This window comes from Eschrichtius robustus, chromosome 10 (genome assembly GCF_028021215.1).
Source record: "Eschrichtius robustus isolate mEscRob2 chromosome 10, mEscRob2.pri, whole genome shotgun sequence".
Classification (NCBI taxonomy): Eukaryota; Metazoa; Chordata; class Mammalia; order Artiodactyla; family Eschrichtiidae; genus Eschrichtius; species Eschrichtius robustus.
This window is the reverse complement of record NC_090833.1, coordinates 96,731,551-96,803,639: the sequence shown is the minus strand read 5'-3', so window position 1 is coordinate 96,803,639 and position 72,089 is coordinate 96,731,551.

Below are 72,089 nucleotides of genomic sequence, written 5' to 3'. Positions count from 1 at the left end.
CCTCCTATTCATTCTTTCCCTCCTCCATAACCCCTAGAAATCACTGATCTTTCTATTCTCTCCATAGTCTTGCCTATTCCAGAATGTCATAGAGTTCAAATCATACAGTATGTAGCCTTTTCAGATTGGTATTTTTAGGTAGTAATATGCATTTAAGGTTCCTTCTTGTTTTTTCATGGCTTGATAGTTCATTTATTTTTAGTGAATAATATTCCATTATCTGGATGTACCACAGTTTATCCACTCACCTACTGAAAAACACCTTATTTGCTTTCAAGTTTGGGTAATTGTGAGTAAATCTGCAATAAACATCTGTGTGCAGGTTTTCGTGTGGGCATGCTTTCAACTCCTTTTGGTAAATATCAAGAAGCATGATTGCTGGAGCATATGATAAGGGTATGTTTAGTTTTGTAAGAAAGAGACAAACTGTCTTTCAAAGTGGCTATACCATTTTGCATTCCCATCAGCAATATATGAGAGTTCCTGTTGCTCTACATTCTTGTCAGCATTTCGTGTTCTCAGTGTTCTGGACTTGGGCCATTCTAATGGATGTGTGGTGGTAACTCATTTTTTGAATTTGCATTTCCCTGATGATATATGATGTGGAGCACCTTTTCATATGCTTATTTTCCAACTTTATATCTTCTTTAGTAAGGTATCTTACTAAATGGGTCTTGGCCCATTTTTTTAATCAAGTTGTTTGTTTTCTTATTGTTGACTTTTAAGGCTTCTTTGTATATTTTGGTTAGCGTTCCTTTATCATGTGTCTTTTGCAAATATTTTCTCCCATTCTGTGGCTTGTATTTTTATTCTCTTGACTTTTATTTCTTCTTATATAATATCATCACAGTTTTGTTCATTATGTAAATTGAACATAATTTCAAGATATGCTATAAGTAATCAAGATATGTTAACTTGTAGTGCTAACTAATGTGACACAACATGAGTTCTGTATATCTAGTGTGTGTGCACGTGTGTGCATCTGCATGTATATGTCTCTGTGCTCAGGCAACGTGCTGACATTGGAAAAACAGTTCTAAAGCAGATGAGTCCCTGACCTTGAGGACACTGACAGTCTACTTCTGAAGAAGTAGGGAGGCTGCCTGAGTTCTGAGCTGCGTGATTAACTTTGCTGTGTTTCCTATGCCCCTCACAGAAGCAAACACATTAAACACTAGTGACATTTAAATGATTTGGGAGCATTAAATTAAGTTCCAATTTCACGGTTTGTGTGTGTGTTGGGGGGAGGGCAGTTTACCACACTTCCAGCAAGTGATGCTCTGACACTAGCTGGGTGTCCTACAGTTCAACTCAATTCTGACACCGTGGACCCATCGACCCAGAGACAGCATCAAATTCTACAAGGACTCATTCCTACAAAACTGCCTTCCATCTCACTTCAGACACTAGCTGCGAGTCCAAGTTGTTATCTTTTTTTTTTTTTTTTTAATTCCTTACTCCATCACAAGTGGGGTCACCAGGGACACAAACGGGCCCAGCAAGGAGACCTCCGCTCCCTCAGATGCCAGACAAGCCCTGAGACTTCACACCAGGAGGAACATTTCTGCTGACTTGGCCACCCAGCTCCTCAACCCTTGCTCCTGCAGAGTTGGCTTCTGCCCACAGAGGGAAAGGGCAAGCGACAGTGTGTCCCAACTCGCCGCTCTCTACCTGAGCCCTCAGGGGCCAAGGCCTCTCCAAGATCCCACTGTTGAGAAGCAGCAACCCCAGGTTGTTATTTTTGCTTCTGGCCATCTGGTGACAGACTGCAGGTCCGAGGACTCCCTCCTTGGACTTCACACTCCAGTCAAAAGTCTAGATTGTTACTATCAGAGGTTCCCACATCCCCTTCTTGGGTTCAATTAATTTGCCAGAGTGGCCCACAGAACTCAGAGAAACATTGTACTTACTTGATTACCAGTTTATTTTTATTTATAAAAGATTATAACTCAGGAACAGCCATATGGAAACGATGTACAAGGCAAGCTATGGGTAAAAGGGCACAGAGTTGTCACACTCTCTATGAGCATGCCACTCTCCCCAACTCTCCTCATGTTCACCAATCTGGAAGCTCTCAGAACCCTGTCCCTTTGGGGTTTTTTGGGGGCTTCATTATGTAGGCAGGATTGATTAAACCATTGGCCTTTGGCAATTGATCCAATCTCCAGCCCCTCTCCTCCCTCTAGAGGTCAGCGAGGAAGAGGGGTGTAATGAAAGTTCCAACACTCTAATCACATGGTTGGCTTCTCTGGCAATCAGCCTGCATCCTTAGGTATTTTTCAAAAGTCACCTCCTAATATAATACAAGACTGTCCAGCCCCTGGGAAATTCTGAGTTTTAGGAGCCCTGTGCCAGAAACCAAATATGTATTTCTTGTTATAAATCATAAGACAGCAGGCATCTGACTAAGATGTAGGAGATCCAATGAGCAGCTGGATGTTTTGCCCAGGAAATTCCACACAGTTAGAGACTCCGAAGTGCACTGTTGTTCAGCATAACATTGACAGTAATACCCAGAAGGGTCTCTTTACTTCTACAAAATAGCACTTATCGAAAGGTGTGTTTTACTTCTTTTCTGTAAATTTATTTTAGAATATGAAGCTTGAAAAAGTGCAAGATGTTGCTAACTTATCAAATGATCATTTCTCCTTTGAATAAATACCATGAGGAATTTTATTTTTAAAGACTTTAAGGATGAAACAGGAATAAACAGCTGACTTACTTTGCTTTGAAAATAAAAATCAAGACTACTGAGGACATGAACTTTGTTCTATAAATGGATGTAATGCTGGTAGAAATTTACATCTCCTGTTAGGGTTATGCCTCAAATTGTATAAATTATTTTGTATATTGACTCAATCTGCATTGCTTTTCATTGTAATTTCAGAAACAAATAAATGTTTCTATTTTTTAGTAATTAACAAAATTTTTTCTTCAAATCTTGATGTTCGCTTGATACAGCATTCAGTGTTTTCACAATTATTCATGCTACGTAAATGTCAAATTTCAGCCAAAGAAAATATTCATGACATTTTCATACTCACTTTAAAACAAGCAATCTCTTTAGGACTTTATACAGTATAGCACAGTATATAGATATTTAGCGGAAAATATCACTTAGGGAGAGGGATTGGTCAGGCCATGATTGACACTTAACAAATAGGCCACCCTTCTAATCAGAAAACTCCATAACCAGGTGTCTTCATTAAGTATTCAGTAACCCACAGATTCTGCTCTGTTCTGAATTCTAAGTTGTTAATTTATTCAGAAAGTCTTTAAAATTTGTTTTTGCTACTGAAGACAAACACTTTTTCTGCATAGATGTTACAAAGAAGGCAGTGCTGACAGGGACTCTGTAAATTCTCTTACCAAAGGCCATAGGATAACTTCTGATATATGCTATATAAGTTTTCTATTGCTATTGTAACCAATTACCACAAACTTGGTGGCTTGAAGAACACAAATGTATCCTCTTATACTTCTGAAGGTCAGAAATCTAAAATGGTTCTCAATGAGTTAAAATCAAAGTGCCCACAGGATTGCATTTTATTCTGGAGCATCTGGGGAAAATCCATGTTCTTGCTTTTTCCAGCTTCTATAGGTTGCCTGCATTCCTGAAACCAAGCAGAACTCTGCAACCCCTGCTCCCCAAGTACAAAGGCCCCTCCATGTCCCCTGCCTCTTGTTTATAGAAAAGCTGAAGTCTCCCAGGCCACCCTGAGTCACAAAAGAGCAAACAGAAGCAGTTAATGATTAGGACAAGAGAGCCACAGAATCCTTCAGTGTCTGATTCACATTCCTGAGTTGTTTTGCAGATACTATAACTGCCACCTGAGGGAAACTAAACTGCATGATGATCAGACTGCAGCCATGACATAAGCTGCTCCATCTTGAGCAGTACTGAATCTATGGCTAGAACAATTCTAAGAACTGGAATTAACACTATTGCTCATAGTAATCTATATCTTTGTGGACATCAAAATAATTGTGGTTTGCTCTCTCTATGTATGTAATTAGGCAACTAAAATTGTTCTCAGAGAGAGGCTACAGACCCATGTCAACATATTCCACTCGGAATACAGTGACCTATGTCAGCATGAAGAAGTTACAGAAGACGGAAATTCGTCCACAATCGGGAACATATGTATATGTATAACTGATTCACTTTGCTATAAAGCAGAAACTAACACACCGTTGTAAAGCAATTATACTCCAATAAGGATGTTAAAAAAAATAGAACTGGAATAATGTCTAACAGTGGGGATTTTTAAGCAGATTTTTACAGGAAAGAGCTCTTTGCAAGAAAGAGCTCGCTGCAGGAGGTCCCTTTTGTCTTGCTACTTTAGCAAAGCCATATTTTAACTAACCTCCGGTCCAAGCACACCTTTCAAATCTTTTGATCACACGATAGTTTGCCTAACCTGTTGGCTGTTGGTTCTTTCCATAGATCAAAAAATAGAAATGAAGAATAAGTAATTAACGGATAACTAGATCTTTTCCCCAACTTCCCCTTCAGTAATCTCGTGAACAGACTGTGTGAATGAGATAGCATCTAAAGAAAGTTCACAAGGCGTCAACAAGCCTGCATGCAGTGGGATATGGCAACAAATCTTACCCCCTACCTCAGTGATTAACTGAGATTGCTTCCCCTTTTTTCCCTTTAAAAACATTCATGGCTGAGCAAAATCTTTGGAGTTGGTTCTGGGACATGAGTCTGTCTTCTCCCCAGGTTGCCAGCCTCCTGATTAAAGCAATCTTTCTGTTCCTACCAGCACTTATCTCTCCAGTATTGACCTTCGAGCAGTGAGCAGCCAAACCTGAGTTCAGTAACATTCCTAGGCCCAAAGCCTTCATCCTCAAAGCCAGCAGTGTAACATCTTTAAATACCTCTCTGACTCTTTTCCTCCTGCTTCCTTCTTATATGGACTCTTGTGTGTAACATTCCTAGGCCCAAAGCCTTCATCCTCAAAGCCAGCAGTGTAACATCTTTAAATACCTCTCTGACTCTTTTCCTCCTGCTTCCTTCTTATATGGACTCTTGTGATTACACTGAGCCCATCCAGATAATTGAGGATAATCTCCTTATGTCAAGATCTTTAGTTTAATCACATCTGCAAATTTCCCTTTGCCATGTAAGGAAACATTCACAGGTTCTGGGGGTTGGGACATAGATATTTTTAGGGAACCATTATTCTGCCTACAATACATGCTACGAAGAAAATAACAATATATTACTGTCCTGCCTTGATAAGTTAAAAAACCTAAAACTTTGTCAAATAGACACAAAGAAAGACTAATTTGTTGTACTTTAGTCTGTATCATTAAGTATTACCTTTTTCACTCAAGGAAAACTTTCTGTTGGTGTACTAAATGCTTTCTCTCCTAGGAACCACTTCACCTGATCTGGCTTACCCTTTGGAAAGTTGAAAATACGATCCAAATAATTTTGAAGCTCAGGAACCTCTTCAAGAAATGATGTTATAAAAGACAGCTCTTTGTATGATTCTCACCTGATTCTTGTGCTTCTTTTTTGTTTAAAGAGTTGAATTGGGGTTCACATAAAACCTTTTTACATTTAATCTTTCAGATAGCAAAAAATGCAGTCCAATTTATGTTTCTGATTAGAATAAAGTTCATTTCATAGTTTTTATTTATGGTAAATTTGTCACAGTGAAAGGATCAAAGGAGTCATATTGATAAAAGTACGTCCCCACCCCAAGGGGACAAAGGATTTTAGATGTTTCTTCCTTCTGTCAAGACAAATAATTCCAGATGAGATTTGATTGATGAGATGAAGTTTATGCATCTGGGCCTCATTCTTGATAGTGTTTAAAATTAAAATTCTCATTAGTGCTGGCAAGCTTGAAATTCTTTAGTTTTTCAAATGAAACAATATTTGCATGATTTTGTAAAACACCGCGATTACCATATACAACTGAATTCAACTCAATTCAAAACTGTACAAAAAGAGGAAGATCAACTAACCTGAATTTAAATATTTGTATTCTGTTTTGTCAAAAAAGTGGAAATCACTTCAGTACCAGAGGTCCTGCGCACAACTAGGAACTGAGTGTGTGACAGCCTGGACACTTGCACACAGTTGTGTGCGGTCTTCATTGTCGTGGGAGAATTTGAAAGAACAGACCTGGCTACGGAACCAGTCTGTCACCCCCCTGCGCATCACTCAAGCTGCTTCTTGGGTGTTCCTGGTTTTTACGGCCAGTTCAGAAATAGGCGCCAGTCGGCAGCAGGCCTACTGTCACAGCAGATGAGCACTCACTGCCTTAAGTTAAAACCCAATATTTCATTTCGGGAAATGACAGCAAATATTGGGGCAGGTGAGCACTGGACTCCCTGTGGCTCCTGAAGAAAGAGAAGGGCCCCAGGACATGGGCAACTGGAGCTTGCCGTCCCCCGTTGGAGCATCCATGAGCCTGAGGGTGGGAGCCCAGATGGGTGGGCATGGGGACTGCAGCACTAGGGTGCTGATGAGAAACAGGGTAGCATGTGGCTGGAGGGCTTTCAGGTTCTGAAACGCTTTAGTCAGTCTTTATCCTTGGCTTGGTGTACGGAAAGGCCTGGTAAAGTATCCCTACTGAGAAAAGATGCATGTGTTCAACTTTCAGAGAACCGATTAGACAAATTCTGCAATGATGGGGCACACTGTCACTGGTACTTCCAAAGCAGGCTGCGATTTTCAGGAATTAATGAATGAATTCCTGCTCGATCAGACAGAGTTTACAAATCCAAGAAACCATACGCAGCCTTCTGACCACACATTCCTCTTAGGCAAAACACAGAACTGAGCAAAACTTTTTCCAGCTCGTAAGCATATTTAATGAAACAAATTTGCTCTCCTACAGACTGTCCACCTAGACTGAGAAAACGCAAGACTAAATGTACTAGCAGCATTCTTTTGACCTGAGATTTTTAAAAAATCATGGAAATGCCACTGTGTGTCAAATATCATATGAATACATTCAAATATGTTACCTCATTTCCAAAGCAAGTCCAATTTAGACATCATGAAACAAAGTTGTAAACTCAGGAAAATGCAATCTGCTGTCTTGTGTCCAAAACAAAAATCATAATGAAATGGTGCAGGACCCTATGGTCCTTGCCCCCCATGTCTTTGGCCTGCTTTTTGCCTGTGAAAAAAAACTTTAAGCAAAGAATAAGTTTAATCAGAGAAGTGAGAAAATGCAGAAGCAAAGAAATGCAGTCAGACAGGACAAAACAACAGTAGTTTAGTCAGTAAGCAAAGTCAAGGACATTTACTTCCTTCTCAAGGGTTATAGATAATATTCTGAGCCATATCCTGTGAGCCCGTGAGCTGTCTTATAGATACTGAAACTCTCACCAGGTGGAAGAAGTTAACTACATGATGACCAGGCTGTAGCCATGACATAAGCTGTCACAATTCCAAAGGAAATGGGAAGAAACTGACCCTGGAACTGAAGATTAACTATATTAATCAAGACGACGCTGATCAGACCACCACACGACCAATTTCAAGATGACCGTTAGAGGACTTTCCTGGTGGCGCAGTGGTTAAGAATCCACCTGCCAATGCAGGGGACACGGATTCGATCCCTGGTCTGGGAAGATCCCACATGCCACAGAGCAACTAAGTCTGTGAGCCACAACTACTGAGCCTGCACTCTAGAGCCTGCGAGCCACAACTACTGAGCCCACATGCCACAACTACTGAAGCCCACGTGCCTAGAGCCCATGCTCCGCAACAAGAGAAGCCTGCACACAGCAAAGAAGAATAGCCCCTGCTCGCTGCAACTAGAGAAAGCCCGCGCACAGCAACAAAGACCCAGCGCAGCCAAAAATAAATAAATTGATTAATTAATTAAAAAGAAAAAAGATGACTGTTAGAGCTGACTGTGCTGTTTCTACATGTAACCCCCTCCCTTCACTTATAAAAGCTATTACCCACTGGTTGTCAATGGGGGGGGAGTCAACCTTTGGACAGAAATCCACCCTCTCCCCCGCCCCCAGTTGCCAGCACCCAAAATAAAGCAAATTTTCCTTTCCACCAACCTTGCCTCTTTAATGGCGTTTGAGCTGCGAGCAGTTGGACCCCACTTTCAGTTACAAAAATGCGATTTGGGGGCTGTTATAAAAGCACTGTGTTAAAGATTTCTACATTCAGCATCTCTGTCCTCTCACCATTTCCTGAAGTCTCCATAGACTTTCAGGTAGAGCCCCTCTTTGATGGCTTGTCCGTGGTCCTCACAGTCTCTGCCCCTGTCTTGTCATAGCATCCTGGGTATTCACTCTCTGCAAAGCCCACAAAACCAGGACTTCCATCTGACTTGTTCATGGCTCCTCCCTCAGTGCCTAGAGCAGTGCCTGGCACTTAGGAAGTCCTCATCAGATATTTCTGAATACATAAATTACAGGATTCTCCCCAGCTTGCTTGGAATATTTGCCTGAGCCCTCTTGGGAAAAGGAATGCTGCAAAAACCAGCATTACATTACATTTACTCAACTAGCAATTCTCTCTGAAACTGCATGGTGATTTGCACACAGTAAGCATTGGATGAATATGTTGAATTTAGCAAATGAACAGATCATGGTATAGGTGTAAAGATTATTTTAAAGTGAAAATATTTGAGCAGAAAGAAATCTCATCTGAACTTCCTTTATCTGACGAAAGCAGAGCCTCCTGAAAATACAGCTGCCATTAATCCCCCTTCAGGGAGTTTCCTGAGAATTCAGCTGTTACAGAAGGCAGATTGCCTGTTGCCATTAGCACAAAAAAGCTCACAGAACGTTCCATGCTTTCCTACCAAGCCTTAAAATTCTCCCTTCTTGTTAAATTGGTATACAAATCTTTGCTTCTGCCTATTTAAGGAGTTACTCATTACTGAGAAACTCCTGGTTGCCCCTTTAAATAAATCTTGAATTTTCTCATGTTAATCTGTTTATTATCAGTTAATTCAAAGGTGCTCAACCACTGGAACATAAGATGGTAAAGGAAAAAATTTCCTCCCACCACCAGCACAGCCATGATGATCTGTTCATTGATTCCAGACATCTTACTTTCAATGGCTGGTTTCCAGACCACACTATTAGGTCGGTTGTTTGATTGCTTACTCATCCCTGATATTTACTGAAAGGGTACTAAAAGGTTACAGATCATTTGCAAGACAGTCAGTTTAGCAGAAAGATAAATCCATTGTATGAAGCAGAATCAGTTATCAATACATTTTCTCAGCTGGACCGTGATAGCACTCAAGCATTTCCTATCCTCAGCATATTTTGAAAACCAGAATTTCTGGTGGCATCTGTGATTATTTCAGTCTTTTCTTGGGCATCTTCTGATCAGGATTCCTGGCTGCTCTGCCTCCACACAGTTCTGGCCCAGGCAGGGCACACTATCTTTTTGGATGGTACTGCGGAATGGAGCACCCCCTGTTATCTTTCTGATCTCTGACATCCACTCAGCTGTCCTTTCACTCAGTGTGTCAGGTCATATTGAGGCAGGAGATAGATGGGCCTCAGGCTGAGTAGCTGAGGTCTGTCCCCTGTGGACAGATACTCCAAGATAAAGATAATGGCAGGGGCAAGGAGGAGCTGAGTCCTGCCCAGATAAAAGATAAAGGAACCACATATTTCTCATTCCTGAGGTCAAGGAGGCCTTCCTGACTACAAATGAGCAGAAAGGCTCTTCAGAGGCCAAAAAGGGAGGGGGGTGCCACCCCATAGTAAGTAATGTCAACCTTCCCACAGGCCTCTGTGCTGGAATCCATCTTGGCTAATAGATGCGCACGCACACAGGAGAGGACCCTAGTTAAACCAAATGCAGACTCAGAGCCAAGCAAAGCAAGATGATTGGCCAGAGGAAACCTGGAAGAAATGCCCCATGTAAGTGATTTAAACTACCACAAAGGCTCAACTCTCTCTATGAGCCCACCCATGTGTGCCTATTCACATGTACTCTTTTTCCTCCTAATAAACACTTTGCTTGTTTCACTACTTTCCGCCTCTTTGTTGAAATCCCTTTCTCCAAAGCAGACAAGCCAGGGTCTTGTCACTAGCCACTGGCCTTCATGGTCTAGTGGCCAGGATTCAGTGCTCTCACTGCTGTAGCCTGGCTTCAATCTCTGGTCGGGGAACTGAGATCCTGTTTCAAGCTGCTGCTGGCCGAGGCCACCCAAGATCAGTATCCACCGTGCCCCAGGTGGGCAGCAAGGCTAAGGCAGTTAGCATGAGAAAGAGAAAAATAAGTTTGGATGCCAACAAATGCTTTCCTCTCCAACACTGAGTTTGAGAAATGGATGAGGCCGAATAAAGACTAACAAAGATTCTTTGCTTGACCAAACTTGGATCAAGCTTTGGAACTTTCTCCTATGACTTCTTTGCAGAGTCCAGTTTTAGCAAGAACCCTGCTAAATTAGATTAGTTCCCTATCCTCCATATCTAATCATCCTTGATACCTGATCAGGTTCCTCATCCCCCACCACCCCCAGCTGATGTCTGATAACCGTGTCTTATTATCTTCAGCAGGAATCTTATTTGGATGGTTCACCCAGAATCCTCCTTACCTTGATGTTTCTTATTAATGATTTTCCATTCACTGACCCCCTACTCTGCTCCTCAGCTATAAATTCACACTTGCTCATAAGTAGAATGAGGCTGGTGCTAACAGAAAACTGGGTCCCAGAGACATTACGATGTTACCAAGTAGAAAAGAAGCAAGAGGAGGAAGAAGCTATATCACGAAGGAATAGGAACTGGGGGTTGGGAACTTGGGGGTTGGGGTGAAAATCCTCATTTCTCAGGTTTAGAGACTAGTTTCGAGGTCAACAAAGATAGAGAGAAAAGACCTTCCAGATAGGGGGTCAGTGAGCCCATAGATAAAAGGTGTGGGGTCTCCAAGTATGTAAACATTCTGAAGATCTTAGCCTGGCTAAGGGCTTAAACTTTGTTTCTTAGGTCCTGGAAACCCAAAGTGTTTTGAATATGTCTATGTCATGGCCAGCATGGAATTCTCCTGGGATACCTGTTTCATTCATTGGATTTTAACCACCACTCTAAGCCAAATATAACTGGAATTTTAGTAGCTAAACATTGTTATTTATTCAGTATTTCATCTCCTGTGTGCCAGTACTAAAAACAATCCAAGTTATTACTTTGAGTATGTTTAGTAGCCTGTGTGAATTTGTTCTGAAATGCTCTGGTTCTCAGAGCAGAGTGAACAGCAAGTATGATAAACTTGCTTTACAAATACTAGTCCATGGGCAAATTTTATCATCATATTGCAAGATTAAGATGATTAAAGATCGGGAGATAAAACAACTTTCATTTGAAGCCAATGATTATTCATTTTCACTCTTCAATCCTGAGCTGTGATGGAAACTTGAAGCCTATAAGGCGAGTCTTATTTCATTTTGTTTGAAAAGAAGAAACCGACGATAGACAGCAAAAACATAAAGCAAATAATTAATTTTCATTATAATACAGCTTTCAATTTGGAATATAAAGCATAACACATAATATCAGCAATTTGATTTTCTTAATAGAAATTATACAGTCCAGGGCAAGAAAATTCAGCAGCACTTTCTATACTGGTGCAAAAAAAGCCTGAACCAAAATTTCAAGAGTCAAAACAAATAATGGAGATTTGCATGAACAATTAAAATGAAACCTTCCATACAAATCTCCAATGTTTTAGTTCAAAGAATTTTGTTTGTTTCAATAATGATATCATTATAGAGATTTTATGTAGAATACTGACCTACTTCAACTGAGGCAAATGCAAGGAAGTGACTTTAACTAGAAGCCTTTTTATGGTTAATTTAGCTATAGCACATATGTAGGTGAGAGAAAATGGCCACACTTACCTTTATTCATATTGATCTGTAACTTTCCTATTTACTTATATTATATAATATCTTCCCTTCAAACTAAGAGAAGATTGTGAAAACAACAAGAAAATCTGAAACACATACAATTAATTCAAAGCAAGATATCCAGTTCAGTGCACAGCAGTCAGGCAAATCAATTTTTGGCTGTATATTCATCAGGTCCACAGGAATTCAGTTTATAGAATTTTCTATTTATAAGGAGGACAAGTCCTCTAAAAGATTAAGACATGTTCACAAGTCCTTACAAAAATAGAAATTGAAGACTAAGTTACACTCTTTTATTTCTATAACCATCAGATGAAGGAAAATAGAGGTACAACTTGGATTTTTACCTTTGTTAATAAGTTAACTCTACCACCGTTCTATGCTTCATAAGAAAAAAAGCAATTTTCAGTGCTTTGCTGTAAATATATGCTAATGGTAGCACACACCAAAAAAAAGGTAGAGAGAATGAGGGAATCAAAAAATGTATTTGGTCATGAATTAACCATTCTAGGGAGGCCACAATCAACAATAATCAAAGTAGCTTAATAGTGTCCTACACTATTCAACATTTTTGCCTGTGAAGACACTTTCTACTTCAGACAAGCACGGAACCATGCAAAAATAGAGAAGGCTTAAATTGGTTTATAGCAGAGAAAATTGAGATGGCGCCCTGCAGAATCATTTCCTCCTTTGTAATTTTATGCCCAGTGGCTGGGTTCTGGTTAGTCTAAATGCGTAACAATCCCCTTCTCTCTTTATGTGCCTTCTACCATTTTCTCATTTGAAAATAGGTCACATGGTTTAATTTACTTTTGCAGGTAAGTGTCATGCTACTACCTGTAATGGGTTGCCCTAGTGTACTTGAAAACTCTACCACCGGGGGGGAGGGGGGTCACTCAGTATACCTTCACTTCACCCCACATGTACTAAGATTGTTCTCACATCAAAAGCTGGAACACCATAGGAGTGACATCAGCAATATGGCTGAATAAGATGTTCTTCATGGTACCCCCATTCAACAATGGCAGTTTGGCATCCATCCACTGACAAAAGTGTCTTTGTGGGAGCTGTGGGATCCAACACCATACACCAAAGGACCCTGGAGGAGTCTTGCCCATGCATGCACCGGGTAATAGGCATACAGATCTCAGTCCTGGCTGTGGACACTGCAATGATCCATGAACTGGCTCTAGCCCGTCTCAGTCACAGTCCAAGAGGCCTGGAGAACACTGCCTTAGACAATCACCTTGGATGAGAGATCCTCATCCAAGGAGTCCAGGTTTCCAATGGAGAAGTTCCAGCACAGCATTAGAGCAAAAAAAAAAAAAAAAAAAAAAAGGCTATTGATGTATCGGAGAGGGTAAGATAAACAGTTTGACTTTACTCATGTCATCCCCCACAAGGTGGCACAATTCAGTGCCAAGTGAGAACTTCTTGGCCTGTGATTTCTTCTGTGGGGGAACTGAGAGTGTGCCAGTAAGTGTCCACCTTCCCCAACTGTGTGGGATGATGCCAAAGAAGCAAAAAGTCTCATTTCTCTCTTATCTCATCCAGAGTACTGAGTTGTGAGGTGCATGACTTGGAAGTGGGAAAGTCTGGGAGAGCGGTGGATTGGACCCTTGTAGGCCATCACAGGAATGCAGATCCAACTAACTGCCTCACAGACTCTATCAAGAAGCTCACCTATGAGCTGCTTGGGATCCTTCTTCCATAGATTCCCCCACCTGTCTCTATGGCATTGTCAGGGCACCACATGCCTCATCCACACACCCCTTCATTTTGTGGATGGGTCTCTGCGTGTTTCCTGACAGTAGAAAGAATAAGATTTGGCAGACAGCTAGTGACCATCCATGTAAGCTAGCCTGAACAAGCTTTAGCTCCACCATTCAAAAAGCAAAAGGGAGGCTGCCAGTTCTCTTGCAGAATCAAGAGAAAGCATACAAGCTTAATAATTCTGCCACAAGAGGGAGCAAAAGCATGAAGCAAGCATATTCATAGAAGGTCTGAGAAAGCCTCAGAATCCCTTTCAGGGCTGATGGAAGGTAATTCTTTCCAGAAGTCAGTTACTAAAGACTGAATGAGATGACTGCTATTGCAAATACAAAGACAACAATGCAAGACTTCAATGAAAATGGAAAAAACAAACAAACAAACAACCCAACAAGGACATGACATCAACAAGGGATCACAATAATCTTCCAGTAACCAACCACAAAGATATGTAGATCTGTGAATTACCCAACAGAGAATTCAAAACAGCTGTTTTAAGGAAGCTCAATGAACTGTAAGAAAACAGAGAAAGACAATTCAACAAAATCAGGAAAGAAGTAAATGAACAAAATGTTTAACAAAGATAGAAATCATGAAAAAGAACCAAACAGAAATTGTGGAGCTGAAGACTGCAATGAATGAAATAAAAATGCAATAGAGAACATCAAAAATCTGAATAGATCAGGAAAAAGAAAAAATCAGTGAATTAGAAGATGGGAACTTTGAAATTATCCAGAGAGAAGAGAACAAAGAAAAGGAATGAAAAAGAGTGATGGAAGCCTATGTAAACTATAGGATACCATCAAAAGAAACAAACTGAAAATTATTGGAAAACTAGAAGGAGAAAAATGGAGCAGGGAGGCAGAAAGCTGATTTAGATAAATAATGGTTGAGAACTTCCCAAATCTGGGAACAGATTTGCAAATCTTAGTTCATGAAGTCATAGGTCTCCAAACAAACTCAAAGAGATCTTCTCCAAGATGCATTATAATAAAACTCTCATTTTTCAGAGACGAAGAGTAAAGCTTAAGAGACACAACAGAAAAGGAGCTTTTAACATACAAGAGAAACCTTATTAGATTATAAGCAGATTTATCAGCAGAAACCATACAGGCCAGGAGATAGTGGGATGACATATTCAAAATAATGAAAGGAAAAAAAGCAAACCAAGAATACTTTATCTAGCAAAGCTGCTTTTCAGAAAAGAAGAGATAAATACTTTCCTGGTCAAACAAAAGCTGAGAGAGTCCATCAGCACTACACCTGCCTAATGTAGTGCAGGTAAAATGAGTTCTTCAGGCTGAAATAATAGGATGCCAATTAGTAACATGAACACATTTGAAAATATAAAACACAAGGGAAAAATAGGTTTATAATAAAATTCAGAATACTCTAATACTGTAATATGGTGGAGCATTAACTACTTAACTCTACTACAAATACTAAAGAACAAAAGTATTAAAAAAAAAACAACTCTAGCTACAATTTGTTAAACATACATAGTGGGGCTTCCCTGGTGGCGCAGTCGTTGAGAATCTGCCTGCCAATGCAGGGGACATGGGTTTGAGCCCTGGTCTGGGAAGATCCCACATGCCGCGGAGCAACTGGGCCCGTGAGCCACAATTACTGAGCCTGCACGTCTGGAGCCTATGCTCTGCAACAAGAGAGGCCGTGATAATGAGAGGCCCGTGCACCGCGATGAAGAGTGTCCCCCACTTGCCGCAACTAGAGAAAGCCCTTGCACAGAAACGAAGAGCCAATACAGCCATAAATAATTAATTAATTAATTAATTAATTAATTAAACAAAAAAACCATACATAGTATAAAAAGAGGCAAACTGTAACATCAAATCCACAAAGGGTGGGGGAGTATAAGGGAAGATTATTTTTTGTAATCAATAAAATTTAGGTTGTTATCAGAATAAAAGAAACTACTGTATCTATAAATTATTTTATGTAAGCCTCAGGACATCCACAAAGCAAAAACCTATAGTAGATACACAAAAGATAAAAAGAAGGGAATCAAAACATACCACTATGAGAAATCATCAAATCACAAGGGAAGGCAGCAAAAGAGGAAGAAAGGACCTAAACAACAGCCAGAAAACAATAAGATGATATTAGTAAGTTTTTACCTATTAATAACTACTCAATGCATATTGATTAAGTTCGCCAATAAAATGGAAAACTGGATTGATGGACAAAAACCCAAGGCCCAACAATATGCTACTTACAAGAGACTGATTTCAGCTGTAGGACACAAATAAATTCAAAATAAAGGGATAGAAAAGGATATTTAATGCAAGTGAAAACCCAAATATAACAAGACTAGCTATATTTATATCAGGTAAAATAAACAATAAGCCAAACACTGGAATGAAAGAGAAAAGGTCACTATATGATGACAAAATGATCAATTAATCAAGAAGATATAGCAATCATAAATATATATGCACTCAGAATAGGCACATCTAAATATATAAAGCAAATATTAATAGATATGAAGGAAGAAATACACAACAATACAAAAATAAAAGGGAAGTTCAATACCATATTTTCAACAATCAATAGATCATCCAGACAGAAAATCAAAAAGAAAATGTTGGACCTGAACTATACCTTAAAACAAATGGACCTAGCAGACATATACAAAGCATTCCATCCAAAAGCAGCTGAATACACATTCTTCTTAAGCAGACATAGAACATTCTCCAGAATAGATCATATGATTGGTCACAAAATAAGTCTTAGCAAATTTCAAAAGATTGAAGTCATACCAAGTATCTTTTCTGAACACAGTGATACGAAAGTAGAAATCAATAATATTAGGAAAGCTGAAAAATTTACAAACATGTGGAAATCAAACAACACTCACTTGACCAACTAATGGGTCAAAGAAGAAATCAAAAGGGAAATAAAAAAAGATTTCAAAACAAATCCAGAGCAATCAAGCAAGAAATAAAGAAAATAAAAGGGGTCAAAATCCGTAAAAAAGAAGTAAAACCATCTTTATTCTCAGATGATATTATATATATATATATATATATATATGTATATATAATACTAAAGATACTACCAAAAAACTCATAGAACTAATCAATGAATTTAGGAAAGTTGCAGGATACAAAATCAGCATACAAAAAATCAGTTACATTTCTATACACTAACAATGAAATATCCCAAAGAAATATGAAAAACAATCCCATTCACAATAGCATCCAAAACAATACAATACTTATGAATAAATATAACCAAGGATATGAAAGATCTGTAAACTAAAAACTACAAGTTTTTGATGGAAAAATTTAAGGAAACACAAATGGATATTCCATGTTCATGGATCCAAAGAATTAATATTGTAAAAATATCCACATTACTCAAAACCATCTATAGGTTACATGTGATTCCTACTAAAATTCCAGTGGTATTTTTCACAGAATCCTAATATTTGTATGTAATCACAAACGTTCCCAATTAGCCAAAGCAATCCTGACAAATAGCAAAGCTGGAGACATCACACTTCCTGATTTAAAAGTACATTATAGCTATAGTAATTGAAACATTATGGTACTGGCATAAAAATAAACATGTAGGCCAATGGAACAGAATGGAAAATCCAGAAATAAACTCCTGCCTATATAGTCAACTAATATATGACAAAGGAACCAAAAATGCCCAATGGGGAAAGGATTGTCTCTTCAACAAATGGTGTTGGGAAAATTGGATAATCACATGCTGAAATAAAATTGGACCCCTATCTTAGACCACTCACAAAAATTAACTCTAAATGGATTAAACATTCAAACATAAGACCTGAAACCATAAAACTCCTAGAAGAGAACATAGGTTAAAAGCTTCTTGACTTTCATCTTGGCAACACAAGCAACAGCAGAACATATTTATGTACACGAAATGCACAAGCAGCAACAGCAAAAGTAAGTTGAGATACATCAAACTGTAAAACTTCTGAACAGCAAAAGAAACAATACAATGAAAAGGCAGCCTACTACTGAATGGGAGAAAATATTTGCAAACCATATATCTGATAAGGGGTTAACATCCAAAATATATAAGGAACTCATAAAACTCAACAACCAAAATATATAAGGAACTCATACAACTCAACAACCAAAACGAACAAACAATCCAATTTAAAAATGGGCAGAGAACCTGAATACATATTTTTCCAAAAAAGACATACAAATGACTAACAGGTACATGAAAATGTGCTCAACATCACTAATCATCAGAAAAATGCAAATTAAAACCACAATGAGATATCACCTCACACTTGTTAAGAATGGCTATTACCAAAAAGACAAGAGATACCAAGTGTTGGTGGGGCTGTGGAGAAAAGGGAACCCTTATGCACTGTTGTTGGGAATGTAAATAGGTACTGCCTTTATGATAAATAAACAGCATGGAGCTTTCTCAAAAAATTAAAAATAGAACTATCATATGATGCAATAATTCCACTTCTCAGAATATGTCCAAAGGAAATAAAATCAGGATCTTCAGGATATATCTACACTTCTATGTTTATTGCAGCATTATTCACAGTAACCAAGATATGGAAATAACCTAAGTGTCCATCACAGATGAATGGATAAGAAGATGTGGTATACACACACAGTAGAATATTAGTCAGCCATGAGAAACAAGGAAATCCTGCCAATTTCAACAACATAGATGGACCTTGAGGTCATCAACCTAAGTGAAACAGTAGGACAGAGAAAGACAATTACTGCATGATATAACTTATATGTAAAGTCTAAAAAGTTGAACTCATAGAAACAGAGAGTGGAATAGTTGTTGTCAGGGGTTGGGGTGGGGGAAATAGGGAGCTGTCAGTCAAAGGATACAAAATTTCAGTTATAAATGAATAAATTTTGTGTATCTAATCTGCAACATTGTGATTATAATTAACAATACTAGTATTATATGCTTGAAAGTTGCTAAGATAGTAGATTTAAATGTTCTAACAACTAACCAAATAGTAATTATATGAGATAATGGAGGTGTTAGCTAACCCTACTGTTGAAATCATTTCACAATATATAAGTGTATCAAGTCATCATGTTGTATGCCTTAAACTTACACAATATTACATGTTAATTACATTTCAATAAAGCTTGGGGGTGGGTAGAACATCATTAAACTGCTATGAAGAGGAATAAAGAAAATACATCCTCATTTCCATAGGACATGATCTTTCAGGATTGTCCCTCTTTGGAGGTATGGTCCATGTCTCCTCTGGATCTCATGGAATTTGACAAATCTAATAGAATAAAAGGACCCTGGATTTTGGCCCCAACCTGATTGATCACTGCCCTGGGAAAGGCAAACACAAGCTGGATCAGGTGAAGCGAAAGACACCCTCCCTCACAGGAGGTACCTCCACTCTCACTGTGACTAAAGTTTAACATAAATTGTTGAAGCCAAAGACCTATCTGATTATATATCATGTACATTTCCTTGCCCGGCCTCATCATCTAAATACACATCACCTACCTTTTTCTGAGACATCACTAGACAGTGGTTTAATATCAAGATTATAATCCTGGAAATCATTATCACAATTAACAAACATGGATCTGTCTCTCCTACCCCTCATCTATGTCTACCACATTAAATGTGAATGGATTAAACACTCCAATCAAAACACACAAATTGTCAAATTGAATTTTAAAAAGATTCAGTTATATGTTGCCTATAGGAAGCACCCCTTAGATTCAACAAATAGGTTAATAGTTGAAGGATAGAAAAAGAAATAGCATGCAGACATGAGCCCCAAAATATCTGGATTGTCTACACTAAGACAAAACAGATCTTGTAACAAAAATTGTTACAAGAGCAAAGAGGGATGTCTTATAATGATAAAGGTTTAATCCACCAGAAGATGTAACAGTTATAAACATATATGCTCCTAACAACAGAGCCCCCAAATAGATGAAGCAAAAACTAACAGAAGAATGACAGAAACTTTTTTGATGATGGCAAAAACTGAGGAAGAATATCTGTTATAGTCTCAGATACTTTAAACACATTACTTAGTTGTACTTCTGTGAGTTTGTTTTGGAATGATATAAATTTAAAATAGATTTATTCAACTATGCACGAGAGAAAGGAAGTAAGAATAAAAGTGCATTGTGGGAGGAACATTCTGTTTCCCAAAAGCTTTCTAAACCTTGAGGTAACTTATAAAATATTTAATGTATTATTTTGTGTAACATCATAAAACAGATGTTGGAAAACTTTGACACCTACATTTATAAATAAAATTTATTGGAACACAATCACACAAATTCACTTATGTATTGTCTATGTTTTTGCACTAAAATAGAATTTTAGTTGTGACAGTGACTGTATGACCTACAAAGCTAAAAATATTTACTACATGGCTTTTCGTATGAAAAATTTTCTGAACCATGTCTTAATAGGGCAGTGACACTGAAATGGCAATAAACGGGAGGTAGGAAAATTGCTAAGAAACCACAACCAGGAGCCTTGTCCATTGCTGTAGCTCAAGCACCTAGATGAGTGCCAGTACAATTGCACCAATCTATTTTTATGACACATAATCTCTGCTGGGCCCTCTCTGCAGTCCTCTACTTCATTTCTGTCTCTCTATTACATTCCCCACAGTACTTTTTCTAAGCCTCTTTCCAACTCCTACTGCACACCATCACATTCAAATTCTAAAGAAAACTTCATAATTGACTTGTTGCAGATTGTATTTTCCAAGGATTATTGCAAACCATGTCCCGTTCCATATGTTCTTCTAGAAACATGTCACTTCCTCAACAAGAAGTGGAGTCTAATGCCCTTTCACTTCTAATCAGTGATATTGCTGTGTGATTTCCAAGACTAGATCAGAAACAGAGGTACTACTTATATCATGGTTGGTAGGACACTCCAACTAGAGCCACATAAACTGTTCTCCTGTCCAGAGGCCACCATGTTGTGAAGACGCGCAATGAGATTCAAAGCCAGTGCCACGCAGTCTAGCCTTTCCCAAATTTATAACCACAGAAACCATGCAAGACAAATTATTGTTATTATTTAAAGCCACAACAATAAGAAGACGTGAAGTTTCGGGGTAAGTTATTTTATGTGGTAATAGAAAACAAGAACAAATTTTGGTATCTGAAAGTGGTTTATTGTTGCAACAAAAAACTAAACCTTTGAGAAAGGATGGCAGGCAGATACCAGAAGAGCCTTGAGGAGATGACTATTGAAGACTAAAATGAGCCTCAATGAAACTGTCACTAAGGGCTTAAAGGAAAATATTTTTGGAAGCTGGAAGAAAGGAGACCCTCATTCTATACTGGTAGACAATTTGACAACACTGTTAACTGAGGTAGCAAGGAACATATAGAAAATATATTTCACAAACTCAATTATCTAGCTGAGCAAATTCCCAGGCAGAATAATGAAAGTGCCACCTGTTTTATCCTTTCTGCCAAACATAAAATGAGACAGAAGAGATATGAATTGAAGAACAATTATTCAATTCTGAATGGAATTTAGAGGAAATGTAAAGAACTCAGTTTTGGTTTTTTTTCCCTCTCAGAAATCAAAGAGATTTCAAAGTAAAAATGAGCCCTTAGCAAATGATCAAACCTAGAGTGGAGCAATCAAATACTTCATTAAGACCTCACTGGAATGTAAGGCAGTGATTCAAAGATGCGTTCAGAGAGACAATAGGCTCCCCTAAGAATTTTAAGGGTGAACTGCACAGATTCAGTCCATTAAACAGTAGATATTCTAAAAACCTTGAGGACATTGTCCCTCAGCAAAGAGCTCAGTTAGGGAAGGGCTTATCTCAAAGAGATTTATGCTATGGCTCTAATGAAGTGAACCCAAATGTGATTCATAGATAACCCAGGAAGTTTATTTTTATAATTTTTACAAAATTTTTATTGGAGTATAGTTACTTTACAATATTGTGTTAGTTTCTACTGTACAGCAAAGTTAATCAGCTATATATCACCTATATCCCCTCTTTTTTGTATTTCCTTCCCATTTATGACACCACAGAGCTCTGAGTAGAGTTCCCTAAGCTATACCATAGGTTCTCATTAGTTATCTATTTTATACATCATATCAATAGTGTATATATGTCAATCCCAATTTCCCAATTCATCCCACCCCGCTTGGTATCCATATGTTTGTTCTCTATGTCTGTGTCTCTATTTCTGCTTTATAAATAAGATCGTCTATACCAATTTTTTCAGATTCCACATATATGCATTAATAAACGATACTTGTTTTTCTCTTTCTGACTTACTTCACTCCGTATGACAGTCTCTAGGTCCATCCACGTCCCTACAAATGACCCAATTTTGTTCCTTTTTATGGCTGAGTAATATTCCATTGTATATATGTACCACATCTTCTTTATCCATTCCTCTGCTGATGAACATTTACCCACAAAGTTTTTAAGAGAAATGTTTTGGAGGAAGCACTGCCAACTTGGACTCCAAGGGATAGAGACAATAAAACAGGAAAAAGATTTCTGGACTCAAACTTTTATAACTGGAAAGCAGGCTGAGAAAGCTACTCAGTTGCAAACACGGGCCCCTTTCTACGGAATAGGTAAGAGGACTCAGAAGGCAGTACCTAGTGCTGAGAATGCAGAGCCAAGAGCCGTGGATAAAAAAGTCCCAGAGAGTAGGATTGAGCCTTAATCGAAGAACCTGCAAAATGTCCTCAGATGGATTTTAGAACTACACGGTGGTGATTGTAAGTCTCCCATCCATTCCGTGTTTTGCACAGGAGTGCCCATAGTGATCAGCCTACTCCTGAACCACACTTGAAAAGATTCAGCTGTACATGGACTTGCTATAGATTGCAGCATCTTAAGAGTGATGTCCTAAGGGGATGAGACTTTGCAGGAGTATCCTTAAGTGAAGGTGAATATATTTTGTATGTGAGAACGATAAGAACTGTGGCCTGAGGGCAGAGAGTAGCAGATTTTACTTGCCAGAGATGGCCGCAACAATATCCCTCATATCACACACTCTTCTAAAACACTACCATTTCCCCATCAGGGTAAAGCCTGATAACTCTCCTCTGGAACCTGGATAAGTCTGTGTCTTTCTTTGTTAAATCACAGGAAGGTGCACTGCATGACTTCCAAGGCTAGAACTTCCAAGGCAACTTTCACCTGACTCATTGGAACACTCATGCTGAAGGCTAGAGCCACCTTGTAAGCAAGCAGTCCAACTGCCACATGGCTACTATGAGGAAGCCAAACCTAGACCATGCGGACAGAGTACAGGGAGCTGCTCTGAGGCTGCATGAAGAGCATGAGCTGGCGCCAGGCCAACCCCAGCTGATCCAGCCTGGCAGTTTCCCTTCCACAGGTTTCTTACTGCAAATGCATGAATGACCCATGCCAGAAGCTCTCAGCCAATCCCTGGCCAAATTCCTGAACCACATGAAACTATGAGAGATGATGAAATACTTGCTGTTGTTTCAAGGCACTAAGTTTTGGGAAGATTTGTAATGCAGCAATAGATTACTGGACCACGACTAAGAGAGTGCCCTCAGCTTCTCTTTACTCTGCCTCAGACTCTGTCTGCAGCTTCACTCGCCTTTTCTGCACTGACCGCCAACCCTTCAAAATGGAGCTCAGAGGACTTTTCCTCCAGAACTTTCCCCGACAGTCACCCTTGATTTGACCAGTTCACAGTCTTTTTAAACTGATCTTATAACACTTACAGCAATGTCTTATAAGTGTACCTTGCCCACCTTGATTGAATGCTCTGTAAGGGTGGGCACAAATCCTCTTCTGCTCCCCATCTGTGGTACCACCCCAGGTCTGTCTGAATCTGCAGGGCATCAGAGTTTGTTCTCTTTAAATAGTTTCCACTTTAAAAACTAAAAGTAATTTTGCACCTTTCTTCCACAAGCCTGGAGTTTTAAATTGTTGGCACTGCTCAATCAATTGATCACTTAGGAAGGAAATTAACAATCTTGCTGCGTACAGATTAAATGTGTTCGCCACATCTACTATATTTCACTTACCTTGAGTAAGAAATGGTCAGAGTATGGAATTATAAAGCAAAATTTGCGTCAAGTTTTTACAAACTGCTCATAGTGTATAATGGGAAAACAAGGATGTTTGAAAAACTATAAGCCTTATGAAAAAATAAAAATTTGAACATGACACAAAAATAAATTTGGAGAAACTATCAGAAATATATTACGTTCATAAGTGTCATCTGTAGAATATTTGGGATGGTCAAAATTGAAATTATGGTCCTCAGAATCCCGAATTTAGATAAAATGTGCATACAATGTAAATGGCAACGTAATACTTAGCAATCTGCAGGAAAACAAAGCATCACTCATATTCCCAGTCAGCAGAACTGTTAATATGTGTTTCAACCTTTTATTATCATGACCCCAACTTATAACAATAAAGATAGATAATCAAGGTCAGTTGTTTCTTCATATGCAGCTGATGATTATACATGTAGCAACTCACTGGTTCTTTTACTTTTTTATAACAAGCAGACTTCAATAATTTTTAACATTTCTAAGACAATAAATGATAAGGAAATACATTCACCTTAGTAAAAGGAATTACTCAAAAGAAATTAATAAAGCAAATTTTGATTTTACAAATGTTGGAATTAACTTAATAACTAAGTCTTTCATACATGCAAGCATCAAGATTAATTGAGGGAAAATGTGTTTGACATAACAAGGTACAGAACCTAATGAGCTTAAGACATAAGCTGTAAAAGATAATTTTAACTACAATGAAAATATGATTTAAATGGAAGTCGTGTAACTTTCTGTTAGAACCCATCAATAATCAGGCAATGTTAAAGTTTATAGAAGTGTCTATCTCATATATTGCGTGTCTATTTTTTTTTTAGAGTTGATCATATCATTTGGGAAAATCAGTACATAGATTTGGGTTTTTCATACAAATGAAGCCCTTAATCTAAGGACTTTAGAGCTAAGGTAAGATCATTATTTTCAGAAGGGAATAGGCCAAGTTCTCACTCTTGATTTGAAACTTGATGACTAATTTGGAAAACTCATCTCCTCGCACCTACATTTTCTGCCCTTTCCATTAAAAACAGAATAATTTGAAAAACAATTAGGGGTGTAAACTATAGCTTTTAATTAACCAGGTGATGCTTCATATCCTTATATTCCTTGGCTTTCTGGAACTAAGTCTATTAAAACAACAACAACCCAACACTGTGAATATCCTAGTCAGCAGAACAGCCAAGATTTCACATTCACCTCCTGTGGGGTCTGCAAAGGTATATTCACTCTCTTGTAATGATATTATGAAATATTTGCAAAATTGAATTTGCAAAATTAGTTTGTCCATTTAGGAATCTTCCAGACAGACACTCTACACTGGGAAAATTATTGATGATTAATTTATCAAGTTTTTCAAACCCCCAGCCCTAGTTCTTCCATCTAATACACACACACGTACTCACCCTATCAATCAGAACTCACAAACACATGAAGACAGAGCACTCAGCCACCAGTGAGAAACCACAAGTAGGAGCTGAAATCTCATTAGGGATATTTATGATGTTTTGTAAAGTTTATGTCCATAGTACTTGGGATACTGCACCTTGGTTTTGCTTTTAGAATTAAAAAAAACACTGTCTCCATCATTCATTGTCGTTGCAAGAAACCTTCATGCCATGGTGAGAAAACTAGATTAATGTTCTGTTCTTAAAGATTCTCCGGGGAAAGCAAAATGAGACTTCACAAATTTTAAATTCTAAGTGCTATTGATATAAAATAAATGTATATAAATTCCTATTTGTTCTGTATAAGTGCAATAAACTAAACTGTAAACTTTCTGCTCTTATGCCTTGTTCCTCTATTCTTGGGGAGCCCCTAACCATCTTGGGTAACCTACACTTGATTGATAGATTTTTCACCAGATCTGATCTGTGTCCATTCTCCTCCTACAAACTCCAGGCTATGTATAGTAAAGAAGCCATTCTTTACAACAACCTTTTCCATACAGAAATCAATTCACTTCTCAGATTCTGGACTTATTACAATGGACTTAATTTTATTCATAAATATTAATTTGCATTCAAGTGTTAAATCTTTCTCCCTCCCTTCTTATGCTGCCCCCTTGTGCAGGCTTGGTTAATCACATATGTCAGTTAACAGTTCACTGATATCGTCAGGCTGAGCATCTCTCTGTCTCCTCTGCCAGTCTCAGTCTGACGAGTTATCTATCTTCTTCATTCTCTCTCTCTGTTCCATTCCTCTCACCCAGAGCAATAAATCCCTGTTTGATAAATGTTCTTGAATATGAATGTATCTCTGTTAAATAGGTTATTTTGTGCATATGATTATTGAATTTGCATAGATATTAGCTGCATTTATTGTGTTCTTCTACTTTTTACTTCTTCCCATATAGCCTTTTACAACACTGTATTTTTAAGCTCTACCCTATTGCTATGTTTCTAGCTTTCTGTCTTCAACTGCTACATGGCATTCCATCACATCCATCCATCACACTTTACTTATCTAACCCTCTCATGGTAGGCATGGAGGTGACCCTAGATTTTCTACCACCACACACACCACCACTTGCACATCATCCATGGACAAGTCCACTTACAGACCTGCTTTCTACAATACCCTCCCAGAAATGGCATTCAGGGGCCAATCGGCACACACAGCTTAACCTTCGATTGCCTTCCAGAATGCTGCAGAGTTTCTATTCCCACCAGCACGACATGGGATCCACATCTCAGCCACCCTTGCCAGCACTTGCTCTTTTTCAGCTCTCTTCATCTTTATAAATGTATAAAGATGCAAGATGATTTATAATATACTGAGGACTTTAGATCCTGCACACCTGTCCAAAAATATGGACAGACTTGCCCATAAGGGTTTGAATCATGTTCAACCTGTAGCCCGGTCTGATCTCCACTGGATCCTAATCTGTTTCATGCCAATTTAGTTTAATCTGTGTAGGTGCCAGGCAAGTCACCTACTACTCTGAGGCTCAATCTCATCATTAGTAAAATGGAATCATATTCAAGATTAAGTGAGTTAATAAATGTAAACCAATTAGCCTGGTTCCTAACAGTGGCCTCTGGCTGGCCAATATTCTGATTGCCTGGCTGAGGGCATTCCCAAGACAAAGACATTTTATTGCCAAATTCAGGGCAGTCCTGGGAAGACCAGGACAATCAGTCACCTTTAGTGGCAGACATCCAGATGTCCTGCTGAGACCCCCCTCAAGAGAGGTGGCTTATTGAGCGTCCACCTTAGTTTTTGAGCTGAAGTTGCACTCTTCTTGCTTCAGCAAGGAACTGGTAGCCAAGGTTGTGCTTTTTTTCAGCAAAGCAGGGATACCAAGGTCTAGCCATTTTCACCCTTCAGGGACTTCTCCAGCCAGAAAGCTGTGCTCCAGAGCCCACTGTCAGTCAGGCAGACAATTTATCAGTGGTGCGTCATGGCCTGATGGCTCTCCCTAACCAAATTTTTTTTCTCTTTTAGGTGTTCCCTTCTGTACTTCCAACTCCACCTCAACATCAGCTTCCAAGGAAACTAGCTTGCAACACTCAGACATATTGCAGGCTCAGTCAATGTTAGCTAATATTATTTTCTAATCAGTTTGTGGTTTTAAACATGAGAGGATGTAGAATTCATTGATCACCTATTACACATACACACTGCGTGTACACACACACACATACACACAGTCATACTCTGTCCCTCTCCTAGACAGCACTGTGCAAGGTCCTGAAACACTGATTGATGGTTGAGATAGAGATGGATACTGTGTTGAGAAGTTTCAAGAAATTCTTTCCAATGGCCTTTTTTTTTTTCATTGTTATTTCTGCTGTTGTTGTTGCTGTTTGTTTGTTGCTTTCCCTGAGCAAATCCTACTGTGGATTTAATATACCCAAGACCCCAAGACTCACAATTTCTTGTCTCTAGTTAGCTGAGGATGAAACTGACCTGATACATCAAATAAAACACTGGCCCAAAGAGAGAACTGACATAGAGACTAAAGAGTATATAAGATTGCAAAAGCAGAAAACCTGCAAAGGGTAAAGACATTATTTACGGTTACATCTTTTTATCCACATCTCTTTAATAAACTGCTATTTCCCATGGTAGCATACACCAAGGACAGCTCATAGGCTAAAGGAATGTTTGAGGGTTGAAAGGAGGTCAATGGGGTGCTGATCACATCAGGTGAGAGTCATCCTGAAAATGACTACAAACCTCCGATTCCAAGACAAAGGTCACATCCTGAGGGGAAAATGCATTCACCTTTCTTCAGTCATAATTTTTCCATTTGCCTTTAGAGAGTGATTTAAAGATCATCCAGTGGACCCTAACTTCTGGGGTCAGAATCCCTCCAAAACCTTTCCGACATTGGCATCCATCTCTTCTCAGATGCTGTCAAGAACTCTTTATTCATCCTGGAAATCCCTAAACATTAGAGTATATTCCTTGAACCAAAATCTGTCTGCCTGCCATGCCATCCATAGTCCTATACCCATGACTGGAGCAACAATGAATAAACTGATCAGTGCTCACCTGCTTCTGGGCACTGCAGACAGCTGAAGTGAGCAGTGGCTTTCTCCCTTGTCCTATCTGATTTATCTTATCTTTCCTCATTCCCCTAACGTGTCTCCAGGTGACATCATTCTGGGCCTCTCATCACTCTTATCACCTTACGATGTGTACAGATACTAAAACATGGCACACAGACTGAGATGCAATGCTTGCTGTGGATCCATTAATGCAACCTATTCTTGCATTTTTGTTTTGGCTCCGATTCTGGTTTCATGTTGTTTAAATAGCTGATTATACTGTTAACTGCCATTGGGTTGAAGGCCAATGAACACCCCTCAGATATCCCTTTATGTGAACTGGGCTAAAGAGGGTCCTTCTTTCCGGTGTAGTGACTAAGCACATGGGCCAGGATAAACAAATAATAAAATATCCATACTATACTTCTCTGCAATAAAAATAACAATTTGGATTTCAAAATAATCCTGCTGAGTAAAAGAGGCCAGAAAAAAGAGCATATACTGTATATTTTCATTTATACAAACTTCTAGAAAATTCAAACTAATCTTATAGTGATAGAAAATATTTGTGATTTCCTGGGGAGTTGGGAGGCAACCATTAGAAAGAGGAATGAGGAAACTTTGGGGGTTGATGGATATGTTTATTATCTTGACTCCAGTGATGGTTTCACAGGTGTATGCATGTGTCAAAATGCATCAAATTTTATGCCTAAAATAGGTCCTGCACTTTATGTCAATTATACTTTGATAAAACTGTTTTGGAAAGGCATTAGAGTGCAAGGTAATATATGACTAAGACTGAAAATTAATGAGACAAACAACAGGTGCAACAGGAGTGTCGTGAGGGAAATTAATGTGATGTAGTTAGGGAGGGCTGCTTAGAGGTAGTGGTGCTTGCAGTGGACCTTGAAGGAGGAAGGATGTGGCCAGGCAGAAGAGAGGAGTAAAGGTATTTTAGTTGAAGACATAGAAGTCTGGAGGGATAAAGATGAGACTGGCCTGTGGATGTTGGGGAAGAGTGTGGAACTGGTTGGAGAAAGTGGTGGGTCTGAATGATATGGGTCCACAGATGTCAGGTTAAGAATTCTATAATTTAGGATAAGAAGAGAAGACCAGACAGAGAACATTTGTGGGCCACATCCTGATGGGAAACCAAGCAGCTTAGGTGTCTTCGTGGGAATAGTGCTAAGTCAGAGGAATAAAGCTGAGGGTCATAGTATCTGGAAAATAAAATTCTAAGCAATGTTTTGGCATCTTATGCTACTACAGAATTTAGAGAATACATAATGTGTACCATTCTGAACTCTCTGTATTAAGTTAAATAAAGAAGAGACACCTGGAAAAGTAGGAATTTTAGAACTGAATATAAGTTCTTTTCATTAGACTCTTCTCTGCACGCGGCACATGATGCACCTGTGATGGTGGTTATAGTGGTTAGTTTTTCGCGAGGAATGGACCTGAAATTGTAACTGACATATTGGACAACATCATGCACCAGCTGTAGTCACCTCTGTGCACGTCCCTTGTTTGTCTCTATTTCCCTGTAGCATAAGTGGAAGACTATGATGACATATTTCTTGAATGTGAGAGATAGTGCCATAAACTATTGTGAAATCTTCTATAAATATCAGCATCTTTTGTTATATGACTTAATATTTGGCTAAATGTAATCATCCTCTATGTATAAGCCAAAGAAAGAAAACACAAAATTTTTATCTTCACCAAAAGAAGATTCACATATGCTAGAATTTTTCTGTCATTGAGTAAAAATTGCTTTGGATACAAAATGGTTGAATAATCCTGATTTATATATAGAAAATAGAGGATAGCACAAAGAAAGTTTTGGAAGAAAAGAAACAGTCGGGAAATCTGGAAACTTCTTAGCAAGTTTGAATCAGTATGAGTTCTGCTTACCAAAACCAAGGTTTTACACCTGCAACAAGAACCAACTTTGAATCAAACAGAAATGCTTGTCAAGAGCTTATGAATGAACCGTGCCTTCTCTTTTCCTCAATAGGTAAATGGGACAGTGATTCTTACAACTCTATCATTTATTTTCTTCCCAGAATCTCCCTGATTCTGTCCTACATAAAAATCGTAAATAATTTCCTACAAAAGTCCTCAATGAATTGCTTTGTGGTCGCAAAAACATGCGTTTTGTTGGCATCTGTTGTTCACATAAGAACAGAGAAAGAAAAAAGTCTGATAACTGAAATATTATTCAGTCTCCAGAGTTCAAATGACCTCAGAGACCTTGGAAAGACTGAGATTTTAGCTGAATTATAACTACCCAATTAATCTCGCTGAGCCTGTTATCCACTGTTCAATACCTCCACATTCACTTTTTGGATTACAAAAATGAAAAGAAAAAGACTCTTTCTGATAAAAGATATTTTTGCCTGTATCTCAATAAAGCCATTTTGTTGCTGGATTTGAGTTTTACAGAGAGCTAAATAGAGTCTATTTATTGCTAACTATTGCTGTTTATTATTGCTTTACATATTGGTAGCACTTTATATTTGTCCAATTGGCCCCAATTTCATAACACTTTAACAGCTATTTCTAATTTTGGTCCAGTTGGGACGTGAGTGTTTTTCAGCCATTCCATAAGACCATGAAGCTGATTTGAACATAAAATATTTTTCAAGTATTTTGATCAAAAAGGGTGAAAAATCATGTGTTTTGTCTAACCAGCTAAAAAGAAATAAAAATTTGTAGACTTTTTGGCAATTACACGAAACGACCCTGATAACAATGGGTGAACTTGAATTGCCTTCTTCCAGGAAAGTGCCTGATGCAGTAGCTGGCACAGAGTAGCTCAGCAAATGTGGTTGCTTTCTATTTCTTAATTCCAATCACCTCTGATTTTTTTCCGGAGTGGATGTTTGGATTGTGTTTCTTTGCCAACGAAGACAGTAATTAAGATATTTGAATTAGACACTGTACAGATCCTCCATGATTTGCAGATTTTTATTCTATTAAATGCTTATCTAAGGGCATTTGTTAATTAGGTCCCAGAAGTATTTAACATTTCCCAAATTTTAACATTTATCTTTACACTGAAAAAGCATATTTCTCTACTATACTTTAAAAATATCTTTGGCATTATTTCTTTTTATTGTTTAAAAATTGGTATAAGATTGTTGTTTCTTTTTAATTTAACTTCATTGGCCTCAGGGAAAAGGCAGCAGAGAACAGCTATCCAGGGAATAGCTGGAATGTTACTCTAAATGCACTAATGGCTGCCTGAGGTCTCTAACATTTCTTATAAGACACAAATTACTGAGTAAAATTAAATAAAAATTAATAAAAATTATCTTTAAAGAAAAGGAACAAGAACACAGATAAAAACTTTAGAAGATTTTATTCAGTGAGAAGCCTAAAAGTGCCAGGTATTAAAGAATCACAATGAATAAAACTGTGTCCCTGTCCCAAGTGGCTCACGGCCTGGTGCATATCAGTTACTTGCTGGATGTGTGCCTGCACCTGCCCCAGCACACAGGGCTCAGGCTTCTGTGGAGCATTTGTTACCTTATTTCTGAGTTTTATGCACTGCTGTTCATAGATCCACTAAGCTTCTCGAAAGGGATAACAGGAAGTTTAACTGAATTAAAAAAAAAAACAACCAAGAATGATGTCGGCAACATGGTAAACTAATAAGCCTCATTTCCCCCGTGGATACACCTGTTTAAAAATAATATACAGAACAATTTGCCTTTGTGAGAGCCGTAGAACCAGTTAAGAGGTACTAGCACCCCAGGTGAGGATAGAGCCAAGAAGAGCCACTTCGAGGTGAGTAAGAAAATTCTTTGTATTTGAACTCCATAGTCACTCCTCCTCCCCACCACAGCCTGGTGGAATCAGGACAAAATTCCCAATTCCTGGCTTCTCATTCAGGATGGAAAGAGGAGGATGGGGCATGTGTCTAAAGTTCTGGCTTCTGGAGGGACTGGTCCGTGTCATCTGACTCAGAGCACTAAAGGGAACGGCAGTATACTTTGGGTGCCAGGTTGAGGGCCAGTGAGAACAAAGGCAGCACTTGGCCTGTTACAGAACCAGAGAGACATTATACTTAGTGAAATAAGCCAGTCACAAAAAGAAAAATACTGTATGATTCCACTTATATGAAGTATCTAAAGTATCCAAACTCATAGAAGCAAAAGGTTTAATGTTGATTGCTGGGATTGGGGGAAAGGAAGTGGAGAGTTATTATTCACTGACTATAGAGTTTCAGTTTTGCAAGATGAAAAAGTTCGAGAGATTTATTGACTACGATGTGAATATAGTTAATACTACTGAACTGTATACTTAAAAATGGCTAAGATAGTAAATTTTATGTTATGTATTTTTTACCACAATTAAAAATTATATATATATATGGGAAATTACATATATATTTGGGAGAAAAAAGACTACCTAACTGAATTGATAAATAACCCTCTCAACAGTTGTATTTTTAAGTAAAACCATTTGGTTTCTGGTGAAAGCAAAAAAATCTAATGGTAATATTTTAAGCTCAAGAAAAGTCGCCTGATGCTCTATTGAAAATAAAATATCTACCCCAAAAGAGATCTTTGACTCAGGTGACAGATTCTTTTACTGTACACTTCATTCTCTAGATTGGAGCAGTTTGATGTAGGGTATTGCATCTTCTCTCATCAGCGAACTCTCCCAGTTATCAATAAATACTGCTAAGCAGGGCTTCCCTGGTGGCGCAGTGGTTGAGAATCTGCCTGCCAATGCAGGGCACACGGGTTCGAGCCCTGGTCCGGGAAGATCCCACATGCCGCGGAGCAACTGGGCCCGTGAGCCACAACTACTGAGCCTGCACGTCTGGAGCTTGTGCTCCGCAACAAGAGAGGCCGCGACAGTGAGAGGCCCGCGCACCGTGATGAAGAGTGGCCCCCGCTTGCCACAACTAGAGAAAGCCCGTGCACAGAAACGAAGACCCAACACAGCCAAAAATAAATAAATAAATAAATAAATAAATAGTGTTCCCTTAAAAAAAAAAAAAAATACTGCTAAGCATCACCAGTACAAGGAGGCTCTTCTCAGCTCTGTTTCTCCAAGTCTCAAGAGCATTTAGAACTCTTCTGTCTTTGGTCCTAGATTTGGAGGAAGGGATCAAATTCAAATTCAATCTACTGATTTAGCCCCGTAGTTTTGAGAGTCTCCCAAAGAGTCACTCTCAAGGAAGACTAAGCTGATGCCTGCCTGTGTCTGACATCACATCACACATACTCACGTAGGCTTGGTTCAAAACTTTAAGAAGTCAGTGACCAGGGTCACTGTGTCAGGGGGCAGGCAGAGCCCATGTTCTTACCCATGAACTCCTGAATCCCTGTAGTCCATGAATAGAAAGATCTTGAGTCGACTTGTTTACATGAAGAAAAAGGTGGCTTGTTTTAACAAACTGTCAGATGGGATTATGAATGTCCCTCCGGCAGGGGTTAACTTCTGGAAAACCCAGGCTCCAGCATGTGAACTGACCCATGGGGTTCTCAAAATCATTAGTGGGGTGCAGAAAAAATGCTGCCTTCCCAAGGGGAGCCTTTCTGGACTATTCCAGATGCCCTGTTTGAAAAACTGGGCTAAGCTTTCAAATGAGAGTCGACAAAAATAAACAGTGCACAATCTAAATGTTGAGAATTATGTTTTATTTGGCAGACATTCTGAGGACTTCCAGCCCGGGAGGCAGCCTCTCAGGTAGTTCTGAGGGACTGCTCTGAAGAGGTGAGGGAGGAACCAGGATATAGAGGGATTTTTGCGACAAAGACCAGGTGGTCAGAACATCAAAAGATTAAAGAAATTAAAGAAAACAAGATATCTCAAGTTAATGAACTTAGCACTTTTCTGTGTGTGGGAAGATGCAAGAGTCTGGGCTCATTGAAATCACTCCTTTGATATGCACCTTAGCTATCTAGGACCAGCATCCTGTTCTTTCCCATCCTGAATCCCCTCAGGGTGCACCATGGTGGGGGTGGGGGTGGGGGTGGGGGGGGTGGGGGGGGTGGGGGGAACGATAGCTGTAATAGCTGGATGGCTGCAACATCCTTTATTTACTGATATGGCAGGCAACATTTTTCATCCACATGAGTTATCCCATTTTAAGAGGTAAGTTGGAAAATCATTCCCGACCATCCCCAATATGAAAAACAGGAAGATATTTATGTCAGATAAAAAATCTAAATGTAAAAACCTCATTCTGTTCTTTAATGTATCATTTACACTTTTGACATTGACAAAGAGAAGTTATGATATTTAAGAAATTATAGGTTTGGAGTCTTTAGTGTCACATTTTCTGCTTATTTCATAGGCTTTGGGATAAATGCTTTAAAATTCTACAGTTCTATTTCTTGTCAAGTATTATCCTAGTTGAGTGGGTTGACGTGTGACTTGTTCCTTGTCAGCTGTGGAAAAGAGATGATCCTCCTCCTCATTATTGCTGCACCAGATGTAGCTGAGGAAGCCCATAGAGAAATGGAAAAACATATTCACATGGGCCATTGGAGACACACTGCATCCAATGTGAATCACAAACGGGGCATATTGATATCTTAGTGAGCGTGTAAACTTGGGTTCTATTGAGATGCCTGTGTACTTCCTCATATGACTGATATTTGAGGGTCAGCGTTGCATTACGGAGTGGACACAAAATGCTGGCTCAGGGCCGAATCCAGTCCAAAGACTTGACAGATTGTAACTGCACTGTGGTGCATTGTATGAATTGGTTATCAACATTTTTTATTGATCTCCTGCTCATGTAACTACCCCCCACCCTCCCAGGCCAGCTTCTTTCACTTCAACCTTCCCAGCTCTGCAGTTTAAGACCTACTGTATTCCCTCATATGCATGTTGATGCAAATGAGATGCTTTGGTGATGTCATTTTGCTCTAAAGTTCTAAGTTCCACTCAGCCTGCCCCAAAAGCAGTAGAGTACAGACTGAAACACAAGTCATTATAACGTGATGACTATCGTTAACATTGCTGTATGGCATATTTGAAATTTGCTAAGAACATAGGTCCTAAAAAGTTCTCATCACAAGGAAAAATGTTTTTCTCTTTTTTTTTTTGGTATCTATAGGAGATGATAGATATTGACTGAATTTATTGTGGTAGTCATTTTGCAATATATGTCAAATCATTATGCTATACACTTTAAACTTATACAATGCTGTATGTCAATTACATCTTAAAACTGAAAGAAAAAGATAATAAAATGTGAAGGTTTAAACAGAGAAAGATAAAGAAAGGAAGGACAGAAGGAAGGGAGGGAGGGAGGGAGAAAGAAAGAAAGAAAGAAAGAAAAAGAAAGAAAGAAAGAAAGAAAGAAAGAAAGAAAGAAAGAAAGAAAGAAAGAAAGAAAGAAAGAAAGAAAGAAAGAAAGAAAGAAAGAAAGAAGGAAAGAAAAAGAAAGAAAGAGGAAAAAGAAAGAAAAAGTCAGATGACCAGTTGTTTGCTATGCATCTCCAGCTGGGGACCACCACTCAAACAAGTCCTATCTTAGTCCAGCACACAACACACTTATTCTTCACCTTCTCTGCTATCTAGTTTTAAATTACCACCCCTTTAACCATCAAGCCAGGAATGAAGGAGTCATCCCAAATCTTTCCCTCTTCCTCACTCAGTCACACCTTGTCCTAACTAATTTCCTCAAACATCTCTCCATGTGCTGTTTGCACTAATTGTAGCCAGCAGACAGGATTCAATGACTAAAGAACGGAACTTGGACTTTAGTCTGAGAAGACTCACAGTACCCACAATGGCCATGCTTACAAATCCATAGTTGATTGCAGGAGGAGGATACCCTATGGCAACTGTGTTGAAATGAGGGCATCCATCACAGCAAAGGCTTCCTCACAGCAGGGGTCCTGAGTGGCTGGGTACAGGTTCCGGTTGTCCACCAGCTAACATGGCAGAGAACACCTCAGACAAGGGAGTCCAAATTGGAGTCTCACCTGGGTTTGTTTTCTCTGCTGACCATATATGCGTATTCTTTCTAAGTCACCAGCCCAAAGACAGAGCCCTCTGGGGGTCTCACCACGACTGGGTGCAAATCATCAATGCTACACTTCCAATAAACCCTGCTGACAAACCACTTGGGCCCCTGGTTTTACAGCAGCACCATGAGTCAGTGTTCCTCCTGCCCTGACCGGGACTTGGGCCTTGCAGGTGCTTTAGTAAGAGCTCTGGCCAAGCCCGGTCCTGGCAGCAACATCTGCTTTCTCTGTCCAGTTTGCACTGGCCTTCGTGATCTGCCACCTGGGCCTGCCTGAGCTGATTCATGGTTCTTCCTCCTGTGGTCTTGCTCCTGCCCAGCAGTTTCTCATTCTTACTGCTACCACATATATATTTCTAAAGCAGGTCTGATCTGTACATTCTCCTGCTGAGAACTTTCCATCATGCCCCACTGTCTACAGAGTGAAGACCAAATTTCCCAGCAAGGCCTCAAGGCTCTGAGTTTCCCCACAAGGCCACATTCAGGAGTCATCAACCTCTCCCTGCTCTCTAAAAATGCGCTTGGCCTTCACCTCTCTCAACCGACGAACTTGGTTTCCTCCAAGTGGAAGGACTGCAGCCAGGGCAGCTCTGTGGTCCCCATGCACAAAAGAGCTTGTGTTACCGATTGAATTGGGCCCTGCTGTTTGCCGCTTACAAAATCAAACTCATAAGCATTGGTAGAGGGGAAAGTTGTTTTTAATCAAAATGCTGGCAATCTGGGGAGATGGTGGACTCAGTGTCCCCCAAAAACCATCTCCGAAAATTCTGCTTGGCCATGAGAGTTTTTAAAGGAAAAAAGGGAAGTAATCTCAGTTAATCATTGAGATGGGGGTCAGAGCCCTAGCCACCCCCCACTGCATGCAGGCTGTGACTCCCTGTGATCTTCCTCTAGATGCCATCTTGTTCACACAGTTTGGTCACACAGATTGTTCCCAAGATTACTGAAGGGAAAGCTAGGGAAGAGTTCCGGTCATCTGTTAATTACTTATTCTTCATTCCTACTTCTTTTGATCTCCAGGAAGAACCAACAAGTTGGGCAAGGTATCGTGTGATCAAAAGATGTGAAAGGTGTTCTTGGGCTGGAGATTAGTAGAGCATGGGGCTGCCTCGTTAAAAGGTAGTTACAATATAGCTTTGCTAAAGTGGCAAGGAAAGGGGCTTCCTGCTGAGGGCAGTTTCCTGAAAAGAGCTGCTTACACTCGCACTTAATGTTCTGCTGTTGCTGTTTTGAAATTCTTACCACTTTTTGTAAAAGAGTCTTGCATTTTTGTCATGTGTTAAAGCAGCAGTCCTCCTCATAACTTAGCCCCTCATCACCTGACAGACCTGAGGTTTACTCCAGCAGGACTTTGTGAATTTCCCCCTCTCCCACCCAGAGGCTCATGAAACCTTTCTCCATGTCCAGATATACCCTATACTGTGAGTGTCTTGCCTGTGCTTAGTATATCACTGGCATTCAAAAATGATGTATTAATTGAACAAATGCATAATATTTGCCCTGCCTAGCTGAAGGGGGAGCAAGTATCTCTAAAAGTGCTTGAAAGATTTTAAAATATTCACTCAGAGGTCACCAAACAATTTTTCTCAATGGAATGCTTTGATAAATAAAGAATATAGGAGGAGCTTCAAGATGGTGGAAGAGTAAGATGCAGAGATCAACTTCCTCCCCAGAAATACATCAGAAATACATCTACACGTGGAACAACTCCTACAGAACACCTACTGAACGCTAGCAGAAGACCTCAGACCTCCCAAAAGGCAAGAAACTCCCCACGTACCTGGGTAGGGCAAAAGAAAAAAGAAAAAACAGAGACAAAGAATAGGGACGGGACCTGCACCAGTGGGAGGGAGCTGTGAAGGAGGAAAGGTTTCCACACACTAGGAAGCCCCTTCGTGGGCAGAGACTGCGGGTGGCGGAGGGGGGGAAGCTTCAGGGCCACGGAGGAGAGCACAGCAACAGGGGTGCGGAGGGCAAAGCGGAGAGATTCCCGCACAGAGGATCGGTGCCGAGCAGCATTCACCAGCCCGAGAGGCTTGTCTGCTCACCCACCGGGGCGGGTGGGGCTGGGAGCTGAGGCTCGGGCTTCGGTCGGATCCCAGGGAGAGGACTGGGGTTGGCGGCGTGAACACAGCCTGAAGGGGGCTAGTGCACCACAGCTAGCCGGGAGGGAGTCCGGGAAAAGTCTGGAGCTGCTGAAGAGGCAAGAGACTTTTTATTGCCTCTTTGTTTCCTGGTGCGCGAGGAGAGGGGATTCAGAGCACTGCTTAAAGGAGCTCCAGAGACGGGCGCGAGCCGCGGCTATCAGCGCAGACCCCAGAGACGGGCGTGAGACGCTAAGGCTGCTGCTGCCACCACCAAGAAGCCTGTGTGTGAGCACAGGTCACTATCCCCACCTCCCATCCCGGGAGCCTGTGCAGCCCGCCACCGCCAGGGTCCCGTGATCCAGGGACAACTTCCCCGGGAGAACGCACGGCGCGCCTCAGGCTGGTACAACGTCACGATGGCCTCTGACACTGCAGGCTCGCCCCACATCCGTACCCCTCCCTCCCCCCGCCTGAGTGAACCAGAGCCCCCGAATCAGGTGCTCCTTTAACCCCGTCCCGTCTGAGCGAAGAACAGACACCCTTAGACGACCTACACGCAGAGGCGGGTCCAAATTCAAAGCTGAACCCCGGGAGCTGTGCGAACAAAGAAGAGAAAGGGGAATTTCTTCCAGCAGCCTCATGAGCAGCAGATTAAAGCTCCACAATCAACTTGATGTACCCTGCATCTGTGGAGTACCTGAGTAGACAACAAATCATCCCAAATTGAGGAGGTGGACTTGGGAACAAAGATATATATATTGTTTCCCCTTTTTCTCTTTTTGTGAGTGTGTATGTGTATGCTTCTGTGTGTGATTTTGTCTGTATAGCTTTGCTTTTACCATTTGTCCTAGGGTTCTATCTGTCCGTTCCATTTTGGGTTTTTTTTATTACTTAAAAAAATTTTTTTCTTAATAAGTATTTTTTAATTTAATAACTTTATTTTATTTTATTTTCTTCTTTCTTTCTTACTGTTTTTCTCACTTTTATTCTGAGCCATGTGGAGGACAGGCTCTTGGTGCTCCAGCCAGGCATCAGGGCTGTGCCTCTGAGGTGGGAGAGCCAAGTTCAGGACACCGGTCCACAAGAAACCTCCCAGCTCGAAGTAATATCAAAAGGTGAAAATCTCCCAGAGATCTCCATCTCAACGCCAAGACCCAGCTCCACTCAACAACCAGCAAGCTACAGTACTGAACACCCTATGCCAAACAACTAGCAAGACAGGAACACAACCCCATCCATTAGCAGAGAGGCTGCCTAAAATCATAATAAGGGCACAGACACCCCAAAACACACCACAAGACGTGGGCCTGCCCACCAGAAAGACAAGATCCAGCCTCATGCACCAGAACACAGGCACTAGTCCCCTCCACCAGGAAGCCTACACAACCCACTGAACCAACCTTAGCCACTGGGGACTGATACCAAAAACAACGGGATCTATGAACCAGCAGCCTGTGAAAAGGAGACCCCAAACACAGTAAGTTAAGCAAAATGAGAAGACAGAGAAACACACAGCAGATGAAGGAGCAAGGCAAAAACCTACCAGACCTAACAAATGAAGAGGAAATAAGCAGTCTACCTGAAAAAGAATTCAGAATAATGATAGTAAAGACGATCCAAAATCTTGGAAATAGAATGGAGAAAATGGAGGCTAAACAATACAGTACTGAATAACGGGATCACTGAAGAAATCAAAGAGGAAATCAAAAAATGCCTAGAAACAAATGACAATGAAAACACGATCACCCAAAACCTATGGGATGCAGCAAAAGCAGTTCTAAGAGAGAAGTTTATAGCAATACAATCCTACCTCAAGAAACAACAAACATCTCAAATAAACAACCTAACCTTACAGCTAAAGCAATTAGAGAAACAAGAACAAAAAAATCCCAAAGTTAGCAGAAGGAAAGAAATCATAAAGATCAGATCAGAAATAAACGAAAAAGAAATGAAGGAAACGATAGCAAAGATCAATAAAACTAAAAGCTGGATCTTTGAGAAGATAAACAAAATTGATAAACCATTATCCAGACTCATCAAGAAGAAAACGGAGAAGACTGAAATCAATAGAATTAGAAATGAAAAGGGAGAAGTAACAACTGACACTGCAGAAATACAAAGGATCATGAAAGATTACTACAAGCAACTATATGCCAATAAAATGGACAACCTGGAAGAAACTGACAGATTCTTAGAAACGCACAACCTTCCGAGACTGAACCAGGAATAAATAGATAATATGAACAAACCAATCACAGGCACTGAAATTGAGACTGTGATTAAAAATCTTCCAACAAACAAAAGCCCAGGACCAGATGGCTTCATAGGTGAATTCTATCAAACATTTAGAGAAGAGCTAACACCTATACTTCTCAAGCTCTTCCAAAATATAGCAGAGGGAGGAACATGCCCAAACTCATTCTACGAGGCCACCATCACCCTGATACCAAACCCGACAAAGATGTCACAAACAAAGAATACTACAGGCCAGTATCTCTGATGAACATAGATGCAAAAATCCTCAACAAAATACTAGCAAACAGAATCCAACAGCACATTAAAAGGATCATACACCATGATCAAGTGGGGTTTATCCCAGGTATGCAAGGATTCAATATACACAAATCAATCAATGTGATACACCATATGAACAAACTGAAGGAGAAAAACCATATGATCATCTCAATAGATGCTGAGAAAGCTTTCGACAAAATTCAACACCCATTTGTGGCAAAAAACCCTCCAGAAAGTAAGCATAGAGGGAACCTACCTCAACATAATAAAGACCATATATGACAAACCCTCAGCCAATATCGTCCTCAATGGTGAAAAACTGAAACCATTTCCACTAAGATCAGGAACAAGACAAGGTTGCCCACTCTGACCACTATTATTCAACATAGTTTTGGAAGTTTTAGCCACAGCAATCAGAGAAGAAAAAGAAATAAAAGGAATCCAAATTGGAAAAGAAGATGTAAAGCTGTCACTGTTTGCACATGACATGATACTCTACATAGAGAATCCTAAAGATGCTACCAGAAAACTACTAGAGCTAATCAATGAATTTGGTAAAGTAGCAGGATACAAAATTAATGCACAGAAATCTCTTGCATTCCTATACACTAATGATGAAAAATGTGAAAGTGAAATTAAGAAAACACTCCCATTTACCATTGCAACAAAAAGAATAAAATATCTAGGAATAAACCTACCTAAGGAGACAAAACACCTGTATGCAGAAAATTATAAGACACTGATGAAAGAAATAAAAGATGAAATAAATAGATGGAGAGAAATAACATGTTCTTGGATTGGAAGAATCAACATTGTGAAAATGACTCTACTACCCAAAGCAATCTACAGATTCAATGCAATCCCTGTCAAACTGCCACTGGTATTTTTCACAGAAGTAGAACAAAAAATTTCACAATTTGTATGGAAATACAGAAAACCCCGAATAGCCAAAGCAATCTTGAGAAAGAAAAATGGAGCTGGATGAATCAGGCTCCCTGACTTCAGACTATACTACAAAGCTACAGTAATCAAGACAGTATGGTACTGGCACAAAAACAGAAACATAGATCAATGGAACAGGATTGAAAACCCAGAGATAAACACACTCACATAAGGTCACCTTATCTTTGATAAAGGAGGCAAGAATATACAGTGGAGAAAAGACAGCCTCTTCAATAAGTGGTGCTGGGAAAACTGGACATCTACATGTAAAAGAATGAAATTAGAACACTCACTAACACCATACACAAAAATAAACTCAAAATGGATTAAAGACCTAAATGTAAGGCCAGACACTATCAAACTCTTAGAGGAAAACATAGGCAGAACACTCTATGACATAAATCACAGCAAGATCCTTTTTGACCTACCTCCTAGAGAAATGGAAATAAAAACAAAAATAAACAAATGGGACCTAATGATACTTAAAAGCTTTTGCACAGCAAAGGAAACCATAAACAAGATGAAAAGACAACCCTCAGAATGGGAGAAAATATTTGCAAATGAAGCAACTGACAAAGGATTAATCTCCAAAATACACAAGCAGCTCATGCAGCTCAATAACAAAAAAACAAACAACCCAATCCAAAAATGGGCAGAAGATCTAAATAGACATTTCTCCAAAGAAGATATACAGATTGCCAACAAACACATGAAATGATGCTCAACATCACTAATCATTAGAGAAATGCAAATCAAAACTACAATGAGGTATCACCTCACACCAGTCAGAATGGCCATCATCATAAAATCTACAAACATTAAATGCTGGAGAGCGTGTGGAGAAAAGGGAACCCTCTTGCACTGTTGGTGGGAATGTAAATTGATACAGCCACTATGGAGAACAGTATGGAGGTTCCTTAAAAAACTAACACTAGAACTACCATATGACTCAGCAATCCCACTACTGGGCATATACCCTGAGAAAACTATAATTCAAAAAGGGTCATGTACCACAATGTTCATTGCAGCTCTATTTACAATAGCCAGGACATGGAAGCAACCTAAGTGTCCATCAACAGACGAATGGATAAAGAAGGCATGGCACATATATACAATGGAATATTACTCAGCCACAAAACGAAACGAAATTGAGTTATTTGTAGTGAGGCGGATGGACCTAGAGTCTGTCATACAGAGTGAAGTAAGTCAGAAAGAGAAAAACAAATACCGTATGCTAACACATTTATACGGAATCTAAAAAAAAGAAAATGAAAAGAATGGTCATGAAGAACCTAGGGGCAAGACGGGAATAAAGACGCAGACCTACTAGAGGATGGACTTGAGGATACGGGGAAGGGGGGAAGGGTAAGCTGGGACAAAGTGAGAGAGTGGCATGGACATATATACACTACCAAACATAAAATAGATAGCTAGTGGGAAGCAGCCGCATAGCACAGGGAGATCAGCTCGGTGCTTTGTGACCACCTAGAGGGGTGGGATAGGGAGGGTGGGAGGGAGGGAGACGCAAGAGGCAAGAGATATGGGGACATATGTATGTGTAACTGATTCACTTTATTATAAAGCAGAAACTAACACACCATTGTAAAGCAATTATACTCCAATAAAGATGTTAAAAAAATAAAAAATAAAAATAAATGTAGAATATAAGCATACATATCAAACAGTTCTTATAGGACATAGATTTTGAGTAAGACTTCAATAATCTTGGATATTGAAAAATGATTAGGTCCATTACTCAGGGAACTAGGATTTTTTTTTTTTTTATCACAACTTATTTGAAACCTTGTTTTCCCTCTTGCTTAATTACAGGTAATTCACACTGATTTCCTCAGGTTTGGATTAAGCCCTCTTTAAACTTATTTATAGTCCAGAAACTTTAAGGCATTTTGATATCGAAAGTGATTCTGAATGTGTGGCTTTTTTCAGCTGCTCCCCTGTCTCGTGGTTCATTCTAAGCCATTTGCTCTGCTTAGGTGAGGGTTAAAATAATGGGAGGGGGTAGCTGCCTTTCTTCAGCAATGGAAGTAGAAGGGATAAGAACTAATGACATGGTGGTGACGTGTCTAGGCAATATGTTTTGTATGGCTGGATGGCATTAAAAACTGTGCGATTTTGCAGAAAAATTAAGATGCTGAATCTCTTTAAAAGGAAAGGCTTGTCTGGCAGCATACCTGGGTCTGGAGAAGTGAAGTCTTAGGATGGGCACATTTTGTAGGGCCTCATGGACCCTCCTTGTCTTACGTTTGTTACCATTGAAAGTCACTCTTTTGTTTCCCAGAAGAGAAATATTTCTCTGTGCCAATGTCTTCAAAAGACAAGAATTACAGAGATGACAGTGCTGTGACCCTAGATTTAAATGCCAAGAATCCTCTGGCAGGTGAAATATGTGTTACTACCAACTCTGAGATGCTGGTTTTCTTGCCAGCTAATACCTAGATCTGTTTGATCAGGGGCTTGTTTTAGCACAAATTCTTAAAGCAAAACAAAGCACAACAAAATCACCTTTTTCTCTGTAAGCTCCCTTAGCAACCCTTAGGATAAGAGAAGAAACATTCCATGACGTTTTGAAACAGGTATAAAGTAAATAGTTCTCCAGAAGTAGTCATTAAATTGGCTAGTAATAGAGGATGTGGTGAACTTCTTTTGTTCCTCAGTTAGTGATTGTTATACAAGGACTATTTTAGAATGGATAATAACCTATCAAACATACTCTACTGGAATTCTTTTTGTGGGGGGAGAAAACTTAGCAAATAATTGACTAAAACATGACATTATAATTAATCCTACCTTCATCTATGGGACATTTTAGATATGGGATAATGCAGCAGCTTCTTTTCTTTCTTCTTCACATTGAATTCCCAAATCCTTGGGCTTACCTAAAACTACAGAATTTCAGTGAAAAGTAGACTTGGGTCTTCCTTTTAAATTGTTAGACATTACAAAGGAAGTAGCAGTGGAATAATCAAATGTGAATAACCAAAAAAATGGTGACTTCATTGTCAAATGGACTACATATGCTCAGCTGTGGTGTGGCATAAAGAAGAGCTCTGAGATTTGAGAGAAGACGGGAATTCTTATCCAGACGTGATCACCAGTCAGCAGAGTGGACTTGGGAGAGTTGCTCATTCTTCTCTGGCCCATGTTTTCCATCTAAGAGACAATAGAATAGATTCTGTGAGGTCACTGAGCAAATTCAATGAGACAATAAACGTGAAAGTGCTTGATAAAATGTAAAGTCTTACAGAAATGGAGGTATACAAGAATATGTGTAGAATAACCTGTCTGTAGAATGGAGTTTCTCAAAACTCATCACACCAGGACTTTGTGCAGATCTTGGTACCCTCATCAGCAGTCCTTGCCAAGCCTGTGTGAGTGGGATGGCTTTTACATGATGAAAAAGCCTGCCCTCACTGCCCTTACTGACAGTTAAGGGCTGTGAACTTTAAGAATGAATTAGTCTCAATTTGGTCCAGTATGATTGATTTAACTCCTGAGTTAATTAAAAGCTTTGAGAGCTGGTACTTAGCCAAGTACAGTGATAAGTGCACAAAAGGTGTTCAAAATACCTGCAATTGATTGATTGCTTATGGTTATAGGACCACATAAAAAAAGATTGCTTTCAACTGACCTACTGAGGTAACCTTGTTTCTTTCTTTTCATGATGGAAAACCAACCTTCATTTACTATCAGCTGCCTTTGTAGGGAAAGGTCATAAGATGCTGATGAACTTTTGAAAACAAGAAAACTTGTAAAGATGGAGGCCAGATCCCAGCTCTCCCTCAAGGATCCAGTGCTTTTGTTGGAGGAGAAATACTGAGATGGGTCTTGTTCCTGGTCAGGGTAGACTCTGTCCTGTAGGCCAGAGTAGTTGACATCTAGATGGACCAATGCTGCAGTGCCCTGCCAGTTGTGCCCACCTGAGATCAGGTATAATGGGCACTCATAAAATACTCCCTCCAAATACTGACATGCCATGCTTAATTCAGTGAGATATTTTTTACCTTCTCCTGGCAATGCCAAGGCTTCTTTAGAATTGGGGGACATTATCTTTGTCCCAGAGAATCCATGGCAGGGGATTGTGGATGATCCCTTTCTTGTTTCCTGAGAATGTTGGGGATTCTGTATCAGCCAAGATGTCATTACTCAATCACAGGCACCAGAATGATGAAAAGTACTGATATCTGAGTCAAGTGCCCTCCCCTGTCTTTCAGATTGGTTCAGAAGGAAGAGGCATTTCTACTAAAAAAAAATATCAGGGAATGGTAGCTCAAAAATCAAGAGTGGCTGCTCTTTATCTGGAGTAGCAATTACCCACACCATTGTGGGGTAAGACTATTGTGCTATTAAGACTCTCCCACCAACACATCAGTGGTTCCCTTGAATTTTGCCCACTGCTGGAAGTCTTAAATGTTCAAATACCATATTCTACCTTAAAAATACATTGTTTGCAGGGTGTGTGTAACACTAAGACCTAGGGAAAGGGCTTTGCCACTAGAAGCTGAAATTATTTCCAGCTGTGGGGATAAAAGGAAAATGGAAGAACTTGGTAGGCAGTTTCCATGGAAATAAGAATAGACAGTCACAGACAGAGTAATAAAGTAGATTACACAGACTGACCATCATTTATTTTAATAAACACCAAACTCTTTTGACATATCTTGGAATTTCCTTCAAACGTATAGTTTTTATTATTCCCTATTCATTCATCTATTGTGACTAGTGATTAAACTCCTAAGATGAAAACACTTTGTTTGGCTTGTTTGGGGCACCAGGTAGGAAGAGGGGGGATAAAGAGCCAGAACTTTATTCTGACTTTTGTCTTCCAGGGAAAAGACTCTCAGGACAATGTGGGTAGTGACAGCTGGGAAGAGATGACAGGTCAAAAGGGGGACGCTCAGTAAGTCTTGAAAAGGAAGGCTGATGACCAGGGCTGGAGAGTTACCTGATCGCCCTGTTACTTGGGGTGAAAAAATTTGCCCCCTGTAGTTTAATGCAAATTCTATAGCCTGTAAAAACAACAGCAATAATAATATTATCTGTTAAGATGGTTGATTGATGTATTGTTTCCATAATCTTATCTGAAGTGATAACTAAAGCATCTTGAAAAACTGCTTTTTTTATTGCCATTTAACAGACATTCTAAGTAAAAACATTGTGCTTTTCTAAGCAAATACAATTTCACAGAATATCGCCCAACCAGGTTGCCATCACAAAGGGTCTCCACGCAGCAATTCCTAAACTGCCAATTTTTTTAAGGATTCAAGAGTTCTCTTTATTTTATTAAAATAAAATGGTATTTCAAGGTTTGATGGCTGACACAGATGATCTCTCCTATTCCTTTCAGCTCTAAATGTCTATGATTCTACTTATTTCATCCTAGAAAATAGCAACCTTAGCATATGAAGCATGGATGTGTAAACTTGTTTCTTTTCAGTTTTTTATAGTAAGATATATATAGTAAAATTTAACATCTTAATTTTTAAAGCTATAATTCAGTGGCGTTAAATGCATTCACAACATTGTGCAACCACGATCACTATTCACTACCAGAATTTTTTCATTCTCCCAAACAGCTGCTCTGCAATCATTAATCAATAACTCCCTATTTGCCACTCCTCATAACCCCTTTTAACCTCTGTTCTACTTTCTGTCTCTATGAATGTGCCTATTCTAAGTACCTCCTAGAAATAGAATCATATACAATATTTTCCCATTTGTGTCTGGTTTATTTCACATAGCATAATGTTTCCAAGGTTCATGCATGTTGTAACATGTATCAGAATTTCATTTCTTTTTAAGACTGAATAATACTCCATTGTATGTGTATGCCACATTTGCTTATCCATAAATCTGTTGATGAACATTGGGCTGTTTCCACCCTTTGGCTATTGTGAATAATGCTGCCAGAAACTTTGGTATACAGGTGTCTGTTTGAGTCCCTGCTTTCAATTTCGGATATATACCCAGAAGTGAAATTGTTGCGTCATATGGTAATTCTATGTTTAACTTTCTGAGGAACCGCCAAACTTTTCCACAGTGGCTGCATCATTTTACATTCCCACCTGCAATGAATTGGGTTCCAATTTCTCCACATTTTCACCAATACTTGTTGGGTTTTTCATTTGCTTGTTTGTTTTGGATAATAGCCATCCTAATGAGTGTGAAGTGCTATTTTATTGTGGTTTTGATTTGCATTTTCCTAATGACTAGTGATTTTGAGCATCTTTTCATGTACTTATTGGCCATTTGTTTATCTTCTTTGGAGAAACACCTGTTTAAGTACTTCGTCCATTTTTCAATTGGGTTGTTTTTTGTTGTTGTGATTACTGAGATGTAGGAGTTCTTTATATATTATGGATATTAATTCCTTATTGGATATATGATTTGCAAGTATTTTCTTCAACTCTGTGTGCTGTCTTTTACACTCTTAATAGTGTCCTTTGATATACAAAAGTTTTTAAAATTCTGATGAGGTACAAGGTATCTTTTTCTTTTTTCAATCCAGTGTCATGGAGATTTCTCCTATGTTGTCTGCCAAGAGTTTTAGAGTTTTATCTCTTACATTTAGATGTGGAAATAAAAAAATATTGCCTGCTATATCAGTAAACAAAGGATGTTACAGCCATTAAGCCATCACATTACAGCTGACCTGATGGTGGCCCTGAGGGAACTTAGGGTGGAAACAGGATGCCCACCACCTAGCAGTCAACTGCTGCAGCCTCGGGGGACTCAGGATGAGAAGGCACAGGATGCAGGCCCCAGATAGCTGAGGTGCATATCAAAGGAATGATTTCAGTGAGCCCAGACTCTTACATCTTCCCATTCATAGAAAAGAACTAAATTCCTTAACTTGAGATATCTAGTTTTCATTAATTAACAGTAATCTGTTGATGTTCCAACTACCTGGTCTTTGTTGCAAAAACTCCTATATACACTGGCTCCCACCCTTGCCTCTTCAGAGCTGTATCTCAGAGTTATCTGAGATGCTGTTTTCTGGGCTTAAGTCCTCAGATTTATCCACCAAGGAAAACGTAACTCTCAACTTCTAGGTTGTGCATATCTTTTTCAGTCGACAGATGTAAATGTAAGATTTGGTCAATTTCAGTTAATTTTTCTATATGGTGTAAGCTAAAGGTCCAACTTCAATCTTTTGCATATGAATATCCAATTTTCACAGCACCCTTTGTGGAAAAGACTGTTCTTTCCCCATTGAATTCATATGGAATCTTAGAGGACCCCAAGTCATCAAGACTACCTTGAAAAGGAAGAACAAAGTTGGAAGACATACTTCCTGATTTCAAAACTTAGTACAAAGCTACTGTAGTCAAAACAATGTGGTCCTGACCTAAAAACAGACATATAGACCATTGAAATAGAATAGAAATAAGCCCTCACATATAGGGTCAAATGATTTTCAACAAGGATTCCAGTTGTTTTTAAGTCAAGGTTCATTTATATAACCATTGTGATTCTGACAGAGCTTGAAAGTTCCCTGCAGACACCCTTGGGACAGTTGCAGCTCCATCTCTGCTGAAACCTACACCTTCCAAACAGGGCCCTCATGCCCTTATAGTAGGCTAGGCTCCTCCCTAGTATGAGACAGTGGAAACGGTCAAGGCAGGGACACAGGGATACAGGTTTAGATCAGGGGTCAGCAAACTATTGCTCATGGGCTCAAAGTGGCCCACAGCTTATTTTGTAAAGAAAATGATATTTTAATACAGTCATACTTACTCACTTATGCATTGTCCATGGTTGTTTTTGTAAGACGGAGTAGAGTCATCCTGACAGACACTGTATGGCCCATAAAACTTAAATTATTCACTATTTATTCTTTATACAAAAGTTTGTTGACCTCTGGTCTCTAGGTAGAGTTAGAAAAATGAGAGTTGTTAGGAATATTTTTTCAAATACAAAGAATGTAAATATATTCAGAAAAAGATTGCATTCTTATTATCTTTTGATTTTTCACCTTGATTCTCATGATATTAATATTTGAACATGGCTAAGATTAATCTACACAGACAATATTCTTTTCATTAATATATTGCTAAATGATATTTGATAGTACATTTGAAGTGGAATATAAAACAATCTAATTTTGCTCAGAAATCCACCCTGAACGTTTTTTGCTTAAGTACATTTTATTTTCCTTAAGTTCTCAGATCAAATAGACATCTAAATTGTACCTTCACTATTATAGTTCTGCTTCAAAGAGTATAATAAATAGATTTAAAGAATAAAATTGGAGATTTCATCTGCACAAGGAACTCTTGAGCATTACATTTGTGGAATATGTTTATGACTGTTTTAATTTGTCTTTCATTAGTCACAGGAGAGTCATACTCCAGGAAGATATGAGTCTGAAATTCAGTTGATCTTAAGAGTCTAGTACTCTCAGACTTCCCTGGTGGCACAGTGGTAAAGAATCCACCTGTGAATACAGGGGACATGGGTTTGATCCCTGGTCCAGGAAGATCCCACATGCCATGGAGCAACTAAGCCTGTGTGCCACAACTACTGAGCCAGCATGCTGCAACTACTGAAGCCTGCACACCTAGAGCCTGTGCTCCGCAATAAGAGAAGCCACCACAATGAGAAGCCCGCGCACAGCAACAAAGAGTAGCCCCCGCTCGCTGCAACTAGAGAGAAAGCCTGTGCACAGCAACGAAGACCCAATGCAATTACAAAAAAAAAAGGGGGGTCTAGTACTCTCTAAAGGGAAGATTTTTAAAAAACAAAAAGCAAAAAACACAGAAGTGTGTTCCTTTTTTAACCCAGCCATTTTTCCTAAAGGGAAAACTGGTAACATTTCCAGGTGGCCTAAAATTCTGGTTAGTAAAGACATCTGGAGAGGAATTCCGTTCAATTAATAATAAGCAGACAAAAAAAACAGGTATCCCTACAGCTTCAACCCAGATCAATGGCTCTTCCTAGAAAATGCTTGGTTGTAATTGGCAGAGATTTTTTAATTCCAACACATCTCATGCTGGAGCTACAACCTCACTGTGCTTTAGTCCTAGGCCACCCTAAATCCATGCAAGCTGCACACCTCCACATGCCTTCCTTTCCAGACTGCTTTGCACTTCCCAATACAGGTGCTGTGGGCCCTGGAAGCTGCCTACAAGCAGGGAAGGATAATTGTTACCTCTAAACTATCACATTAAGTCATTTGTTATAAATGAAGAAAGATAACTTAACCTTTTGCAGTTGATACCTTGGATGATAGCATTTCCTGTACAACAGAATTTCCTGGCACCATTGTCAGAAACCATATATGGAGCCATAAATACCTTAGATCTAAGTCAGTGGGGGTTTCCGGCCTCCTGACCATTAAAGGCCCCCTGGAATTTTTCAGTTTGTTTTTATAGTATACATATTCCTTTTTGTCTTGCATCCTTCACCAAACAATTATTTTGAGCTTTACACGTGTTACGTGCATCATTATTAGTTCATTTTTATTGCTGTATAGCATTCCATGCTATGGCTATACCACAATTTGTTTATCCATTCATGTGTTGATGGGCATTTTGTTGTTGCCAGTTTTAGGCCATTACAAATATTGATAAAACTGTTATGAACATTTGTGTATAAATCTTTGTATGAACTTAAGTTTTCTTTTCACTTGAGCCATCTTACATGTCTAAGAGGAAAGGGAGCCATCATATGGTAGGGGAAAGTACGTTAACTTTTAAAATACTGTTTTCCAAAGTGATTATACCATTTAACATTTCTACCAGCAGCTTCTGAGAGTTTTACTTCCTTCACATCCATGCCAAAACTTGGTCTAGTCAGTCTTTTTAATTTTAGACATTCTTATAAGTGTAGTGATATGACATTGTGGTTTTAATTTGTATTTATTTAATAACTAATGTTTGACATTTTTTCAGTGTTTATCATTTATATATCTTCTTTAGTAAAATGTCTTCTCAAATTTTTGCATATTTTTAATTTAGTTGTCACTGTTGTTTTTTTGAGTTTTGAGAGTTCTTTATATATTCTGGGTATAAGACCTTTTTCAGATATATAATTTGCAAATATTTTCTCTCAGTCTGTGACTAACAGCGTCTATTGAAAAGCAGAAGTTTTTGATTTTGATGAAGTCCAACTTGCTGAATTTTTTATATGGCTCACACTTTTTGATTCATTTCATATCTAAGAAACCTCTGCCTAACTCAAAGCTAGAAGGACTTCTCATCTAGGAGATGGGTAGTTTTAGGTTTTTCATTTTGGTCTATGATCATTTGAGTTATCTTTTTAACATGGCTCAAAGTGTAGATCATAGTTTATTTTTATTTTTTTTGTATGTGTTTACCTAATTGTTCCAGCACAATTTGTTGAAGACACAGTTCTGTTTCCACTGGATTGTATTTGCACTTTTGTCAAAAATCAATTGTCTATATATGTGTGGTTCAATTACTGGACTCTATTCAGTTACACTGGTCTATTTGTCGTCTCGATGCCAATACCATACTCTCTCATTACTAGAGTTTTGTAATTAATCTTGAAATCGGGAAGTGTTAGGCCTCTAACTTTGTTCTTTTTCAAAATTGTTTCTGTTGTTCTGGGTCCTATGCATTCTCATATGAATTTTAGAATTGGTTTTTCAACTTTTACAAATAACAGAACAAAATCTCCTGGAGCTTTGATTGGGAGTATATTGACTTTGTAGATCAGTTTGAGGAGAATGACAACTTTACAATACTGAACCGGTCAGCCTATGAACAATCTGTATTTCTCCATTTATTTAGGTTTTCCTCAATTTCTCTCAGCAAAGATCGTTCAGGTTTTCATGTACAGAAGTTGTATATCTTGTGTAAGATTTATCCCAAAATATCTGATATTTTTCGATGTTACTGAAAATTTTATTTTTTAATTTCAATTTCAATTTCTGAATGTTAGTTGCTTTTATTTTATTTTATGTTATGTTATTCAGTTAGGGTAATAACATTGATGGTGAATCTTATGGCCACGGTAAGAGAATATTCCCTTTCTTTTTAAATTTTTAAAAAAAAAATTTTTGGCCATGCCACACAGCATGTGGGATCTCTTAGTTCCCCGACCAGGGATCAAACCCACGCCCCGCTGCATTGAAAGAGCGGAGAGTCTTAACCACTGGACTGCCAGGGAAGTCCCTAGTTGCTTTTACATAGAAAGAGGTTGGTGTTCTTTTGTTTGTTTTTGTTTTTGTTTTTGGTAGAGGCAAGTAGTAAATGTGGACCATGTGTAACTGTTTCATATTCTTTTTTTTTTAACTTTGAAAATGTAAAAACAAAGAAAGTTATGAACATCATGGAAATAGACCTTAAAATTAATAAATCTGATGGTTTTATTGAAAACAAAAATGTAAAAACAATTCTTAGCTCATAGGCTGTACAAAAACAGGTTTTAGGCCAGGTTTGGCACATGGGCTGTGGTTTGCTTACTCTCAAAGTAGAGTATAATGGATTTTTGTACACTGATCTTGTATCCTGCAAACTTTCTAAACTTGCTTATTCTTGTAACTTTTTTTTTTTTTTTTTTGGTAGATATTGACATGATTCTATTCTTGACTAAACTTTAGTAGGGTTCCCCCAAGCCCTCTAGGCTTTGATCTTGGCATATGTCCTTGTCAGGCCTGCAAGCAGCAAGAATCTTGTTAAGCCAGTTTATAGAAAACCCCTCACCGTTGATATATGATCATTCTAGATATCTGACCAAATTCTTTATCCCCCTTGTGATATCTGATCACCCTGGCCTGTGTTCAGCCAGACTTCTGTCAGATCAGTTTAGCCAGAACCCTCCTTACCCCTGATGTTTCCTCTGAGTAAATTTCTACCCACTGACCCCCATCCTGCAAAAATGCTCACTTGTCCATGCTGTATTCAGAATTAAGTCCAGTTCTATCCTTAAGTCTCTTTTCCTTATTCAGTATGCTGAATAAAATATGTTCTCATTGTTTTAACTTCTGTTCAGCGATGGTTTTGACAATACCATCAAATTTTCTACATAGAAAATGATGCTGTCTGCAAACAAAGAAAGCTTTGTTTTTTATTTCCAAACGAGATACTCTTTATTTCTTTTTCTTGCCTGATTGCACTATATAGTGTTAAATAGAAATGATGAAAATGAACATCCGTATGTTGTTCCTGATCTTGAATCTTGGAGGAAACACATTCATCGTTTTCCACTTAGTATAATACCAATCCTAGGTTTTTCATAGATGTTTTTCTTCAGGTTGAGAAAGTTCCCTTCTATTCCAAGTTTGATAAAAATTTTCATTAGGAATGAATGGTGTTTTTTTTTTTCAAATATTTTTCTATTATTTCTTTTTAAGTATATTAATATTAGTGAATCACATTGATTTTCAAATATGCAAACAAACTTTCATTCCTGGCATAAACTCCACTTGGTTGGGGGGTATTGTCATTGTTATATATTGTTGGATTTGATATCCTAAAACTTTGTTCATAATATTTGAATATATATTTATTAGGGATATTGATATATACTTTTGTTTATATTTTTTCTTTTCTCATAATGGTTTTATGCTTGGCATCAGGGTAATACTGGCTTTATAGAACGATATTGTAAAGATTCCTTCCTTTTCAATTTTCTGAGTTTCTGTGGGTTTAGTATTATGTCTTCCTTAAATATTTGGTAAAATTTACCAGTAAAGTCATCTGGGCCTGGAGTTTTCTCTGTGGGAAGATTGTACACTAGAATAATGTAGTTAAACTACTGCAATGTCTTTTACAGATAACTATTCAGGTTATCTATATCTTCTTCAACAAGTTTTGATTTTTTGTGTGTGTCTTTCAAGGAATTTGCTCATTTCTTCTATGTTATCAAATTTATTGACATAGAATTGTTTGTATTATTCCTTTTTTATCTTTCTCATCTTTGTAGCATCTGTGGTGAAGTTACCTCTCCCATTTCTGATATTGTTAATTTTTGGCTTCCCTCTTGTTTCCTGAGGTTTGTCGATATTATTGATCTTTTCAACAAACCAACTCTTAGTTCAAATATTTTCTGTATTGTTTTCTGCCTTGTATTTCATTGCTTTCTGCACTGATTTTTTTCAGTAGTATTCCATTGTACATATGTTTACCACATCTTCTTTATTTATTCATCTGTTGAAAAAGCAACTTAGGTTGCTTCCACATCTTGGCAATTGTAAATAATGCTGCTATGAATATTAGGGTACATGTATAATATCTTTTTGAATTACTGTGTTTGTTTTTCTCTGATATATACCCAGAAGTGGAATTGCTGGATCATATGGTAGTTCTGTTTTTAATTTTCTGAGAAAACTAGATTGGAGCAATTTAAACAAGAAGACATCCTACACTCATTGGGAATCTCAGCTGCGTTAGGTTTATGTTCTCCTCCACTCACCTCATTTTTTAAAAAATTTTACTTTATATTGGAGTATAGATGATTACCAATGTTGTGTTAATTTCAGGTGTACAGCAAAGGGATTCAGTTATATTGATACATACACATGTATCTATTCTTTTTCAAATTCTTTTCCCATTTAGGTTATTACAGAATACTGAGCAGAGTTCCCTGTGCTATACAGTAGGCCCTAGTTGGTTATCTATTTTAAATACAGCAGTGTGTACATGTCAATCCCAAATTCCCAATCTATCCCTCCCCACCACCCTTCCCCACTGGTAACCATAAGTTCATTCTCTATGTCTGTGAGTTTATTTCTGTTTTGTAAATAAGTCCATTTGCATCATTTTTTTTTAGATTCTGCATATAAACGATATCATATGATATTTGTCTTTCTCTGTCTGACTTAATTATCATACTGAATGCACACATCTTAATTATTTCCTCTTTTTGGCTTACTTTAGGTCGAATTTTCTCTTTTTTCCTTTTCTTATTTCTTAAGGTGGAGTCTGAGATCATTGATTGAGACCTTTCTTTTCTTTGAATATAGGTGATTTATGATATATATTTTCCAGTAAATACAGCTTTAGCAGCATCCTACAAATTCTGATGCTGCATTTTATTTTCCTTCAATGCAGAATATTTTCTACTTTCCATTTTGATTTATTTTACAAAAATTCCTGTTAGTTGGTATTTTTCAATTATATGTCTTTTGGGGTTAATAATTTTAAACATGGTATTTTCTCCAAATGGCATGCTTCCATCTAAGTTTTTCTTCATGTGAAGTCATGAACTGCATTTGTATCCACCTAAAATTACCTCTTGGACTTAGAACTTGCCATTTGCAACACCCTTCCTGTGAGGTCAGAGATAGCTATTGTAGAGGAGTCTTTCATTCTGCCCTGGTGTGATTGATATAACACCCAAGTGTTTTACTGTGTGATGAGAGATGCTACTTGGCAAGCCATTGATTTTATTCAATTTAACACATCTATTACCCTCCAGTTTCAAGATCACTGGACCCAGGGATAACTTGGGAAGGACAAAAGATGTAAAGATTTTTTCTGAAAACTTAAATGTCTTCTAAGCTACAAAACATGTATTACCAAATTTGGTAATTATTAGTTTTTAAACCTACAGAATACTGATAGAGAATAGTGGCATATTATGCATTCCTTTTTCATTCCTCATCAAAATTCTGTCTTCTAGAATCTCTTTGATACTCAGGATGCCTGAGGACCCTTTATGTTGGGTGGGGAGTTGTTCATTTAATCTTTAACTCAACATAAGAGAGCTTTATTTTCCCAAAGAACAAAGACTCCTTGTTTTGCTGTGCAGGGTCCCCAGGTCAGCATTCCCATTGCGCTTAAGGTCTGTATTTGGACACGTGGACTTTGCAAAATAGTCCTGCCACCTCTAGCGCTTTAATCTTGAAGTTAGGGCCAGATGGATCCTTCCAATTTTTGCTTTGTGAGGAGGGAACAGCACTTGTAGAGCATAATAGCAAGGGGACTGAGAAGCCAGCCTGAAGGATAGCTCCAGGGAGAGGGAGCCCTTTGATGCAGGGGAGCTGGCCTTCCTGGTGTGAATTAACACCCAAGCTACCCCAATACCAGTGTCAGGGCATCCTTACAGAATCTTGTTCTTGCCAACATTGTGCCACCAATAAAAGCTCATCAACTCCGTAGGGAAGTCTCCTGCTCCCCATCTGTTATGTTGACCTCTTTGTTCCTTCTTCCCATCCCTACCTTTGTGGGACCCAGGCCCGGGCCATCCTGCTGACCTGCATCCATGGTTTCCATTTCCAGAATCAGCTAGGCAGCAGCTGGATTCTAGATAATGAACTTACCAAACAACAGCTAAACAGCCAGCTCCGGGTCTCCACCTTCAATTGTCACAAAATCAATCTGCAATCTAAAGATTATTCTGTCTTTGCTGGCATACTCTCAAGAACTGTTTTGTATTCATAGACTTTTATTGCTTATTTTGTTAAGTTTTCAGTGTTGGTAAATATTTCACAAGTTAGACAACAAACAATTTTATGTCAAGGGCTAGAACTTGTACAGAGAGAACGTACTTTGTCTTAAGTTTTGGAATATGTTTATTAACATCACAGTAGGATTGTGATTTGCCAATTGGAAGTGGGTTTTAGTCACAGCATCTTTATTTGCCATCCTTGTATCATTCCCGTAAAATTTCATCACTGTCTACTACTCAGACCTAGATACCATGTGTGTTTTCTTCAATAGTTAAAATACATAAATGTAAACATTTTATGTTTGTGTGAATGTTTTATGTTCATGTAAATACTTTATGTTTTTGTAAAGGATTCTGTAGTGCATGGGAAAACCTCCTGTGTCAAGGAGACTCTTTGGCGATCAGAGAGTAACTGGGCAGAGTTGGGATGCAGTACCAGGTCATCCGATGCTAATGTTCTTAGCATTCTTTCCAGCTCATTGTGCTGTTCTTATCTTCAGAAGCAGGCAGGAATACTTTGCCATTTTCACATTTTTTTTTTCTACAGGAATATTTTATTTGCCGTACGATTAGGATGATAAGGAAGATTTGTTGCCCTCTTCTGCAGAGGCTGTTTCATGTCACATTTTATAGACATATGTTATCACATAGATACAATAACAAGCTTGTTATAATGTTGGCATCAACAGTGATACCAGGAAGATTTGAGAGGCAGTGACACCAAGTGAAGGCAGAGACATTTTAGCCAAGCATCCCTGACTATTTTGGAAGGGTTTTCTTGGGAACATGCAATGATTATGCTTCTGGGAGCGTCATCTGGAGAGACAGGTTAGCACCATAGCAAGAGTGGGAGGCAGGTGCCAACTGGGTGAATCCCAAGAGAAGCCCTGCAGTCAGAGACAGCATTAGAATTTAGGATTCTTCTATGGCAAAACAACAGTGCCTGATCTCACAGCCCTGCAGCTCTGTCCTTAGAACCCTGCCCACCTATGTAGAACTGCTCTGCTGGCTCTCTGTCAGGCCTCTACTGCAGATGTGTGCCAGGGTCCAGTCCAGGAGGTCCCCCTCCTCCTAAGGTTGCCTGGCCAACCTTCCCATGTCTTAAGGTCCCAATCCAATATTACCTTTGTTACTGAACTCAGGTTCAGCTGTTCTTCACTCAAGAATCCAATACTAAGAGACAAGTATTGGGCAAAAGGAAAGATAGCTTTACTGAGGAAGCTGGCAATCCTGGGGAGAAGGTGGACTCATGCTTGGAGATTACATAGGGAAAAGAGGAAAGGCTATGTGCTGGGGAGGGGACAATCTTCTATTTTCAGAGATGATTGTCTTGGTCATGTGATTCCAAGTAGCCATCAAGTCTTGCTTGCAGCTGGAACATTACCTAAGTCATAAATCTCTTGCTAGCTAGTCCTAAAAAGCAAGAAACAAGGAACAAAGACAAATTGTTGAGGGTCCCTAGTTACAGTCTCACTGCCTCAGTTACAATCCCCACTGTCAGATTTTCCTCCCATTTCTATAGAAAAGGGATGAAGGTGTGTTTTCTGTAACTTCTTCAAGCTGAGCATGGGTGACAAAAGATTCTTAGAGTGGAAGGATCTAACGTGGTGTAAGAAATAGTCTTTGGTTCCACTACATGCTGGTTGAGATTCCAGAAGAGGCATCTCTTTACTAACCTTTTTTAGTAATTCTTTTGTAAAGAGCTGTCATGCCAATTAAGACCCCCTTGTCTAGAAGATAAAACCCCACAATAATGAGTAAAAGAGTTAGTTCCAACTTAAGGATTCCTTCAAGCCTTAACCTAATCCCAGTGGGAATCTAAGAAACCTGGGTTAGTAAACCAATCCCATCCACCTTGAAATAGGGGAGTATGGTAGTCTTACAGTGGAGGATTACTGGACTGAATGTCGCTATTATGACATAGTATGAGTGTGTTTCATGTTTGGTAATTGCAATCATCGTTGCTTTCGTTGTGGTCATCCATTTACAATGCTTGGTGTCAGTTTATTTCTCTTTTGTAAAAATAAAATACAGTGTGTGTGTGTGTGAAAAAAATTAAAAAGAAAAAAAAGTCTCTTGGAGCCAAGTGGCCTGCTGACAAAGAGCAGCAGGAGGGGGCTGTGTGCAGAATGGCACAGTCAACCGGAAACTGGTCATGCGGTGGTCTGTCAGCATCATCTTGATTGTTTTAAGCGAAGTTAATCTTCAACTCAGAGTTTGTTCCCATTGTCATGAGGCCAGTTCTTGGAATTGTGCAAGCCATAGATTCAGTACTGCTTGAGATGAAGCAGCTTATATATCATGGCTACATGGTCATCATGCAGTTAGAGTTTTCCCTCTGGTGGTGGTTATGGTATCTGCAAAACAACTCAGGAATGTGTATCGGACACTGTTATCAATGTCCTTCAGAGAGGAACTAAAGATTCTGTGACTCTACTGTCATAATCAGTAATTGCTTGAGCCTGCTCTTTTGTGACTTGGGGGAGGCCTGGGAGGCTACAGCTTTTCTACAAACAGGAAACAAGGCCCATAGTGGGGCTTTTGTTCCTGGGAGGGCCCCATGGCATCTTTCTTGATTTCACCTTCTCTGTGAGGCCTGTCCTATTGTTCGCCTCCTCTCTCGATTCCCCCAACCTCCTTATGTAGCTCTTAACCACCTTACACTGCAACTGATCTGCTTGTGAATCTCTGTCTGCCATCAGGTAGGAACTCCTGAAATGCAGCAGTTGAGCCTCTGCAGTGGCTGCTGTTTGCAACTCAGGGTCAGTGGGCAGATCCTGTATCAGCAGACACTGGGAATGGCCATGCTCTATGCTGCTGGACTGAGGACTCTGGGTCATGCCATGCAGGCGACAGAGAAAGCTATGGCAAGGCTCCCCATGGCTGCTGACAGCGCTGTTGCCAGGCGGTGGGAGTGGGAAGCACAGAGCAGAGTCCAGAGAACTGAAGCTACAGATACTGGGAAGGGAGGACCAGGCAGGCAGCAATGGCCCAGAGGATGACAGCATGCTGTCATGAGAGAACACTGTCAGGTTTGGAACATTTTCTTTCTAAACCCAGCTGCACCTCATGTGTATTTTTATCTCTGGGACCTAAATTAGAAAACACTTAATGAGCAATGAAGGCAGGAAAGAGGCCCTGATTATGCAGCTCTCTAAAAAAGCAAATGAGTTATTAGGATTGAAAGCATTAGTTAATATTGAAATTATTTTTATTTGATACTAAAAGAAATTCCAGCATGCACTGCTGATAAGACTCCTATTTGTTTTATTTCCTTTGCTGGTTTTGATCACAGCACCTGGAATGGGGAAGAGCAGACTGGGTCCTTCTGGGGAAGGTGAGGGTAAAGTCCAACCCCCGCTTTTGTGACCACTGTTTAACCTAAATTAGAGGAGGCCCCTTGCTGTTGACCTCATTCTAATTAATTAGTAAACAAAAGAAAGCAGCTCAGAATGAATATCCTGTAGGAGTCCAGCTTTCATGTAAACAATCTGTTGTTTGGGGCCGTATTTGCATTTTACGGAGATTTTCTTGGTGAGATTTCTTGGCGTAAATCTGGGGAAGAGATGGGCTCGAAAGAGCTGGAGCTGCGCCCTGGACCAGCAAGGAGAGAAGAGAGACTGAAACACACGAGGGGATTTAGAATGCTGAGAAGAAAACAGGTGGGACAGCGGGAAGAGGCCAGGTCCCAAGGTTTGGTCAGGGACAAGGATTGATTTAATTTTACAAAAATTTCAGCAAAGTAAAAATAATTCTCTTTCTACACTGTTTTTTGGTTTTTTTGTGTTTTCTTTTGAATGGTAATTGCATTTTAATGAAGCAATTTTAATGCTGCATTAAGTTTGCTCAGATGGGATTTTACAGCTCTCTAATAGATTCTGGCTCTCATGGTCATCTCAGGGAATCACCATGGGCTATGGAATTTACAAATTTGGGGGTGTAGGGGAGCAGAATATGCTACCTCCAAATAGGTCTCTTTTATAAGGATTGTTTGAGCTGATTATTTTTAAAAAAACAGCAGACAGGAAAAGCTCTGAAAAACTGAGTAGAAGCTACTCTTTGTAAGGGACATTTACATTTACAAGGGTGTCTCCTTCTCTGTACCAGGAAGACGAGAATGACTGAATCTCTAAAAACTCTCATCAATGGAGAAGAGGAGGACTTAACTCTATGTAACAACCTTTACCTTGTTTACTGTGCTTTTCCTGATAACCTTCCATAATTGTGCCCCTTCACACACAACATCTACTTTTATCTTTATTTAAGGTATTTAAGGTGGTGGCTTGGGCCATGAAAGAGTTACTCACTTTTCCTGGATATCTCCCATGTATATAGGAGGTATACATGCTATGAAACTTCTATTTGTTTTCCTCCTGTTAATCTGTCTTTTGTCACAAGGGGCTTTCAGCCAAGAACTCATAAGGGTAGAGGGAAAATGATTTCTCCTCCCCTACGGAGACAAAGAAGTAAAGTGAGCATAAAGTGAGGAGACAAAGAAAAGAAAAGCATGTGCCTACAGGAGGCAGTTGTGTGGCTTAAAGACGAACGATTTATCTGAGGGTCACATGGCATGGGCTGGGAGCTAGCTGAGGCTCTCCGGGTGGCAGGAGAGCATGGCAACTAATCAGAGCAGTTAATTCCCCAACACACCACACACATCACCTCAGAGCAGCCCTCAAACAACAAGCACTTAAAAACGTAAAACAAGCCACTTATCTGGGGACAGAGAGAAGTGCAGTAAACTACTCACTCCCCATCTCCAGGATGGGACACTCTCACTGGCCAGTCCAATGATGTTGGAAGGAGCTGTGATAATGATTGCCGCTTAGACAGGGATTCGACTTTGGGATCCTGTCAAGGCTGCAGGAGAAGAAAAGAAAGTCCACAGGACCCCAGCCCGATAGGAGGGCTGTGCCGTCTGCTGTAGCCCCCGCACCCCTGCATCCCTGATGAACTCCATCCTCAGAGAGGCTGCTTCTCCTGCCCCAGACAACTCCACAGACATAGGTCCTAAACACCACTCACATGGGGCTCCTCGTAAAACCCAGCCAGAGAAGGCCAGGGGGAAGGCAATGCGCCGTCACTGGCCCAACTCTTCTACGTATTTAATGAGACTAAATGTGGGGAAGTCTCTGGAACTGATAGTTGCCAGCACACCTGCCTGCTCAGGGCCACAGAGCGTGCCAGCTCCCACAAGGGTCACAGCACTGAAACAAGGGAGGTGCCTGGGGGAGCTCAGGCCTCCTGGGCCCCAGTCTTCTGTCTGCTGCCAACATAAATGTCCCTGGCTCCCTGACAGAGCTGCACAGCAGACCCTGGGCTGCGGGCTCCCCCGGTCTTCACGGTGGCAATTCTGCTGATGTTGAGAGATCAGGGAGTCATTCCAGCGAGAAAGCGAAGAGCATGATTCTGGGCTGCTCCCCTGAATTGGTATGAGAAGTACATGAACAGGAGCAGAAAGAGACAAAGGACAGGTGGGATGTTCCAGGTAATGGGGACAGTTGACTGGAGGGTTTAAAGCCACCGTAGTTATTTACACGGTTCCGAACCCGTCTACAGTAAGTTCCCACCAGTCCGACTGCCAGGGATTCAATTCAGGGTAACCATTCGTAATATAAAACATAGTCGACGATGGCTAATTTTTCCAAGTCAAGGGCTAGAACTGAGTTGGAGGAAGGAAGAGGACACCTGTGTCATTTGCACGGGGTGTCACTGGGCTGCCGAACACCTCTCAGGCTGTAAAATCCCCCTGCCCAGCTAAAAGGTCACTTCAAACAAAGCCTGTGATGAGAAAAATCCCCTGGGGCCAATTGCAGTTCTGATGGCCATGGATTCTTTTTCATGGGTTCGTGTTTTATTTACTGTCTCAAAATGCATGATGGCCATCTGAAGGTCGATTTTTTTTCCTTCTGGAGACTGACTGTTTTATGCACCCTGGTTTGGGGGGAAGATTGATTTTGGCTTAGAGGAAAATGATCTGTCCTGTAAGAAATACAGCCCTGTGAAGTGGACAACACAACAGCAAGAGTGACTTCTGCTGGACAAAGATGCATTGCACCTCATTCTCCCTGCCCCTTTCCACCTGCCCCTCCCCAACAGGTAGGCAACACAGCAAACCATGGATCTTCTAGTTTGATTTTATCTTAAGAGTAGGTATCACTGAGTCTGACTTAATTTTCTTTCCTTTGAAGAGCTGGGGCTCCTTTGAGCATTCATCAGGTACCAGATGCCCTGTGGGCACTTTGCATTCACCAGCTCCCTGATCCTTCGGGCTTCATCATGAGGTGGGCCTCACTGTCACCCTAATGTACCTTTTCCAGATCCCAAGGCAGGAGGAGGAGAGAAGGGCTCACACCCAGGCAAGCAGATGCCAGAGTCGGCGCCGCTCCTCCTGCCCTGGACTCCTGGCTGCCTAACTTAATAAAGGATCACGCAGGTGGTTCTGTGCCCTGCTGACAGGCTCTGAAGATATGCCAAAACATGACCCTGTGTCCACCTATCAAAAGTGGCCTCTGAAAACTGTGAAGTAAACGAGGTAGATGCAGAGCTCCACGAGCTTCTTGGAAACACAGGATTTGTTTGGGTTTGAACAGTTTGCATTTGAAACTTCCAGCACTTTTCCTTACAGGAACACATAAGAGGTGAGAACTAGGTAACTATCCAAAATCCAATTGAGTTTATAACACGGCAGAAATATTGGACTCTGCTAATATGACTAGCATAGAGTTACTGTTTTTCCACCCTTTTCCATCAGAGACTCTCTCGGTTTCTAATCAACATTCCAGGTAGTGGAAAGAGAGCTGGATGGAAACTGTGGAGCCATATAGCTCCGGGGTCCGCACATGCCCCCACCTGCCAGCCGTCATCATCGTCAGCTCACGGTGAAGCCTTGCCTTCAGGATCTGGCCTTGGTGGAGGTGGTGTGTGGGGGGGGTGGGCTGGGGGGGGGGAATATCTCGGGCTGCACTCCTTCATCAAGTCACAGGCAGGAGGAAGGACCATCTGAGAAGATCAGCCCAGGACAGCAGTAGAGGAGATGTTCTGGGTGAGGGTGGAGATTGGGGAGGGGCTGAAGACAGCACCTCTGCTTCCAAGTCTGGTCCTGAAGCATCCCAGCCCACCGCCTTCTCTCCTGGCCCTCTGGGGAGCCTGAGAGCAGATTGGACCCCACACAGGAGGTTCTGCTGGGAACTCCATTGTCCCTCAGGTCCAGGTCCTTCCCTTAGTTCAAGGGATGCCAGCCCTGCTCCCCAACACCCAGCCGAGGGTGAGGGTGAGGCAACGACACTGTCCCCAGAGTGCAGGTGTGGGACTTCTCAGTGGGGGTCAGGTTCTGTTTTCCAGTGAGCCCTCTGGCTTAGGTGCCTATGACTAGTCCCAGAAAGTGAAAAGATATAATAAAGCTGTTGTGGGGGGGGAGGGGGGAGGAACAGTAGAAATGATTAAACTAAATTTACATTTGACAACCCTCTCTCCTCCCTCACAGTCTGACTTTGCTCAAACATCCTTATCTTCCCCTACCTGTTCCCTCCCCTCTCCACCCATCCAAGCCACAATGTACTGTAATCACCATCCTGTTATTGTCTGCGTCTGCTCAGTTATGTACTTGAGGCTAGATCTGTGTCTTCTTCTCTTGCCCTAGAAGAGATTAATCCATTCAATATTAAAATGCTGCCTTTTTATATTATTTGAGCTTGATATCAAGTTGATATTTACAGTCCCTAGCTATTAACGACTGTGAATCTCCTGCACTGAACTGGCCCATCTACGAGTGCTTGGCGATGGTGGTGTAAATGGAACAGCAGAGCAGGATACACAGCCCAGCTAGGGACCCCTTACAACTCACTGAGGTCCCAGGTCCACTGGTTCTGGGCTCCAGACAAGGAATCCAGAGTCTGAGAAGCAGGGGGAGAGCAAGGACCCCTCCACCTGTACCTTCTAGGAGTCCAGGAACTGCCAGAGGTCCTAGCCAAAGTGATGGGCTCAGCAGTGAGCCATATCTGAGGTCCCAGGTCACGCCTCCGGCCACAGAAGGGTGGTCATTCCTCACTTCAGTCTAGAAGCCAGGCAGCTCGAGATGGGGACTTCTCTGGGAAAAAAATTCTGCAACGAAAGCATTTTCAAGTGCCCTACAAGTTGCGGCAGTGCTCAGTGCCCCCCCCTGCATTCTTGGCAGCCTCAGGACAGCTGCTCCAAGGGGATCCATTCATGTCCACCCAGGCATGCCAGGGGGATGAGACCCTCCCCTCCCAGGACTTGCATGTCGGGGGAGGGGAAGCCAGGCATTTTCTTAATTAAGAGGCAGAATAAAATAAAGAGGAAATTAGAAGCTAGAAGTGTCCAGTAAACAAATGCTTTTCATTTCAGTGTTTGTGCCAGATTTTGGAAGGTTGACAGAAAAATAATGTGTCTATTTCAAATATTAAAAAAAAGAAAAGAAACAGAAAATCCTATTTTTAAAGTTCACAATTAGAAGCAAAACAGATGTTTATAATATATAGAGTAATAATTCTTAATGGATGAGGTCTTTCTACAAACTTTTTAATACAATAAATTCCACTTGATCTTCTTTTGGCAGCACTATGCAAAACATGCTCAGACTTTGATAACCTGTGTGAGGATATACATTTCAATGTGGATGTTAATATAATCCTTTAGTAAAGCTGGAACACCACCTCAGGGTCAGGTCCTGGGCCAGGCACTGTGCTTATAACTCTGGACAAGACTGGTGTGGTCCACCTCTCCTGGAGCTCACCATCTAGAGACCCAGACACACACAATTCAGGAACTGGAATGTACAAAATAAAACAGCTCCAACGGTGCTAAGTAACAGGAAGAAAACACACTGGGTGATAATGACAGGAATGGAAGGACTTACCTCGGGGAAGGTGTTCTGGGATGGCCGTGGAAGGTGAGAGCCACGTGCGGACTGGGAGGGAGCTGACCAGGCAGAGGGGCAGGGCGTCCCAGAGGTGGGAGGAGCCAGGCATCACCAGGAGAATGAGGAGACCTGACCAGTGTGATGATGAAGGGCAGCATGATGAGTGAGGTCAGAGAGATGGGCAAAGGTGAGGTGGGTCAGGTTAGGCTAGGGGCCCACTGGGCAGGTGAGAAGACCTGATTTTATTCTAACTGCAGTGGAATCAAAGAAGGGTTCTCACGGGGCAGTGAGACAATCTGTTTAACCTTTTAAGGAGACTCTTAGGAGTATGGGGATAATGGACCAGACAGAGGAGGCATGATCCCTGTGATCCAGTCATGAAACTGTTGGGAATCTGGGCAAGGGAGAACAGAAGCACCATCTAGGGTGGTGATGAGGTGAGAAGAAGTATATTAACACCAAGGTCAAGCTGCAGGGAGGGAAGTTTCAAAGTGGACATCTTTGAGGAGAAAGTCTGGCTTCCCTGGAGCAGTATGTGAGACCTCCACATGGAAACCTCAAGGGTCAGGGTGATTATAGATTGAGGCTGAATTTTAGGAGAGACTTCTTCACCTCACCAAAGCAGAATATATTAGAGATTATTTCATTCTTGATAAAGGCAGGAAAGTATGATGGTCTGGATTTTCCTTCCTGCCTTGCAGCTCTGCAGTGGGGGGCGCTGGCTTTAACACGGACACCTGGAGCCCTGGCAGGAGCTCTCTGCACACGTTTGGTGGCCCGGATTGGGTGGGAAGATGGCTTGACAACACCCTGGCCCCAGCAGCATTTCTGTTACTGTGGGTGAGCTCCTTGTTCCCCTTTTCCGTCATGACCCCAGAAGTTTCCTTCTGTGGAAGGCACTCTGTGATGCTGGGTTTCATGATTTCTGCCCAAATACCATAACCTTGTGTCAGGCTTCAGAGGAAAACTGATGATCGGCAGAGAAACTAGAAATCGAATGTCATGGAAGAAAGATGGCTCTTCCCTGGCAAATTCGATATAGACCCCGTCTACAGCTTTGCACACCTGCGACTGCAGAATCCACTTTCCAAGGACGCATGGTAAGGTTTCGTTAGAACTGGGATGCCCATCACTTTATTTATATTGAGGGTCTCCTGGGAGGATTCTGCTTCTCTTTCTGCTTTGGTCGTGATTTTCTTTCCAGAGGTGTAAGAAATAAAAGGAACACTTAGGAAATTATGCTCTAAGAATTTGCAAAAAGGTTATTGTTGCCTAAAATTCACCTTCCAATTAATAAAAAAGGAATTTGGGGGTTTGTTAAAAATGTAATCTCAATAAGAGGCATGAGTTGAGACAGAATGTTTAAACGACAAAGACATATAATTTTGCAAGACCTTTACATTCTTGAGAATCTTGTATTTGTACACAAGCAGGTGATTGAGCAGAGAAAAACCTTCCTATTTGGTAATGAAGGCTGGTCTCCTAAGGACCTTTTCTTGCAGTAATTGGTCACCTGCTCCTTCATTACCGCATTCCCTCACAAGTAATAAGGCTGAATCCTTTAGAAATAGTCTGTGACTTTTTAATGCCTCCCAATTATTCTGAGTCTGTGATTTTATAGAGCAGACAGCTGCACAAACAAGGATATTACTCTTTGGATCTCAGCAGGCAGAGGCCTGAAGCACTTTAAGACACAGCAGGTTCAACATCACAGCATTTGCCATCCCCCATACCTGCTTCTCTGTGCCTCCTGATTTGGCTCTGCAGGCCCCACCACTACACACATACACCTACTTTGGATTTCCTGCTCATCCTCGAAGGACTCTGAACTCTTATTGTAAAACTTCCTCCAGACTCAGTACCTCCTGGATTATGGGCTTTACCTCATGTTTGGCAGCCAAGAGAGACCCAGGCCCACCTCCATTCACCTTGCTGTGTCCTCTGGGGTGATGGTGGCTGGTTTAAACCTGATATGCAGAAACTTGTGGGCAGTATGATGCTGTTGGACTCATAGATTCCTGGGAGATTTCATGTCCACCCACCATCCTTCCTTAGACACTCTGCTCTGGTTATATGAGCCAAAGTTAATTGCTCTCTAAACAGCATTTTATCTTGTAGGCAAGAGCTAGGCTAAATATATATATATATATATATATATATATATATATATGTGTGTGTGTGTGTGTGTGTGTGTGTGTGTGTATGTATAAAACATTCAAAGCGTCTTTAGTGAAAAAATGTAATGCTTTCGAACTTGGCAACGCATGGGGAAAATGTTAAACATGATTAGTTAGCAAGGGTAGATATCTCTTCCCATCAACAAAATGTGTGTCTAAACTAAAACTAAAATGATTCAAAACTACATCAAACCCTTAAGTAAATACTTCCTTAATAGTATTTGTAGATTCCTGAAATTTTTAAAATTGCTTACATAATTTTTGTTAAGATGATCATATTATTGAAATGCATATGCTGGCCTGATTCACATAGCAAGCTGGCACCAGGAAGAGACAATTCCCCTCAGGTGAAAATTACTCTAAAACTACTCACAGACACCAAGAGAAATTATTCCTAAGCAAAGGCGGTAAATAACTACATTTACTTGTTCTCAAGGTCTAGCCAGCCTAAGGAAATGAAAGAAGCTGCATGATGCATTGGGAACTGTACATGGTAGTCTACAGCACAGCCTCTGGTGGTGGCGGGTACACTGGGGACAGTTTTGCTGGATACAGTTATTCTGGTTGGTTGGGTTGTCCCTATTGCTCAACTTCAGCAAAGAATTGTCTGACATTTTGCTCTGTTTTTGTATGTAGATTTAGCCAGTGCATGATTTCTTGGAGACATTAGGCGATCTAAATCTCATATTCTTTTCCCTTACTGGGAACAAATCCTCTGATAACTTTGGTTTTAAGTCCAAACCTAGACAGTCATTTATACAGTCCCTTATTACAAAAACCAGAGCCATGAGACCTTTGCAGCCTAGCTGTTTTTGAACTGCAGATAACAGAGTAAGTGATGTTGTCCAAGGAAAAGAAGTAGTAGGATGTATAGCCGAGCAGACTCCTAAATGAGTTGCAGGTAGAACTGAGCACTTTCCACAGCATTTTTATGTTAGGTGGTCAGGGAGGATTCGTCACTCCTCTAACTAAATCCCCCTCCCAGGAAGTCAATGTGAGGGACCCGGCGTTCACAGCTTGCCACTCTGCTTTACAGATCTAATACTTGGCCGGTAATTGGTACTCACATGTCACAAGGATGTTGGGAGATTAATGAGACAATAAACAGGAAACGATTTCAGATCTTTGGAGACAGGCACTGTATAATTTCCCATCCCTGGGAGGAGACCTCTGTTCTCTTTTTGGCAGTTAACCCATTGGTTCCATTATGGCTTTTATGGTCTTAGATAACTTTCATAGGCCATGCCTGGGGACTTGCATCTTGTTTGTGTCCCCCAAAGTGCTAGTTGAATGCCTGGTGTACAAGTGCAGAACCAATTAAATCAGGGGCACTGGAAATAACCCCCATATGGATAACTTCTTTAGTCTCTTAGCGTTTTCCTTGATGTTGATCCATGTGGAAATAAACTATTGCTCATCCAACCTGGAAATGTTACACATCACGAAAATCTAATCAAGTTTTCAGAAAGTAGCACAAGCTTCTGAATTTCAGAAAGACCTGAATTATTTTAACTCTCTCCTAAATAGAATTGCAAGGTAACTAGTGGGAGGCCTTAGGAATTTCCTTAGTGACCCATAGTCATCTCTGCTTTCCCTGATCATGGGTTGCACTATTGGACAATCATCGGGCCTTCTTACCACATTAAGTATAAGTGTTTTGCCAAACTGTTTAGACATCCTCTCATAAAATTCATCAGTTTGGAAAATTGCATAAATACTAATATGCGTTATCTATATTTTTACTGGATAGTAAATGATTTTATGGGGCTCCTAAGAGAGAAAATATGATAAAGGTAGTAATAAATGATAGCGTTTTATTTTGGAAGGTTTTCTTTAGGCAAGATTCAGTTTTATTTTAATTGTGGAGGGGAAAGCGTCTGTGTGTGTATGAATGGTGTGTCAATGAGCCGTCCACTAGCTATAAGGTGCCTCTACTTTCTTAGTTTCGGGTATCAAAATTGCACTACAAAATAAATAAGCTACAAAGACATATTGTACAGCAAAGGGAATATAGCCAATATTTTATAATAACTTTAAATGGAGGTATAATCTGTAAAAAATTTGAGTCACTGTTTTTTACACCCGAAACTATTATAATGCTGTAAATCAACCATACCTCAATTTAAAACAAAATTTTTTTTAATTTTAAAAGCCGCACTAAATTTGTACTAGAGCCATCTCTTTAGCTTAATTCTATTGTAACGTTCTATATGGGAAATTTAAAAATCAAAAGGTAAATAAGTACAATTCTTAGATAATTAAGAAAAACTGCAAATTCTTCTAAATGTCTTTAAGTTTGTGAGAATTTGCTAGAAGTATTCATCAAGATTAGTCCTTTTCAATTTTAATTTAGCAACCTCGGTTGTGCTATTTTGGATGATTATGCTCACTCATGTGGCATCACAGACTTCAAAAGTTAGAAAGAACTTACACCTCGTTCAGTAACATTAAACGTTTATGTTTGCAGGCCACATAAATTGAATTAAATTCTCCAGGGGGTAGATGAATTAAAGCAGGTAATGCAGGGTATCCCTGGTTGAAGAACAGGTGCAGAGTCCTGGCCTCATCTTGCTTCCCCTCCTCAAAATGGTGATGGGTGGAGGTCAAGGAGCAGTGTCACTATCAAACTCTTAGAGGAAAACGTAGGCAGAACACTCTACGACATACATCACAGCAAGATCCTTTTGACCCACCTCCGAGAGAAATGGAAATAAAAACCAAAATCAACAAATGGGACCTAATGAAACTTAAAAACGTTTGCTCAACAAAGGAAGCCATAAACAAGATGAAAAGACAACCCTCAGCTCAGAATGGGAGAAAATATTTGTAAATGATGCGACTGACAAAGGATTACAAGCAGCTCATGCAGCTCAATATCAAAGAAACAAACAACCCAATCCAAACATGGGCAGAAGACCTAAATAGACATTTCTCCAAAGAAGATATACAGATTGCCAACAAACACAGGAAAGGATGCTCAACACCACTAATCATTAGAGAAATGCAAATCAAAAGTACAATGAGGTATCACCTCACACCAGTGAGAATGGCCATCACCAAAAAATCTACAAACAATAAATGCTGGAGAGGGTGTGGAGAAAAGGGAACCCTCTTGCGCCGTTGGTGGGAATGTAAATTGATACAGCCACTATGGAGAACAGTATGGAGGTTCCTTAAAAATCTAAAAATAGAACTACCATACGACCCAGCAATCCCACTACTGGGCATATACCCTGAGAAAACCATAATTCAAAAGGAGTCATGTACTACAACGTTCATTGCATCTCTGTTTACGATAGCCAGGACATGGAAGCAACCTAAGTGTCCATCAACAGATGAATGGATAAAGCAGATGTGGCACATATATACAATGGAATATTACTCAGCCATAAAAACAAATGAAACTGAGTTATTTGCAGAGGTGGATGGACCTAGAGTCTGTCATGCAGAGTGAAGTAAGTCAGAAAGAGAAAAGCAAATATCATATGCTAACACATATATATGGAATCTAAAAACAAACAAACAAAAAGGTTCTGAAGAACCTAGGGGCGGGGCAGGACACGAATAAAGATGCAGACGTAGAGAATGGACTTGAGGACATGGGGAGGGGGAAGGGTAAGCTGGGATGAAGTGAGAGAGTGGCATGGACATATATACACTACCAAATGTAAAGTAGATAGCTAGTGGAAAGCAGCCACATAGCACAGGGAAATCAGCTCAGTGCTTTGTGACCACGTAGAGGGGTGGGATAGGGAGGGTGGGAGGGAGACACAAGAGGGAGGAGATATGGGGATGTATGTATATGTATAGCTCATTCACTTTGCTATAAAGCAGAAACTAACACACCATTGTAAAGCAATTATAGTCCAATAAAGATCTTAAAAAAAAAAAAATACGTGCATCCCTATGTTTA